Raw genomic sequence first — 72,089 nt, forward strand, 5'->3', positions numbered from 1 at the left:
TGGATCATGTCATCTGCAAACAGTGACAATTTAACTCAGTCTTTTCCAATTTGGATGTCCTTTATTTCATTCTCTTGCCTGATTGCTCTGGCTAGTACTTCCAATATTATGTTGAATAAGAGTAGTGACAGTGTGCCTCCTACTCTTGTTCCTGTTGTTAAAGGAAAAGCTTCCAGCTTTTCCCCATTCACAATGGTGTTGGCAGTAAGTATGTCAAAAATGGCTCTGATTGTGTTGAGATACTTTCTTTCTATAATCCAGTTTTTTGAGAGTCTTTATCATGAAGGTCTTTATCATGAGAGTCTTTATCATGGAGGGATGTTGAATTTTGTCAAATGCTTTTTCTGCATCTATTGAGATAATCATATGGTTTTTGTTCTTGATTTTTTTGATGTGGTATATCACATGAATTGATTTACATATGTTGAACCATCCTTGCATCCTTGGGATGAATCCCACTTGATCATGGTATATAATCTTTTTGATGTGCTGGTGTATTCTGTTTGCTAATATTTTGTTGGAGATTTTTGCTTCTATGTTCATTGAGGATCTTAGCCCATAGTTTTCATTTTTGGTTGTGTCTTTGATTTCGGTATCAGGGTGAAGCTGGCCTCATAGAATGAGTTTGGGAGAATGGCCTCTATTTCAATTTTTTAGTAGTTTCAAAAGGATTGCATTAATACTTCACAAAAGTTTGGTAGAATTCAGCAGTGACGCCATCTGATCCTGGGCTTTTCTGTTGGTATACTACTGATTACTGCTTCAATCTTGTTGCTCATTATTGGTCTGTTCATGTTTTCCATTTCTTCTTGGTTCAGCCTAGGTGGCTTGTATGTGTCCAGAAATGTATACATTTTCTTGAGGTTTTCAAATTTGTTGGCATATAGTTGTTCAAAATAGTCTCTAATGGAGGACCCTCCCACAGCCCCAGGAGGTACCAAGGTGAGCTGAGCCACACATGCCACCAGGGGCACAGTCTCCAGCCCTAGAAGGACATTTCCAGAGTCCCAGCAGGTGCTAAGGTGAGCCAAGCCTTGTGCACCACTGGGGGCACAGACTTCAGCCCTGGAGGGACCCTCCCATAGCCCCAGCAGGTGATTAGGTGAGCCAAGCTCCACATGCCACCAGGGGCACAGACTCCAGTCCCAGAGGGACCCAGGTACAGCCCCAGCAGATGACAAGGTAAGCAGAGCTCTGTGCACTACTGAGGACACAGATTCCAGCCCCAAAGGGAACCACTCTCAGTCCTGGCAGGTGTCAAGGTAAGCTGAACACCACACGCCATTGGGGGAAAAGACTCCAACCTCAGAGGGACCTGTCCACAGCCCTGGCAGGCATTGAGGTGAGCCAAGCCCCATGCACCACCAGGAGACAGTCTCTAACCCCAGAGGGACCCAGCCACAGCCCCAGCAGGTGCGGAGGTAAGCCGAACCCAATGCACCACTGGAGCCACAGTCTCCAGCTCTGGAGGGACATGCCCAAAGCCCCAGCAGGTGCCAAGGTGTGCAGAGTCCCATGTGCTCTCAGGGGCCAAGACTGTAGCTCTGGAAAGCCCCACTCACTGCCAGAACAGGAGGCAAGGTGGTGTACCACAACCACAGCTACAACTACTGTCTGCAAGACAGATTCACCACCACAATAGCAGCCAGGGCCACTGTATAGGCAGCCTGCCACCTACTCGACTACATTGATACCAAAAGAGTCACCAATGGAATCTGCAAAAAGACAATATCTTTATACTCATAGACAAGCCCAGAGTAATAGAAGAAGCAAGGGCTCTACCAGATGACCAAACATCAACAAAAAAATACTAGAACTAAACTAACAAGAAGATATGACACCACCAAAAGAATACAGTAATGTTCAAATACCAGACCCCACAGAAGAGGAAACCCTTGAAGTGTCTGAAAAGGAATTCTGAGCAACAATCTTAAGAAAACTCAGAGAGAAGAGAAGACCTAATTAGAGAACACAGTGAAACAATAAAAAATATCCAGGATATGAGGGAGGAAATTCACAAAGAGATTCATACCTTAGTAAAGTACTTAATAATGTAGCAGAACTCCTAGAAGTGAAAGATTCACTCACTGAAATAAAAAAAATACAACATAAAGCTTGAGTAGAAGGCTAGAGAAAGCAGAAGAAAGAATTTCAGATCTTGAAGATGGTCTTTTCAAAATAATCCAGGCAAACAAATTCAGATCTTGAAGAAAGTCTTTTCAAAATAATCCAGGCAGACAAAAAGAAAAGGAACAAAGAATTTAAAATAATGAAGGAAATCTAAGAGAGATAGCAGACAATGTCAAGCACTCAGACATCTGAATAATGAGTATTCCAAAAGAGGAGGAGAAAGGAAATAGTAACAGAAAACTTCCCAGGCATAGGAAGAGATGCAGACCTTCAGATCCAGGAAGCCCAAAGATGCCCAAACAGATTAAATCCAAAAAGACCTTCTCCAAGACAAATTGTAGTCAAATTCACAAAGCTCAAAGACAAAGAAAGAATTCTAAAAGCAGCAAGAGAAAGGCATCAAGTCACCTATAAGGGAGCCCCTATCAGACTAACAGCAGACTTCTGAACTGAAACCCTACAGGCCAGAAGAAAGGGGAATGATATATTCAAAATACTAAAAGAAAAAAAATGCCAGCCAATAATTCTATACCCAGCAAGGCTCTTATTCAGAAATGAGGGAGAAATAGCATATTTCCCAGACAAACAAAAATTATGGGTGTTCACCACCCCATGACCAGCCCTGCAAGAAATTCTCAAGGGAGTCCTGCCTCTGGAATCTGAATAACAATAATCACTACAACAGATACACAAGAAAGAGCAAAACTTGCCTTTAAAACAAAAATGCAAATGAGAAACAGAAAGAAGCTAAATCATGCCACCTCAAATTTCCAACTAACATTAAACACTAGAATAAAAGGGGGAAGAAATGAACAAAAGATATTTAAAACATCCAAACAAAAAGCAATAAAATGACAGGAGTGAAACAGTACCTGTCAATAACAACCCTAAATGTAAATGGATTGAACTCCCCATTCAATCAGGTGAGACACAGACTGACCGATTGGATTAAGAAGCTAGATCCAAGTATACGCTCTCTTCGGGAGACTCACCTGACCTATAAAGACACACACAGATTAAAATTATTGAAGGGATGAAAAAATATATACCATGCAAATGGAAGCCAAAAATGAGCAGGAATAGCTATTCTTATAACAGATAAAATAGAGTTTAAACCAAAAACCACAAAAAGATACAAATAAGGCCACTACGTAATGATAAAGTGATCTATCCAGCTAGAAAACATAACAATCGTAAATATGTATGCACCCAACACAGGAGCTCACAGATGTATGAAGCAAATACTATTGTACTTAAAGAAAGAAATAGGCTCTAATATGATAATAGTGGGTGACCTGAACACCTTCTGTCAGCAGGAACAGATCTTCCAGGCAACAAGTCAGCAAAGAGACACAGGATTTAAATTATACCTTAGACCAAGAGGACCTCACAGATATCTACAGAAAATTTCATCCTACACCTAGAGGACATACATTCTTCTCATCAACACATGGAACATTCTCCAGGATAGACCACAAGTTAGGTCAGAAATCTAGTCTCAGCAAAATTTTAAAAAACTGAAATCATTGCAAGTATCTTTTCAGACTACAATGGATTAAAACTGGAAATCAACAACAAGCAAAACTCTGGAAACTATACAAATGCATGGAAACTAAACAATAGGCTCCTAAATGACCTATGGTCCAAGAAGAAATTAAATGGGAAAACAATAAATTTCTTGAAACTAAAAAAAATAAACATACATCATACCAAAATCAGTGGGATACTGCCAAAGCAGTACTAGGAGAGAAGTTTATTGCAATAAACACCTACATCAAAAGAATAGAAAGACTTCAAATAAATGATCAATTGCTATAACTCAAAGAACTAAAAAACAACAATCCAATCCTAAAGGTAGTAGATGGAAAGAAATAAAGATCAGAGCAGAACTAAATGAAATAGAGAACCAAAAATGACACAAAAGATGAATGAAACAAAAAGCTGGTTTTTTGAGAAGATAAATAAAATAGACAAACCATTAGCTAGGTTAACAAAAAACAGAACAGCAAAGACCCAGATAGCAAAAATCAGAAATGAAAAGGGAGACATTACAACAAACATCACAGAAATACAAAGAATCATTAGAGACTATTATAAAAAAACTGTATGCCAACAAATATGAAAACCTGGAGAAACTGGATAAATTTCTGGACACATACAAACTACCTAGACTGAACCTAGCAGAAATAGAAAAACTGAACAGACCAATAACAAGCAACAAGATTAAGGCAGTAATCAGCAATCTCCCAATAAAGAAAAGCCCAGGAGTTGATGGCTTTACAGTTGATTTCTATCAAACCTTTTTTTTTTTTTTTTTTCTTTTTTGGACCAGTAAGGCGATTGCAACCCTTTGCTCGGTGTTGTCTGCACCACACTCAGCCAGCAAGTGCACCGGCCATCTCTATATAGGATCCGAACCCATGGCCTATCAGTGCCACACTCTCCTGAGTGAGCATGGGTCCAGCCCCTACAAAACCTTTATAGAGGAATTAATATCACTTCAAAGTATTCCAAAAAATTGAAACAGAAACCATTCTCCCAAACTCATTCTATGAGGCCAATATCACCCTAATACCAAAACCAAAGATACAATAACAAAAGAAAATTATAGGCCAATATCTTTCATGAACAGAGACACAAAAATCTTCAACAAAATACTAGCAATCAGAACAGCAACACATCAAAAAAATTATACATCATGATCAAGTGGGATTCATCCCAGGGATGCAAGAATGGCTCAACATATGCAAATCAATAAATGTGAAAAACCACATCAACAAAATCAAAGACAAAAACCATATGATTATCTCAATAAATGCAGAAAAAGCATTTGACAAAATTCAACATCTCTTCATGATAAAGACTCTCAACAAATTAGGTATAGAAGGAAAATATCTCAACACAATAAAAGTTGCAGGAAGCACCCCGGGCTCCTGAACCAGTCAGCCACAATCCTCCCCCAATATCTGTAACCAGCCCAGTAACCACCACCAAGCCACCACAGGAAGCACCCTGGGCACCCAAGCCAGGGCAGTTGGGTGCTGAGGGCTTCAGCCACACTCCCCTGACATCTGCATCCAGCCCAGCAATGACCAAGCAGCTGCTGGAAAGCCCCCTGATCTCCTCTGACAGAATGAGGGTGGTGCCACAGGCCTCCATCAAGTCTTCCCTCCTTCTTCCTCTTCCCACACTATTTTCCTCCCCCTTCTCCCCTCTTCCTCCCCCCCTAACTGCTCTGCAACAGCATCTTAGAATGTAAAAAATATATGTGAATAAAAAATGAATTTAAAAAGGTCAAGAAAGTAAACCCATTTAAAATAGTCACCAAAATCATAAAATACCTAGGAATCCATTAAACCAAGGAGGTGAAAAAAATCTCTACAATGAGAACTACAAACTGCTATTGAAAGAAATTAAAGAAGAAACAAAAAGATGGAAAGGCATTCCATGCTCTTGGATTAGAATAATTAACATTGCAAAAATGTCATTATGACCCAAAGCGATCTACAGATTCAATGCAATCCACATCAGAATACCAATGGTATTCTTCACAGAAATGGAAAACAACAATACTAGCATTTAGATGGAACAACAAAAGACCCCAAATAGCCAAAGCAATTTTGAGCAAAAAAAAATAAAGCTGGAGGCTTAACACTACCTGACTTCAAATTATGCTACAGAGCTATAGTAAGCAAAACAGCATGATGCTGGCATAAAAATAGACACTCAGACCAGTGGAGCATAATAGAGAAATCAGAAATCACCCTACAGACTTACAGCCAATTGATATTTGACAAAGGCAACAAAAACTGCATTGGGGAAATTACTGCCTGTTCAATAAGTGGTGGTGGGAAAATTGGATATCTATATGTAGAAGAATGAAACTAGACATGCACCTCCATACCATGTACCAAAATCATCTCAGAATGGATTAATGACTTAAGTATAAGCCCTGAAACTATAAAACTACTAAGGGAAAATATAGGGTAAATACTTCAGGAATAGGTCTGGGCACAGACTTTATGAACATTAGCCCCAAAGCACAAGCAACAACAACAAAAATAAACAAATGGGACTATATCAAACTAAAAAGCTTCTGCACAGTAAAGGAAACAATCAACAGAGTGAAATGACAACCTATAGAGTGGGAGAAAATATTTGAAAACTATACATCTGACAGAGGATTGGTTTCCAGAATATACAAGGAACTCAAGCAATTACACAGTAAAAAACCTAATAACCCAATTAAAAAATGGGCAAAGGAGCTGAATAGACATTTTTCGAAGGAAGACATACAAATGGCTAACAGGTACATGAAAAAATGCTCATCATCACTAATCATCAGGGAAATGCAATACCACCTCACTGCATTTAGACAGGCTACAATCAAAAAGAGAATAACAAATGCTGAAAAAGATGTGGAGAGAAGGGAACACTCCTACACTGTTGGTGGGACTGTAAATTAGTGTAATCACTATGGAAAACAGTATTGAGGCTTCTCAAACAACTACAAATAGATCTATCATATGATCCAGCAATCCCACTTCTAGATATATACCCAAGGAATGGAGATCATCATGTCGAAGAGATACCTGCACTCTGATGTTTATTGCAGCTCTATTTACAATAGCCAAGATATGGAACCAACCTAAATATCCATCAATGGACTACTTGATAAGGAAGATGTAGTATACATACACCGTGGAATACTACTTTGCCATGAAAATGAATAAAATTCTGCCATTTGCAACAACATGTATGAGCTTGGAGAAACTTATGTTGAATGAAATAAGCCAAGCACAGAGTGAAAAATACTACATGTCCTCACTCATAAGTGGGAGCTATGAAAGAAAGAAGGAAAGAAAGAAAGACCACAGTAGTGCATTGGACTTGCACAGGGAGAGAGCATACCTAGGGTTACAGAGTATGGTGGAAGAAGGTGGGGACGGGAGGAAGGTCAGGGATTAATTGGGTTGGGGACACAGGGAATTATCACAATTTGTGGTAATGGGCATGCTGATGGTATTGATCTTGCCATCATATCTTGGGCACAAGTGGTGCTGGTCAGATTTGTATGCCATGAATATTCATAACCTATTAAAATTGGTTATGAATATGAATAAAAGAATAAAATAAAGAATAAAAAGAAAAAAAGTAGTCTCTAATGATTCTTTATTTTTCTGTGGTATCAATTGCAATGTTTCCTTTTTCATTTCTGATTTTTGTTATTTGGGTCTTCTCTCTTCTTTTTTTAGTTAGTTTGGCCAATGGTTTGTCTGTTTTGTTTATCTTCTCATAAAAACGACTTTTCATTTTGTTAATTTTTATAACATTTTTTAGTCTCTATTTTATTTAGTTCTGTTCTAATCTTTATTTTGGAATTGAATAGTTCTTTTTCTAGTTTTTTTGAGGTGTGATGTTAAGTTGTTTATTTGAAATCTTTCTATCCCTTTTATGTAAGCATTTATTGTGATAACCTTCTCTTTTAGTACTGCTTTTGCAATAGCCCATAGGTTTTGGTGTGATGTATCTTTATTTTCATTAGTATCAAGAAATATTTTGATTTCCTGTTTTATTTCTTCTTTGAGCCATTGGTCATTCTTAAACATGTTATTTATTTTCCATGTATTTGTATAATTTCCAAAATTTTGTTTGTTGATATCTAATTTTATTCCATTGTGGTCTGCAAATATACTTGATATGATTTTAATCTTTTTAACTTTGCTGAGACTTAATTTGTGGCCTAACATGTGGTTTATCCTGGAGAATGATCTGGGCACTGATGAAGATATATATTATGCAATTATTGTATGAAATGTTCTGCAAATGTCTGTCAAGTCCATTTGGTCTATAGTGCTATTTAAATGGACCATCTGTCCAATGCTGAGAGTGGTGTTTAACTGTTATTGTGTTGGGCTCTATCTGTCCCTTTAGAACCAATAACAGTTGCTTTATATATCTGGGTGCTCTGATGTTGGGTGCATATATATTTACGATTGGTACATCTTCTTCCTGCATTGATTCTTTTATTGTTATATAACATCCTTCTTTATCTCTTTTTATAGTTCTTGGTTAGAAGTCTATTTTATCTGATACAGTATGGCAACACCTGTTCATTTTTGGTTTCGATTTGTGGGAATATCTTTTTCAGTACCTTCACTATTATTAGTCTATGTGTACCTTTATTGGCAAAGTGAGTTTCTTGCAGGCAGCATATAGTTGGGCCTAGTTTTTTAATCCATTCAACCAGTCTATATCTTTTAAGAGGACCATTTATAGTCAGGGTTGTTATTGGAAGGTATTGCCTTATTCCTCCTATTTTATTAATTTTTCACGGTTGTTTTATATTTATTTTCTTCCTTTTTTCCCCTTTTATTATTTGCCTTTGCTGTTTGGTGTTTTTTTGATGTGATAAAAGACACATTTTCTTTCTCTTCCTCATTTGCACATCTGTCCTACTGGCAATTTTTATTCTTTCTCATGTATTTATGGTGACGTATATTTCTCTTTTAATTCCAGATGTAGGACTCTCTTAAGGATTTGTTGAAGGGCCAGTCTTGTGAGTGAATTCCCTCAGTTTTTGTTTGGGAAAGATACTATTTCTCCTTCATTTTGAAGGAATGCTTTGCTAGATATAGTATTCTTGGCTGGTGTTTTTTTTTCTTTTAGCACTTCGAATATGTCATCCCACTCCCCTAGCTTGTAGGGTTTCTGTTGTGAAGTCTGCTGTTAGCCTGATAGGAACTTCTTTGTAGGTGATTTTATGCTTTTCTCTCACTGTTTTTATAATTCTTTCTTTGTCTTTGACTTTTAAAAATTTGACTATAATGTGTCCCAGGGAGGCCCTTTTGGGGTTGAATCTGTAGGGGAATCTTTGAACTTATGGGACCTGTGAGACCATATCTATCCCAATACTTGGGAAGTTTTGGGCTATTTTTTCATTAAACAGGTTTTCAATACTTTTCCTTTCTCTTCTCTCCTGGTACACCCATAATATGGATATTTATATGCTTAAGGTTATCAGAAAAATCTTGTGGGCTTTTTTAAAATTCATTTTTCTTTTCTTTTTTAAATTTTATTTATTTATTTATTTATTTATTGTCCAACTGTGTTCAAAAAGCCTGTCTTACAGTTCAGAAATTCTTTCTTTGACTTGTTCTAGCCTACCATGTATGCTCTTGGTTGTATTTTTTATTTTATTGCATGAATTCTTCAGTTGCAGGATTTCTGCTTCATTCTCTTTTTTTGTTTCTGTCTCTTTGTTGAATTTCTCATACATGTCCTTACTTTTTTTTTTTTTTTTTTTTTTTTTTGGTTTTTGGTTTTTGGCCTTTTTTTATTTCATTGTGCTTTCTATCTGTTTTTCTCTTCCATCAGGTTTAGTTTCTTTAATATTGCCATTTGGGATTCCTCTTCAGGCAATTTAACAATTTATTTTTGTTTGGGATCTAGCATTGGAGAATCATAGTCTTCTTTGGGAGGAGACATGTTTCCCTGTATTTTCATGCTTCTTATATCTCTGTGCATCTGAGGGTGTACTAACTTCTTTTAATCTTAGAGTGCTTTTTGAAGGGAGAAACTCTTTCCTGTAGAAGTGTTCTATCTTGACAATTGGGTTGGGCATTTTATGTTTAGGTTTGGGTCTGTAGTAGTGCAGCCTTTGTGCAACTTCTTCCACTGTATTCAATCTTGGAGTTGTCTGTGGGTGCCTTTGTGGCCTAGGTGGTGGGGACCTCAGTAGTTACTTGTTGGGTGGGTGTCTCCAGGCAGGGTTATTGTAGCTGTGGGCAGTTCTGTAGAGGACTGCTTTGAGGGTCAAAGCCCCTGCCTAATCTGTTGTCACTCAGTGAGCAGGTGCACAGTGGTGCAGAAGGTCCTGACACCTCTGTAGAGTGGCAATGGGTCAGTTGTTGAGCCCGGAGCAAGCCTGAAGCAAAGCCTGGATGCTGCAGGACCCAGCAGCTCTCTAGAGGTGTGCTGTGGGGAGGAAAAGCTGCTATTCAATCAACTGTTGGTCAGGGAATAGGTGTACACGGGTGCTGCAGGGCCTGGCAGCTCTGCAAGTGGCTGCCAGATCAGCTATTGAGCCTGGGACAAGCCTGCAAAGGTGCAGCCAAACCCAGCAGCTCTGTAGAGGCCTGCCTTGGAGAGTCAAAGCTCCCGCCTGGTCTGCTATTAGACTGGGAACAGGTGTACACTCTTTGCTATTCTTAAAGATAATGTGCTCTGGAATGTTTTGACTGACTGAGGATGTGAGAGCAGAGCTAAAGATGATTTTAAACTTAACCAACACATAGAAATATTATGTCCTGTTCTCCAAATTCTTTTTCATATTTTAAACTGCCTATAGTGGATTCACTAGCCTGATTTATGAGTGCTTTCTATTTATCCCCTGCCTTCCATTTTCCCTAAGGTGTTACTGTGCAAACCCTGTCCTTTAAACAGAAAAACACTTTTCTGTCCTGGTCAAATGGAAGTCTGCAGTGCATACTCTGAATGGCTGAAGTTTTCTCTTAAATGAAATATAGGAGCCATAACTCAGTTTCTCTGGCAATGAACCATATATGCCATTCATCAGGATGTTGCAGACATTTATCTTCTCAAATACTCCAAGGCAGATGGAAATAGTATCTAGCCTCCTGTCAGAATAAATAACCCAAATATTGCCCCCTCCCCGAAAAACCCCAAATATATCAGCAGCCATAGATCAGCAAGAGACAAAGCCAGACCAGCCAGCTGTAAAACTTTGCTCCCACTCCTGCCTCTTCCCTATGGGCATGGCAGTCTCATTTCACAGTGGGTGGGCACTTACAGCCAGACCCTTTGCTCTGACCCCCTTAGTAAAGAATCCAAAGCTAAAGTGTTCTTTTTTACCATAAAGTTTCAATCTTGCCCTCTTTTGACTTTATTGGAAAAAGGACTTCTTTTCATTTTCCAACCTAAATATAAGAATTTAAAAATTACCTTCTCCAATGAACAGTTTGGGACAAATGTTTTCCCCTATTTTGATACAAATCAGGCCTGTATAAGTAAAAATGTTTAAGATGATAAATTTTATGTTATAAAAATTTTATCAAAATTTTTAAAAATTAATTTTTTTAAATAAAAAAATTAAATTGGTCTTAAAGAAAATCAGGAGTACGTCAAATTAATTAAAATGCCAAGTTTTAAAATATTCACTTTTCTTAATTTTATCATATTTACAATACATTTAAGTCCACTGGAAGACAAGCACATTGGTAAACTAGCTTTTCTTCCCCTGTAATGCTGATCTTATATTAAAATTCTTTTTAAATTTTTGAGACACTCAAACCTACATAGTGCTGCTTTAATTTATGAAGTTTATAAGCATGGCCAACTCCATGCCCTGAAAAGCTTAACCTCAGCCTAACCAGACTAGCTTAAGAATTCTACCTATATGTGAAAGTACTGGTTGGACCTCTTATATCTTCGCCAAAAAAACCTCTGATTTTAAAATTGAAAGGTCATAAGCAATTGGGCAGTTTATTTTGTTTTGTGTAAAAATGTGGCTTTTTTGCTAAAAGTCCCTTACCTTTCTTTAAGTAACCCCATCAATGTTTCTGAGAGATTATAAACTCTTCAAGCAGAGAAAAGGATGCCATAGCCCCATGTTGCGCCACCTTACACAGCACACTGCCATGTTCTTAGCAGGTATTCAAAAATGCTTATTGGGTTGATTTGAAATAGGACAATTGGATATTCCCAAAGAAATACTTTGGAAATGACAAAAGTAAAAGCATCGTCTTAGATGAACTGGTGTCCATCCACTAAATAGCCAAACACCATTGCTGAAAAAGGATACATCCAGAAAGATGTCCAGAAGACTTTGTCCGGCCTAAGTTCAGATGCTTGGCCAGTGGTAGAAAACTTGATATTAGGGTCAAGCCACCCTTGGGCCTCTCTTTGTAAAGGGAATTAAAAGGTGTGAAAAAAAAGTTTAAGCACATCTTTTACAAGTGAACTAGAAGAGTATCTGTAGGTGCCCAGCTATTAAATCAGGGAAACCCAGATTGTTCCCTTTAAGGCTAGATCCTGGGACATTAACTGAAATATTTTCAGCAGTTTGTGGTTTTCACCCAATGTGCCTTTTGAAATGTAATATTGATAAATGCACACGCGCGCGCGCACACACACACACACACACACAAAAGTTCTGAGAAAAGCAGAATCTTTAACACGGAGGTTGGAATCTAAAGAATCATTAGCAGCTGACTTTTTTCTTAAGAGCTAGATAATTCCTGAATATGACATGGGAACTGAAACCCTTCAATGGTTCTCCAATACTTGTGAGATGAAGCTCAAGCTTAAGCCTCCAATTCATACTCACCTCACTAGCCTCTTACCTGCAACTCCCCCAGTCTACAGCCATGCTTGTTACTTTCCAAGCAACCACATTCACACCCTGTGCCTTTATCCACACTTCTCTGTCAATATAGAGTATTCTTCTCAACACCCAGCAAACGCCTTCACACAACTTACCACACACTTAGTGGTCATCCAGGTGGCTCTGCCTATTACTGCCTGGCGAGATTCAGGGACCCCTGTTAGTTCTCCCCATGGCCTCTGTGCACTTCGCAGCTAAAGAACCTGCCACCATGTTACAACTGTTTGTACATATGTCTTTGCACTGTTCTCTTTAGATTATATAGTATGAACAAAGCAGAGACACTATTCCTTGCGTATCTTTATACATGCAGAAAGGAAAAGAGGACAGAAGAAGAAAAGGAAAGAAAAAGGAAGAAAAACTTCACACATGCAAGTCATACTAGTGCTAACCAAAAGCAGAACATTCATTTATTCACTCCCTCATTCTCTCATTCGCCAGAGAGACCTGGTTGTAACATAGTGCTCAGAGAAATTGAGGAAAATGCAAGCTGGTCTTAAAGCTGAAAGACAAGATAAAGTCAGTGAACCATTGGTATCGAGGTCAAAATCAAGTTAAAAATCCAGAAACCGAGAAGGTAGTAAAGTAACGAGGGAGGAGGCAGATTTGGATGGAGAGTTTGAAGAGCAGCGTATTCAACCAAGTCGTCACTGCCCTCTTGAGATGGGGCAGGTGTGGTTTCAGTTTCCTGCAGCTTCCACCATTCCTTAATACTCCATCTAGCTAGATTCATTTAATTACATTACCAATCCACATTCTGTAGGTGTTTGGCTTGTGGACCTATGACCTAAAGGACTCTTTTAACAAATGATTTTTTGGAACTCATCTGATCCACTTGTTTGGGTGCCAAGAATTCAGACACTTCTAAAAGAAAAATAGCTTATTACTGACAATGTTTTTAAACCATGAAGCTATAAAGCCTTTCGTAACATCTCTAGCTTCATTCATCAAACCAGGCATTCTAATAGTTGCTCAAGGGCAAGAGGAACTGGATGACAAATGACTAACATCATACATAAACACACAAATACACAACACACACACACACACACACACACACACACACACACACCCCACCCTCACAACCACAATAATGAGAACAAAATATACAGGGCCTTTTCCCCCATGATGCCAATCTTCTTCATTCTATGCCCACCAAAGAAAGCTGTACAATTTTTTATACTTTATAATGCTCCTTACAATACTAGAAACAGCCCTTTTTCAGTTCTCACCTAATAAGAATTATGACCCTATCATTCAACACACAAGTACAGCTGCCATAACAGGAGGATTGTTCATTTTCCAGCAAGGCTGAAAGGTGTTTATAATATGTTTTTCTGAATGAGGTGGTGTCTATTTTTGCCTCCTCGATAGGCAGGGCTAGCGGAAAGATGGCAGGGAGCAGGAAGACCTGGAAATCAACCGGCCCTATGGAAAACTAAGGGTCTAAGACATCCTTCATTTGCTCTAACCATATCCATTGCACTTGCATTTTGTGCTCTATCAAATCAAACCTTCCCCAAGGAAAACCTGATTCTTTTAGGCTCCATCTGTGCTCTGAGCGCACCAGCCACATGGCCTCCTTCAATAAGTCCCCGTTACTGCCGACTGCATGGGTTTTGGAGCCAAATCCCAAGGGCTTCAAAGATGGATCATTCAATCTTCTCAGTAATCAATCCCAAGAGCTGGCCCCACTTCGCTGAGCTACGGGAGCAGCCAACCTCAAGGCCAGGACAGCGTGGGGCCTGGGGAGGTGGCAGCAAACACATTACCTGCTCTTTAAAACACCTCTCCACAGATCTTCGGAAAGGGCAGGAAGAAGGTGTGAAAACAGAAGCAAGACTGGGGTAGGACTGTGGGAGATTCCTCCCCAAACAGGTTTAACTTAAAAAAAGAAAATGGTTACTTGATCCTTTGCAAAAACCTCTCGCCCTGCGGTGCCCTTCGGGAAACTAGAACCACCCAACGATGTTGTCACATATTGAACCCACACCCAAGAGTGTTAAGTATCACTGGCTCTCCGACAGAAAAATGTCATCATTCCCTCCTCCCGGCTGGTGTCTTTAAATAGCTCCTCTTATTTACGGTGTACATAGTGTTAATGTCCTTCAGTTGCTCTATTTTCAAGGATGGAAAAGCAGTTGCTAAGCATTTCTAAATGACAGCCCCAGGGTTCATTAAAAATATGGCAAACATTTGCTAAGCTCATTAAGTGCAATTTTTGTGTGTGTGTATCAGATTCCTCCTCTGCATGTTCTGCGTGACCAAACATCTATTAACCCTAATCCCATTGATGAGCCTGATACATTCAAACCGGCAATTAGACAAAACAAAAGGGATATTTATGGAGAGACTTCTAAATGGGCTTTCATATTGGTCTAAGCTGTTTCAAAACGACAGTTTAATTCCCCTCTGTTAATCCCTCACTTCCAGAGCACTCTTTTTGTTTGATTATAGGCTGTCAGGTTTAGGAATTCTGATTGAATCAAAATTTGAAGCAAACTAGAAACACATAATAATTATGCTATTTAAGCACTGTTGCCTACTGTATAAGCAAACAAAATGCTCTACAAATGAAGACTCCTCGGTACAAAAGGTTTCTAAAATGTACTGTTTGTACAATTACAAGCCATGGAATATGAATTAGGCAGTTGTTTCCCCGGATCCTTTAGAAAATTCGCCAGTTGATGAATTTAGTGGTAAAATACCAAGCATTAATCTGTTGACTAGGCAAAAATATTTTAAGACGGGCTCTTTCTGCCCTTCCTCCCCGCCGCCCCGCACCTCCTGCTGCCCAGCCGCAGCTGTGGACTGGTCTGACCCACAGTGGTTAAACTGAGCACCAGCTCTCGTTTGTCCAGTCCAGCTTTCCATTAACTCGGGGCCACAGCGGTGTTATTATTAGAGGCGGAAAGGATCCCGCATCACTTACATGGTGTAAAGCTGGACAAATAAACAAGTACTGACTATGGATGCCTCCCACTCGCACTGGACCTCAATTTTTGAATGCACTCTTTCAAACAGCAAAATGACCCTTCTCTGGCTTGTAAAACCTCTCTTTGTTTTCCCTCAAAGAGAAGGAAACTCACCAAGAGGAGTGGACTTTTGACAGAGTTCCCCAGCAGTAACATCATTTTCAAGTGGCTCTTGACCAGCTGAGCTTTTTCAAAGTGTAACTTTTATAGCCACAAAAGGATCGTGTCTTATTTAGGTTCATTAAATTTCCTCTTACTTTGCAAAGTGACCAAGCTGACAGCTGCCAAGAGAGAAGCCAACCCTTCATCATTCTTCACGTTGATTCAGCGCTGGTCCGGGCTCTGTTTGAAAGCCCTGCTCAGACTTAGACATCATAATTTAGTCTCTGTTGGAAAAAAAAAAAAAAGAAAGAATGAATGAAAGAAAAAGAATAACCATGTTTGTTCAGGTTAGAAGTGGGTCTCCTTTTGCTACAAGTTGACCTACAAAAGGGCTGCATGAGTGAGGCAAGGGCACGAGGACACAAGGGAAGCAAAGAGAGAAAGAATATGAGTTGGACAAGAACCTGGCTGTCTGTCTATTACTGACACCTGGCTGTCTGTCATTGACACCTGGCTATCATCGACACCACATTTTCTATCATTGGCACCTGGCTGGCTGGCTTTTGTTGGTGCCTGTCTATCTTTGGCACCCAGGTGTCTATTGTTCACACCCAGCTGTCTGTTGTTGAGGCTTGACTGTCTACTGGCACCCGGCTGTCTGTTGTTGGTGCCCGGTTGCCTATCATTAATGCCCAGTTGTCTATTGTTGGTGCCTGGTTGTCTATCGTTGATGCCCAGTTGTCTACTGATGGTGCCCGATTGTCTGTTGTTGGTGCCTGGTTGTCTATTGATGGTGCCCGGTTGTCTGTCGATGGTGCCTGGTTGTCTGTTGTTGGTGCCCGGTTGTCTGTTGTTGGTGCCCAGTTGTCTACTGTTGGTGCCCGGTTATCTACTGTTGGTGCCTTATTGTCTGCTGTTGGTGCCCGGTTGTCTATTGATGGTGCCCGGTTGTCTATCATTGATGCCCAGTTGTCTGTTGTTGGTGCCTGGTTGTCTGTTGTTGGTGCCCAGTTTTCTATTATTGGTGCTAGTTGTCTATTGATAGTGCCTGGTTGTCTATCATTGATGCCCAGTTGTCTGTTGTTGGTGCCCGGTTGTCTGTCGTTGGTGCCCGGTTGTCTGTTGTTGGTGCCCAGTTGTCTACTGTTGGTGCCCGGTTACCTACTGTTGGTGCCTTATTGTCTGCTGTTGGTGCCCGGTTGTCTATTGATGGTGCCCGGTTGTCTATCATTGATGCCCAGTTGTCTGTTGTTGGTGCCCAGTTTTCTATTATTGGTGCCAGTTGTCTATTGATAGTGCCTGGTTGTCTATCATTGATGCCCGGTTGTCTATCATTGATGCCCGGTTGTCTACTGTTGGTGCCCGGTTGTCTATTGTTCGTGCACACTGTCTGTCTGTTGTTGGCACAGTCATCCCCACCTCTTCTGCTGTCTCTCTGAGGAACTACGTTTCCCAGCAGCCCCTGCCCTCAGGATTCTTCCAAGGGAAGTTAGATGCTTCCAAAGGAAGGTTTTCACTCAAGGTTTGGAAAGCAAAGAAAAGGAGAAGACACTCTTCTCCAGCAACAGCTGGGGACCAGTGACTTGCAGGTTCCTGTGTACAACCAAAAATCACTTTAAGATCTTCCCTCTGTTCCCAGCACTTCCAGATTTCTTGTGCACCAGCAGTTTCCTCCTGACCTTGGTTCCCAGCCCTCCTCATGGATGTGTGAGCCATTAATTCCCTGTGTAAAAATATTTCCTGCTTCACACCTGGCCAAACCCTGATTGATGCAGGTAACAGTAGCGCCAAAAACTGGGAAAGAGAGCCAAGCTGACTAAAGGATGGGATCTGAAGCTTAGTGTGGAGAGCCTCCTATTTCACTCATGCATGCAAGCATGCTTTCAACAAATCCTTACTGAGCACCTGCAGTATTCTAAACCTTCTGATAGAAACTAGTTCCCTAACCCATAGATCTCATAATAGATCTTATAGTATAATAATAAGGGGGTGAGAAAAGAGCTACAGCTGCTGTTTAAGGGAAGACTGGCAAACAAAGAATAACAATGGGAATGTAATTAAGCAATAATAACAGCAACAACAAAAAAGGTTAGTTGGCAACCAAACACACCAAAGTGTAATCTCAGCTCTATTGTTTTCTACCCATGTGGCTTTGAGGCAATCAAACCAGTTTACTCTCTGAGCAATCACTTCCCAGTTTCTGTCTTACAGAATTTTTAAAAAATTAGAGACAATGAAGGTCAAGAACCCAGTACAGCAACGAAAACATAGTAGCCACTCAGCAAATGGTATTTGTACATTTTGTTCCCCACTAGGCACTAAACTTCCCAAAGCAGCTGTCATGTGTTACTGTCTTGGTGCCCCAAGTACTTGCTTAGCACAGCATCTTATGTTTAAAAGATGTTCAATAACTCATGAATGAATGATGAATGCTGGAATAAATAAATATATGAATAAGCCATGTGGACATAATACATGCTTGGGAATTGAGTGATCCCTATTATACTTGAGCATAATTAGTCTACTGTAGATATGTACTAAGCCAGGTGGGAGCAGAGGGGAAGGAAGTTTTGGGCGAGTCTGGGAAAGGAGGCATTGAAGCTAGGACGTGAAGAATAAGGAAGACCAAAAGTGCCACAAGGGTGGCACATCAATACATCCTGCTGGAAAGACCGCTCAGTATGCCAGCACAATCTTCTCGCATCTTCAGGACTCTCATTCTGGATGACAGCTGAGCCTTCCCCACTGGGGGCACGGCGAGCCTCCGGTGATCTGTTGAGTTAACTCAGCCTTGTGATTTTATGAGCTCTTGGATAGGGAAACCCACACATCACATAAGAATGCCCTGTGAGTGACGCAGCCTCTCATTTCTGCTGAAGAAAATGAATTCAGAAAGAAAACGATAATCTACAGGGAGTAACACCTACACAGTTATCACTCAAATGATCCCAGAAGGCTCTGAACCTGATTGGAGCAGTGTTTCATAAACTTCCTTTCAAGGGGTTTCTTTGTCATCTTGGTAATTATGAAAGACTTTTATTGTCTGATTAAATATGCTCAATCTCCGTTCAATTTTATACTTATTTTTAAACTTTTAATTTTTTTCTTTTTTCTTTTTTTTTGGCCTATGCATCTTTAATTTAACGTATTTTCCCCCTTTCATCTCCTCCTCACCTCCTCCTTCTCACACCCCCTCCCCAAATGTCAATAACAATATTTCAGAACTATTTCTCGTTGACCACTTTACCCTGGTAGATTTTTCCTCGTCTTCTTCTGGGGGAGTCTCAGATCAATACAATGGCTGCAGACCTAGCTAGTTTCCCTACTCATTCAATTATTTAATCATTTATTTATTCATTCCATAAATAGCTATTTAGCATCTACTACGTGCCTGGCAGCACTCTGGGTATTGCATATAGGTCAGGCAAGTTCCCTGCTATAGAGCTTATCTTTTGATGGGAGCACACAGGTGCCCCCTGAATATATTATAAAATAAATAAAGAGAGGCAGTAAAGTTTGCCACTGGGGTCCTCTCGCTTCCCCCTTTCAGAAACTTCTTTGTCCTGTGTTACATCCTTTACTCTGTCCACTGGCAAACCTCTCTTCCTGACTCCCCATGGCTGCCTCAGTGGTCCTCACTGGAGAACCACAGTCAAGCATGCCCACTCCATGTTTGGACCTAACTCATCTCACTCAGACAAGTCAATCTTTCCTGCATCCCAATGCTTCTCCAATCAGGATATATATACAGCATACCAGGAAGTTGCAGCAGAAAAGGGGCCAACTAAGTCCTGTCTAGCAGAAGGGGCACTAATATATGATCTGGATTTTGTAGGATAAGAAGAAATGTTATAAGCAGAGAGGAAGGGAAAGTTCAGTCCAGGTAGAGGGGCAACAACATGTTCAATGAATACAAATTGTAAAAGGTTCTTGTTTTCCAGTCGGGGGAAATCATAAAAAAGACAGGCAGAGGGCGAAGGGACTGTGAAGGACCTTTGCTATCAAACTACAAGGTTTAGACAATCCGGTGGCCACTAAGGAATTATGAAGAGGTCTAAGGGGAATGGTGACAAGATCAGATATGTGTTTTAGAAAGGGTAATGGGGGCAGTGTGAAGAACACCTGCCCAGCAGCCATGGCAAAAGACCTTAAGGCCACTGCATTAATACAGGAAAAGATGATTGAGGCAGTGCACTGGGTTGGAGAAAAATCAATCCAAAGGGAGAAGTGACACTAATTAGATGTGTGTGATGAGGAAGTGAAAGAAACTATGGATGGATGAGGAAATTGTCACGGTGCATGGCAGGAACAGACAAAGAACAGAGGAGAGAGGCAGGTTTGAAGGGTGTTCTCTCAACTGCTAATACAATTTAATGTGAGATGCATTCCAGCAGCCCTGGCATTTTATTGGTTTTTAAAGACCTCTAAGCTTTACCCAGTGGGTACTAAAGGATGAGATAAAAGCATCGTGACAAGCTAGTAGGAGAGATATTTTTAAAACAGGGTGTCTGCCCCAGAATCCTCTCTCCAGTCACCCACAAAGACCACTGCCTTCATTACCTGAACATGGGCCAAGCCTGCTGCCCACCACTAACACCCCCCACATCCCCATTGTCATATATTATATGCTGTTTCAATCCATCTAACATAACGAGACCACTTTGCAATTCCATTGTGATTCACTCTCAAGTTTAAAAGCTATAGCCAAACCACAATGAAGGAAAAGCATTCAGGAAGTGCCGTGATATCCTTTGGGGTTCTGCATGCTTCCCTGGCAGCCCAGCCAACCTTCTGAGCATATAGGACTCTAAGAGGGTATTTGCCAATCTCTTTCTCCAAGAGTGTTAGTAAAACTCTATAGCTCCCTGTTGGATACCAAATGCAGCTGCCACATCTCGCATCGGTGCCAGAAAAGTACTTCACACAGACAGACAGCTTTCTGAGGCTGCTTTATTTCTTGTCAGCCTTTCAAACCTCAGTCCAACAGAAATCTTTTGTACTTAAGCTAGTGGCCGCAAAACCAGAATGTGTCTTCTGGTCAAATGTGCCTTTTATATGACATGCCACGTTTCTTCTCCTCTCCGACTTTTTTAAGATGGAAAAAATGCAGTTGGCTTTTCCTGATACCACTTTCATTGTGGTCACAAACATCCTAACAGAAGCATATCTGTTCACATTGAGCCTCCTGATGCCCAGAGAAATGCCATTCATAATTCAATAAATGTATCAGTCTCAGCGCCTTTGAATACAGGCTTTCTTAGTTCAAACTTTCTGAGAAGCCACTGACACTTTGTTAGAGTTTGATTAGTAAAATGAACTAATAAATCTCTTCTTTATTTCAACCACAGTTTATGTAGTCCGATTCTCAACTTCTCTGGGGTAACGCGTGTATGGTTTTGAAAGAAGAGCCTAGAGCATTCTTCTTTAGCCCAATGCCTTCTTCTACCACCATATTGAAACTGCAGTTGTGAGTTTCCACATCAAAGCTCTGAACTGGCATGAAGCCTAGCTAATTACTCCCCTGGCACTGAGCCCCTTGGGAGATCAGATAGGCATTCCTCGCCATCAATACAGCTCAGAAATGGGGAATTAAATACTGGATAAGGAACTGAGAGGAATAATTCACTGCAGACAGAGTTGGACAGAAGTATCTGTTGGAGGACACAGGGCCCTTGGCACCATATCTGAGGCTTACAAAGGACAAGGCAGATGTGAAAGACTACTGGGACAAATGGATTGGGAAAGACCTGAGGGACCTTTCCCATAATGCTAACCTTCCCTGAGAGAGAATACAGTCCAGAGAACAGAGAAACCTGCCTCTAGCCAGGAAACTACTAACTCAAAATACAATAGTCCCCCTTATTTAAGGGGGATAAGTTCCAAGACTTTCAGTGGATGCCTGAAACCATGGGTAGTACTAAACCCTATCTATACTGTATTTTTTTTCTGTACATACACACCTCTGTTAAAGTTCAACTTATAAACTGGGCACAGTAAGAGACTGACAACAATAACTAACAATAAAAAAGAACACTTAAAGCAGTATGCAAAAGTTTGTGTTTGAGTCATAATATTCCCTTTAAAAATGATTTTAAAGGCATCTCTGTAAGTTCTTTGGCTATCCCTTAAATAAAAGTCTCAAGTATTCTATAAAATAAATATCTGTTTGGATTCTCCAACAAGAAACACACTCTGTTAAGTGCTATGAGGTCTTGAATACTCAACAAATCAACAAGTCATGGTCCCTGCTCAACACGGCTTCAGAGATGCATGCAGAGGTCTTTAGAAGAAAAAGCGATGGTAAAAATATATGAAGATTAGACGGATCTAGATGTCATAGAAGAGGGTAGATTTGATTTGAGCCCTGAGTAATAATTTGAACTTCAGCTGTCAAGGTAGGCAAATGGAAGGAAATTGTATGTAGAAGGGACATTAAAAGCAGAAGGAAATGTTTGCAAAAGTTTAGAAAATGTTGGAAAAATAGTGAGTAGAGTTGATATATGAAATGCATGATATATGTCTGAACCATGAGAAGGGATAGAAAATGGGAGCTAGCATGGAAGGTGAGCATTAATTCTGAGGTTTGGGGATTTTCTTCAGTGTTCAGTGAGCAGTCATTGATGGCTTTGAGTAAGGAAGGGGTGGGACCAGAGCACAGCTAGAAGATGATAATGGAAGCTGTGTGTATACTGTATTGAGGGGTAAAGTACTAGAGATAGGGAATCTGGTTACCAGGCATGAGGTAAGGCAAATCTGATGGGAACAAGAGAGGGGATTGGTGAAGGATGTTTAGTAGGCTAAATAGCGAGGCTGTAAAGGTGTTACATGGCAAACAGGACTTTGCAGATGTGATTAAGTTTAGGATCTCGAGAAAGGGAGATCACCATGGGTTAACAGGGTGGGCCCAGTCTAATCACAAGAGTCCTTATGTGAGGGAGGCAGAAGGATCAGAGTCAGAGAGAGAAAATGTAAAGATGGAATCAGAGGCCAGAGAGGAGAGAAGATGCCACCCTGCTGGCTTTGAAGACGGAGGAAGAAGCCATGAGCCAAGGAATGGAGGTAGCCTCTGGAGCTAGAAAAGGCAAGGAAACAGATTCTTCTCTAGCGCTTCCAGAAGGAACACGGCCCTGCTGACACCTCGATTTTAGCCCCGTATTCTCTCCAGACTTTTGACCCTCAAAACTGTAAGCTGATAAATTGGTGTTGTTCTCAGCCACTAAGTTTGTGGTAATTTGTTATAGCAGCAACCAGAAACTAACGCAAGGCTTAGGACACATTTCCCAGGTAGTATTAAATTTAAAATGGCTTGTTGAAATCACTGATAAATCAATTAAGCATTAGAGAGAAAACTGGGCAGAGGAGAGCATGGTAAAAGAGAATGAAATTCAGAGGAAAAGAAGATAGGAAAAAAAAAGGAGAGAGAGCTTAGAATAGAAACCTGGAGGACACCAGTCCTTGTGAATGGATTGGCAGAGGTCTCACAGGAGAGGTGGAAGGGGAACTAATGTCCTGGATGTCACTCTATGCCTAACACTACCCTGGACAATGAGCTATTCATCTTACAAAGAGCTTCCAATTACTTACTTCTGGATCATTATAAAGCTTATGCCAGGATCGTTCACAGCTTGATTTTCATAGAAGGTGGGTTCCTCTGCCTTCTATGCCTCTTTTCTAGAAGACTGATTCTGATTTGTATGAATCCTGTTATGTGGGTGACTCAGATTCCAATTTCCCTTTGTCCTTCTCTTCAAGCTCACCGGAAAGAACCCACAGCATCTGCTGGGTAGTTCTGTCCAAACCCACCTGCTCTCCGAACTCCCCACTACTCTAAGCCACCCCTGCCAGGCCCAGCTCTCCTGGCACCTGTTCCCTCCTAAGAACAATTTGCAATGTGTCACCCTTCTGTTAGATCAAGCAACATCCTTCCTCTTTGAGACCTGGGCATCAGTTAGCACTGAGGCCCTTGGAGTATCTGCTTCATTTCCAAGTAGCTTTTCAAAGAACTTCCCAAATAAAGATCTTCTTTTCCTCTAATTAGGCATAAGAGAATGTTTTTTCCATAGTGTTACATGTATTCGTGACACACAATCTCAAATTTTTGCTGAACAAGGTAGAGTGAAAATAAATAAACACCCTTTTGCCTTGGCAAGTTCTTGCCCAGAACTTCCAAGTGTTTCTAGTGCAAAAATCTGTTTGTCCAGTGATCAGAAGCATTCAACTCATTCAGTGGGGAATGCAGTTAAGTAAACCTTAGAAGCAACACACCATTTAAAACTGAAGATAAAATAATAGATCATTTATTCACATCTTCCAAGAACCTTCCTTCCAAATTGCACCCAGCTGTCTAAACTGGTCCAACAACTGTCCTCCTTGTGGTGGGCTCAGCTGAGAACAGCTGCCTTATCCATCTGGCACGACAGGCACAAGGACAGGAGTCTATTCAGGAACCCATGAAAATGTTGGAGACCTGGAAAAAGAGTTATTGCCTCTAAAATACCAAAGGAAAACTGACATTCAAAATTAATAAATATTTAGTCAAATGCCTGTAAAGTTATTACTGTCTTCATATTTACCAATCATTCAATTTAATGTTTGTAACATTTCACTACAACTTGAAAATCATCAGTAGCATATATTTTCTCACCTAGTGAGAATTTTGAATGGACAATGATTTCACAGGAATCATAGTCACAAGGTAGATGGGCTATTTGATGTCAAATAATTTTGAAAGTCAACTATGAAAATTCAGTTACTTTACAAAAAATTTATATTTCATTTTGGATGTGGGTATATATTAATGTGTTTTTTTTGTTTGTTTGTTTGTTTGTCTTTTTCGTGACCGGCACTCAGCCAGTGAGTGCACCGGCCATTCCTATATAGGATCCGAACCCGCGGCGGGAGCGTCGCCGCGCTCCCAGCGCCGCACTCTCCCGAGTGCGCCATGGGCTCGGCCCTAATGTTTGATGCTTCAAAAATAGGATTTCCAATGGCTTACAAAGACTAAAATGGCTAAGGACAGAAAGTATCCCATGAAAGGTCCTCTCTACTTTTGTCCTCTCCTCTAGTGATGTTTCTGAGTGTGGCTTCCATTCATTTTCTCACTCAGACTTGCTTATGCCTCATTGAAAACTCTTACATCTGTTGTTTGTCCTCTACCTGCTGCCAAGAAAATTTCTCTTCAAACATCCACTCAGCCTCGCTCTGATCTTCTGAGGTATCTTGAACTCTCCTTTGAAAGCTGCCTGAAGTAGGTAACAAATCACAATCTGGACTCTTTGAAAAAGCCTGACAAAGGCCCTGGCTGCTGTGGAGTCCAGAACCATTCTCCTGCTACCCCATCTCTCCACCTACAAGTATAATCTGTGCCTAGTGACACAACTATAGAAAGTGAGGTTGTGACCTGAACTCAGAATCTAGCATGTTCCCTTCTCATCAGCACCAACAGAACTACTCAAGGAGGAATTCATCTCTAGTTCTCTAGTTCTGAGCTTCTACTGGGTGGCTCTGTGCTCCAAATCCCCCGGAGAGGCTGTCCTTGAGGGGAAGGGAAAGCCAAGAGATGGCAATACCTCTCCCCTCCCAAGCTCTCCTGGGTCTAAGAAGGTCCAAGACGGTCAGCAGCATGAATTCCTGTGTCTGGCAGCCCCACACATCCATATTACAGTTTCGTCAAATGTTCCACAAGCAAGATACCACTTTTTGTGCAATGTAAGGACTTCTGTTTAATCAAGGATGGCCAACAGTTCTGAAATTCACTAGATATTACAATGACCCTTTCCCTACCTACCTACCAAGATCCCAAAGCATACCCAAAATTGTGTTCACAAAAGGTCAAGAAAACCAGCTCTTCTAGCCCTTCAAGTCTAATATGTAAGTCGTAACAGAGAATCTATGGATAGATAACTTCTTTATGAAATTTGGGAACCAGGAGTCAGGAGCCATTGAACTATCCTAGGAAATCTTTTCACCATTCAGCTATTTTAGTAGGTGATGGTGATGATATGATACTAGCAGCAAACTGGTACCCAATGCAGATGACTTCAAGTATACCCTACAGTGTGGGACCCATATAGGACATACCCTGTTAGCACCAGACCCCAGAAGAAACCATCCACATGGGCGACCCCACCTGACCCACATTACCCACTCATGTTAGAAGTTGGAGAACTAGAACTTGGAGGGAGGTTTCAGTAATGGGCTACAATAATCAACCACATTGTATATTGACAAAATAAAATAACATTTTAAAAAAAAGAAGTTGGAGAACTAGAACTTGGACCTGTTCAAATGGAGAAAGCTCATCAACCCTGTTCTTTTGGAATCCTGTGGCTTCTCTCTATGCAAATTCCCTATTCTGTCTGGTTTTCTAAATCTCTCCCTCTGACCCAGGTTCCAACAGTGTGGATTGGGAAGCTGAAATCTTTATTCAGGTAGAGCTCAGTGCCATGTAGAACATGAACTAACTACCCCAGTCCCCTGGGAAAAGGCCAGGCTGCAGGTAACATTATGATAACCCACCTCCTGTATTTAGAAAAATCCTGAGAGGACTAAATCTTTTCACAAGAAATTCTGAGAAAACTCCTGCCCTTTAAACAGAGAGAGAGTGGGAGAGGTAGAAAAAGGGGGGTTCCCAATATTCAGAAAGTCTACACTCTCATTCCATCATGTAACCTTGGAGACTATAATCAGTAAATTATTCTGAATATGAGGTTACTTTGAAAAAATCATGCAGAGATTAGTATTACCTTTCAACTTTTTCACAAACTTCTTGATGTACCCTCATATATGGAAACTTTCCGTTGTCTAAGTGCACACGGGAAGTGGAATGCATGGTTTGTAAATGGACCCATCATCGTTCCCAGTTTCAAACTTACTTGGACTTTCACTAGCACTCTAAGGGCACATAAACGTACAGTCTAGGTTTTTGAACAATTCCTTACATCCCCGGGCGGCCACAAGGAAGTAAAGCATTAATTAAACCATTTGCTCCTGTTCAGGGCATCCCAGCACCCAGAAATCCATTTTACTGGGGGGTTGTTGTTATGCTTTGCAGCCTTCCTGAGCCAGCCTTGGTTTTCGTTGCTGCTTTTATTTTGCTGGACTGCTGGTCTCAAGCACTTGGTAGCGAGAGTGTCAAGTCACAGCAGTCTGGAAACCTCCGCTTGAATGTTTGGCTTTCTAATCACTTTTGCACCAGCTTCTGCAAAGTGGCTGGCAGGTATCCTTGTAACCCCATCTCCTTTCTCTCCCCTCCCAGAAATCTATTTCTCAACATCAAAAACAGCAGAGCCTCTTCCCTTCTATATCAATCCTCATTTTCATAACCAGCTCTATATTCCTGAGGTTGTTAGAAAATGCCTATTTCTATCAGAGGTTTAGTATTACAGCCAAGGGCTTGTCAGGCTCTTAAGATGTGGATTGCTTGTTCACTAATTCAGTGAGGGAGCCCCTGCCCTTTGGGCTGAAGAGAAAGTCATCTTCAGTTCCCTCCTGGACTGGCACTGGTCCTTCAGTCTGTGAAGGGATTTGAGTTAGCAGGCCTCATGCATCATCATTCCTATGCAGAATTCCTAAGCTAGAGATACTAAACTAACTGTGGGGCTGGAAGAAAGACGTGCTCTCCTGGTCTCCTTCCCTCTTCTCCTCCCTTTGACCAAACCTCCTGAGGAAAGCAAAAGTCGGAAGGAGGCAGCCATGTTGGTCTTCTAGGGCTAACCAATTGCACAAATGTCAAACAGCTGTTACACACAGAACTCACTCATTTAAGGCCAGACAATTCATAAATCAGGTACAAATATATGCATGAAGCAAGGAAGCAATACAATAAGGAGCACTTTATCATAAATGAGGCAATTACCAGCAGCTCCAGAAATGGCCTCTAGTGTTCCCCTTCATATGGCCCAGGCTGCTGCAGCTGCCACAAATTCCTGGTTGCATATCTTGGTGAGCCACAGGAGACGGTAATTACTTTGGGGTCTTAATCTTCCACTGCTCCTGATGTGGACACTTGTGTCAAGCTTAAGTTATGTTTTCATGAGCATTCTATATCTTCTGTGCCTTTATAGGCTCATCTTTTCTTTAAATATTTGAAAGCTTATGAGCCTAATTTCTACAGGCAATCTATTCATCCCTATAGGGCTTTTCAGAAGTGAGATTAGTATAAATGAATAGATAATATAAAATATGCTGCTAATTTTATGCGACGTTATATTTAGAAATATAGGCGAACTCTCCAAATTATACTAATTTGCATTAAAATGTGAAATGGGCCTTTGTTTAAAGAGTTTTTGTGCTCTTTCCACAGAAAATCTTTGGTGCTTATTTAAATAGTTAAATTGAAAAACCTTTAGAAATTCCTTCTAATATTACCAAAAGATTTTAACAGCATCTTAAATAAAAGCATCCTGAAATCTTTCCCAAACTGTCAGTGCAATTCCTGAGGCCTAATCCAATACTGTGCTCTTTTACTCATTTTGTAAATCCTGATATTAGAGAATTAAAAGAAATGAAGATTCTTTTAGAAATTGAAAAACAGAACAAAACAATTAATGTTTTTAAGTTCTGAATTCCATAATAAAGGAACTTTTTTATGAGAAAGTAAAAACACAATATTGGAGCAGGTGTCCTACAAGAAATTTTAGCTTTATACCCAAAGTTTGAAAATAACATCTTTCTAAAGTCATAAATATGGAAATAATGTATGAGAAAGGAAGGGAACAAATAGCAGGATTTATTTGCCATGTTTTACTACCAGTGGTGGAGCAGAAACAAGACTATCTACTCTAAAAGTGTGCTGCTCTTAGCCAGTGGTGTCTCCAGCCCCTACGGCCTTCAGGCTCAGTGATTCCAGAGGACTGGGTAGATTTGCTCTCCGGCTTGCTGAACCTGATGCTAGCAAGAGGATCCTTCAACTTCTAATAGCTCTCATGTAAATGCATATCCTATTACAATGGAACAGCAAGTTTCTAGATCCTGACTAGGCTGGCATTTTGCTCTAAGAGAAACAGAACAAAATAGTCCACAAGGGGCCACTGACGGTAAACTGGCTGTAGCTAAAATCACAAGGGACTTGTTAGGGAGCCGAACAGATGATCTGCCTTGGTTTCTTGAGTGTGTGTCAGCACCAATCTGTAAAGGACTTGGGGCCAAAAGTCGGGCAAGGAGAGGATGAATGGCAGCCCCTAGTTCATTACCCCCTATTCATAAGAGGGGTCCGCATGTCAACCTTTGCTCTTGCCTTGAGAAAAATTAAGCTACCCCGGGGGAATTTGTTTTAAAAATTAGTCCTCAAATTTTCAGCCTCATTGCTAACATCAAATAACACTTTCTGTAGCATTTGTTTTTTGCTATTTGCCAAGCATTCATGTTGAACTAGCATTTACTGAGCACTGTTATGTGCTAGCAGCTTAGCAAATACTATCTTGTGTCATCAGCAAATAAAACTATAAAATAGGTACTCATATTCCTGCTGTGTAGATGAAATATAGAATTTCAAAAGGATTAAATGACATGCCCAAAGTTCACCACTAGTAAATGATGGGATCAGGGTTGATCCCTTGTCCTTAAAGCCAAGTCCCACATCCTTACATCTAAAACCCAACTCACTACCCCTTGAGGTCAGTGCACCAGAACATATACAGTTGTATCAGCAATATTTGAGTCCCACCAGTCTGGCAGGTTATAAACTATCCAGAATTTTTACAAGATTTTTCCCCCATAGCTCCCATGGATCTCTCATGTCTGTCACAGAAAATGTGAAAAAGCCTCAGATTAGAATTCCAGCTGTGGCACTAGCCATCCATGAGAGCTTGCCCAAGCACTTATCTTTTTTTTTTTTTTTTTTAATTTTATTTTGTCGATATACATTGTAGCTGATTATTGCTCCCCATCACCAAAACCTCCCTCCCTTCTCCCTCCCCCCCTCCCCCCCAACAATGTCCTTTCTGTTTGCTTGTTGTATCAACTTCAAATAATTGTGGTTGTTATATCTTCTCCCCCCCCCCCGGTTTGTGTGTGTGTGTGTGAATTTATATATTAATTTTTAGCTCCCTCCAATAAGTGAGAACATGTGGTATTTCTCTTTCTGTGCCTGACTTGTTTCACTTAATATAATTCTCTCAAGGTCCATCCATGTTGTTGCAAATCAGGTCTGTCACCTTCCAGTCGGGGACAATAATTGTGACAAGATGGGGTTTCCAATTCCCTTCTCCCTCTCCTTTTCCATTCTCACACCTGGTGTAGAGAGGATTTCCAACAGACATGTCTATGTTAGGCTGCATAAGGCAGCAGATATTACTAAAAGAGAGGTTTGTTTTCCTCTTAAGAATGTGAGGATCCCCCTGATTATTACAAATCAAATGGGAAAATACTATGAGACAATATAGGAATTTGAATACTACCTTCATATTTCATGATATTAAAAAACTATTGTTAAAATTTTTAGATGTGTGATGGATTGTATCAAGGTAAATTTACTGGTTAGTTAAGGAAGATGTCACTATTGGAAAAAACTGGGTAAAGGACATACGGAAACCTTTTGTATTATTTCTTACAGCTGCATATGAATTGACAATTATCTCAAAATAAAAAGTCTTTTAAAATTTAGATATGGTGTTATTTTAGTTATGTTAAAAAAATCTTTAACTTTTAGAGATAAATAATGAGACATTTATGTATGAAATAAATAATTGTTAAAACATACATTTGGCAAAAAAATATATTTTAAATGCTGTTTTTACATGATATACTAAAATAAGATCAGATTTTTAAAAGAGGAGTTAAAGAAAATTACCAATACAGTATAAACACCTATCAAACTACTAAAAGCTGCATCATAATCCTAAAAATAATTCATACCTTTGCTCTCAATGTTCCCATTTTGTGAATCAATTATAAGCAAACATTGCTATATATATATATCATACATATATTCATAAGAAATGTATATAGCACAAAAATACAATCAGTCTACAGCCACTTGCAAATGGGTCAAAGTGAGAAAAACAAGTGACATGTGAATAAAAAGGTACAAAATCTTACTGGTAGCATGACTATAAATGTGGAAAGGCAGGCATATGAAAATAAATTTCAACAAATTAAAAACAAGAATTCAGGAAAAATGAAATGAGATGTGCTTGCTCAGCCATGAAGCAGTGGCAACTAGCACTTAGGTCCCAGGGGAGAGAAAAGGGCAAAAAAAAAAAAAAATGCTTTACATAAAGCATTTAGTTCTTTCATGTAAGAAAAAACTTTTGATTCTTACATGAAATTTTATTTACATAAAATTATCCTCATTTCATTCTCACAACAACCCTATTAGGTAGGTAGTACTACTGTTATACCCATTTCACAGATGAAAACACTGAGACATCAAGAGATGAAGCAGCTCACCCACCCAAGGTTACAAAGGTATTGCTTGACTGAGCTGAGATTCAAAGCCAGGGTGTCCGGTTTCAGAGCCCGCATTGCCAGTGGAGGCAGCTAACACAGGTAAAAAAAAAAGGTTCGCTTGTTTTGGAGATTTTTCTCCCAAGTATTTGAAAGACTTAAAAGTCTCTTCCTACAATACACATAAGAATTGTAATTTAAACTAGAGTCTATTTATCAGATGAAGCAGAAATTTCCAACAGGAAGATGAAGCACACATACAATTAAGGACACTGTGTCTCCCAAATCAATAAGAATTGATTGAAAAATAAGCAATTGCCCTTTATATGTTACAGTTAACTGCAGTCCCTCTTTTACTAAATGGTAATAAGAAATGTAGATTGAACTCAATCGTTTCTCAGAAAGTAGACACATTTCCAATGTGGACTGGGATGATGAAAACTCAGGCAACCTACTTCCTTTAATGCTGACTGTCTCTGGCTAAGTTTCCACTGCAGAGAAAGTCAGATAAAGCCTTCCACAGGAAGGCAGAGGCAAGTTCCTGACTTCATTTTTTTTTTAATTTTATTTTATTTTGTCAATATACAATGTGGTTGATTATTGTGGCCAATTACCGAAACCTCCCTCCCTCCACCCTCTCCCCGCTCCCTCCCAACAATGTCCTTTCTGTTTGCTTGTCGTATCAACTTCAAAGAATTGTAATTGTTGTGTCTTCTTCCCTCCCTCCCCCGTTTTTGTGTGTGTGTATTTATTTATTTATTTTTAGCTCCCACAAATAAGTGAGAACATGTAATATTTCTCTTTCTGTGCCTGACTTGTTTCACTTAATATAATTCTCTCTAGGTCCATCCATGTCATTGCAAAGGCAGTATTTCATTCTTTCTTACAGCAGAGTAGTATTCCATTGTGTAGATGTACCACATTTTCCATATCCACTCATCTGCTGACGGACATTTGAGCTGGTTCCAACTCTTAGCTATTGTAAAGAGTGCTGTGATGAACATTGGAGAACAGGTATACCTTTGACTTGCTGACTACTTAAATTCACTTGCCCCGTTCCTACTGTCTGGATCCTAAACAAAAGGGTGAAGTAGGTTAAGTTTGCATCCAAAAATGGTAAACTATAAAGACTCTGTTCTCTTAACTTTCCCCCAGTTTCTCATACAGAGCCCTGACACTTTAGGTGTTGTATGGATACCTGGTTTGATTTAATTTCTAGTTCCAAAGCCCTCCTTTCCTCTATTTCTTTGGGAATCACTCTTACTCACATAGGAACCCAAAAGTCCCCAATTGGGTATTTTCTCCTCCTTATCACCATTAAAAACCTGCTCATAGGAAATTGTCTGACCAAGCCATTTATCTGAAACTATGACTGACTGATAAAATTTATCTCCTCCAATCAGATTGTTTGCATTTTTCAGTCATTCAATTGGTCAGTCAACAAACACTTGGGGTTTTATGTGTGTAGAATAGAATTTAGAACAAATGACAAATCATCATGATTTTTGTTTTCAGTGACTCAGTCAAGATTTTCAGGTGTAAATATCAGAAACATATTGAGCTGCCTTAAATAAATAATTCTTATTTATGGAAATAAATAATAATAGAATTTATTAAAGAATATTTTATTATTAGACACAAACCTAAAATTATTGCAAATAAAAAAATTTTTTTTTCTATTTATTTTTTAATTTTATTTTGTCGATATACATTGTGGTTGGTTATTGTTGCCCCTTACCAAAACCTCCCTCCCTTCTCTCTCTCCTCCCTCCCCCCCAAGAGTGTCCTTTCTGTTTGCTTGTCGTATCAACTTCAAGTAATTGTAGTTGTTATATCTTCTTCCCCACCCCCGGTTCTTTTTGTGTGTGTGTGTGTGTGTGTGAATTTATATATTAATTTTTAGCTCCCACCAATAAGTGAGAACATGTGGTATTTCTCTTTCTGTGCCTGACTCATTTCACTTAATATAATTCTCTCAAGGTCCATCCGTGTTGCTGCAAATGGCAGTATTTCATTCGTTTTTATAGCTGAGTAGTATTCCATTGTGTAGATGTACCACATTTTCCGTATCTGCTCATCCGATGATGGACATTTGGGCTGGTTCCAACTCTTGGCTATTGTAAACAGTGATGCAATGAGTATTGGGGAACAGGTATACCTTTGACTTGATGATTTCCATTCCTCTGGGTATATTTCCCAGCAGTGGGATAGCTGGGTCATATGGTAGATCTATCTGCAATTGTTTGAGGAAACTCCATACCATTTTCCATAGAGGCTGCACCATTTTGCAGTCCCACCAACAATGGATGAGAGTTCCTTTTTCTCCGCAGCCTCGCCAGCATTTATCGTTCAGAGTCTTTTGGATTTTAGCCATCCTAACTGGGGTTAGTTAGATGGTATCTCAGTGTGGTTTTGATTTGCATTTCCCGGATGCTGAGTGATGTTGAGCATTTTTTCATATGTCTGTTGGCCATTTGTATATCTTCCTTAGAGAAATGCCTACTTAGCTCTTTTGCCCATTTTTTAATTGGGTTGCTTGTTTTCTTCTTGTAAAGTTGTTTGAGTTCCTTATATATTCTGGATATTAATCCTTTGTCAGATGTATATTTTGCAAATATTTTCTCCCACTCTGTTGGTTGTCTTTTAACTCTGTTGATTGTTTCTTTTGCTGTGCAGAAGCTTTTTAGTTTGATATAATCCCATTTGTTTATTTTTCCTTTGGTTGCCCGTGCTTTTGGGGTCGTATTCATGAAGTCTGTGTCCAGTCCTATTTCCTGAAGTGTTTCTCGTATGTTTTCTTTAAGAAGATTTATTGTTTCAGGGTGTATATTTAAATCCTTAATCCATTTTGAGTTGATTTTAGTATATGGTGAGAGGTATGGGTCTAGTTTCATTCTCCTGCATATGGATATCCAGTTATCCCAGCACAATTTGCTGAAGAGGCAGTCCCTTCCCCAGTGAATAGGCTTGGTGCCTTTGTCAAAGATCAGATGGAAGTAAGTGTGTGGGTTGATTTCTGGATTCTCTATTCTGTTCCATTGATCAGTGTGTCTGTTTTTATGCCAGTACCATACTGTTTTGGTTATTATAGCTTTGTAGTATAGCTTAAAGTCGGGTATTGTTATGCCTCCAGCTTTATTTATTTATTTATTTATTTTGCTCAGCATTGCTTTGGCTACGCGTGGTCTTTTATTATTCCATATAAATGTCTGGATAGTTCTTTCCATTTCTGAGAAAAATGTCTTTGGAATTTTGATGGGGATTGCACTGAATCTGCATATCACATTGGGTAGTATGGACATTTTCACTATGTTGATTCTTCCAATCCAAGAGCATGGGATATCTTTCCATCTTCTTGTATCCTCTCTAATTTCTCTCAGCAGTGGTTTGTAGTTCTCATTATAGAGATTTTTCACCTCCTTGGTTAACTCAATTCCTAAGTATTTTATTTTTTGGGTGGCTATTGTAAATGGGCAGGCTTTCTTGATTTCTCCTTCTGCATGTTCACTATTGGAGAAAAGAAATGCTACTGATTTTTGTGTGTTGATTTTGTATCCTGCTACTGTGCTGAAATCATTTATCAATTCCAACAGTTTTTTTGTAGAGGCTTTAGGCTGTTTGATATATAGGATCATGTCATCTGCAAACAGGGACAGTTTGACTTCCTCTTTTCCAATCTGGATGTCCTTTATTTCCTTCTCTTCTCTGATTGCTCTGGCTAGTACTTCCAACACTATGTTGAATAGGAGTGTTGAGAGTGGGCATCCTTGTCTAGTTCCTGTTCTTAAAGGAAAAGCTTTCAGCTTTTCCCCATTCAGGATGATATTGGCAGTGGGTTTGGCATATATGGCTTTAATTATGTTGAGATACTTTCCCTGTATACCTAAATTATAGAGGGTCTTTGTCATGAATGAGTGCTGAACTTTATCAAATGCTTTTTCAGCATCTATAGAGATGATCATATGGTCCTTGTGTTTGAGTTTATTAATATGGTGTATCACGTTTATTGATTTGCGTATGTTGAACCAACCTTGCATCCCTGGGATGAATCCCACTTGATCGTGGTGAATAATTTTACGAATGTGTTGCTGTATTCTGTTTGCTAGTATTTTAGTGAGGATTTTTGCATCTATATTCATCAAGGATATCGGCCTGTAGTTTTCTTTTTTGGTTATATCTTTACCTGGTTTTGGTATCAGGATGATGTTTGCTTCATAGAATGAGTTTGGGAGATTTGCGTCCGTTTCAATCTTTTGGAATAGTTTGTAAGGAATCGGTGTCAATTCCTGTTTGAATGTTTGGTAAAATTCTGCTGTGAATCCATCTGGTCCTGGGTTTTTCTTTGTTGGGAGCCTTCTGATAATAGCTTCAATCTCCTTTATTTTTATTGGTGTGTTCAAATTTTCTACATCTTCATGGTTCAGTTTTGGGAGCTTGTGTATGTCCAGAAATTTATCCATTTCCTCCAGATTTTCAAATTTGTTGGCATATAGTTATTTATAGTAGTCTCAAATGATTCCTTGTATTTGAGATGAATCAGTTGTAGTATCGTCTTTTTCATTTCTAATTTTTGTTATTTGAATCATCTCTCTTCTTTTTTTTTGTTAGCCATGCTAATGGCTTGTCAACTTTATTTATCTTTTCAAAAAACCAACTTTTTGATTCATTGATTTTTTGTATTGTTTTTTGGGTTTCAATTTTATTAAGTTCTGCTCTGATCTTAATGATTTCTTTCCATCTGCTAACTTTAGGTTTGGATTGCTCTTGTTTTTCTAGTTCTTTAAGGTAAAGTGTTAGGTTGTTCACTTGCCATCTTTCCATTCTTCTGAGGTAAGCATTTAATGCAATAAATTTCCCCCTTCATAGTGCTTTTGCAGTATCCCACAGGTTTTGGTATGATGTATCATTATTTTCATTAGTTTCAATAAATTTTTTGATTTCCTGCTTGATTTCTTCTTGGACCCATATGTCATTAAGTACAATGCTGTTTAATTTCCATGTGTTTGTATAGTTTCCAGAGTTTCGTTTGTTATTAATTTCTAGTTTTAATCCATTGTGGTCTGAGAAAATACTTGGGATAATTCCAATTTTTTTAAAATTTATTGAGACTTGATTTGTGACCTAATATGTGATCTATCCTGGAGAATGATCCATGTGCTGATGAGAAGAATGAATATTCTGAGGTTGTTGGATGGAATGTTCTGTAGATATCTGCCAATTCCAATTGGTCTACAGTATTGTTTAGATCTTGTGTTTCTCTACTGATTCTTTGCCTAGACGATCAGTCTAATATTGACAGTGGGGTGTTCAGGTCCCCTGCTATTATGGTATTAGTGTCTATTTCCTTCTTTAGGTCTAATAGAGTTTGTTTTATAAATCTGGCTGTTCCAACATTGGGTGCATACATATTTATGATTGTTATGTCTTCTTGATGGATCAGTCCTTTTATCATTAAGTAGTGTCCCTCATTGTCTCTTTTTATGGTTTTTAGTTTAAAGTCTATTTCGTCAGATATAAGAATAGCTACTCCAGCTCGTTTTTCTTTTCTGTTTGCGTGGTAAATCTTTTTCCATCCTTTCACTCTTAGTCTATGTGAATCTTTATGGGTGAGGTGGGTCTCTTGTAGGCAGCATATAGTTGGGTCCTGCTTTTTGATCCAGTCAGCCAGTCTGTGTCTTTTGATTGGGGAATTTAAGCCTTTTACATTAAGAGTTGTTATTGAAAGGTGTTGATTTATTCCTAGCATTTTATTGGTTGTTTGGTTGTCTTAGGTGTCTTTTGTTCCTTGCTTTCTGATTTACTGTTTGGTTTCTTCGTTCATTGGTTTCCTAGGTTGTAGATAGCCTTTTTGTTTGTTTGTTTTCTCTTCATGAATGCCATTTTTATTATACTAGTTGGTTTTGATTTTTCTTGAGTTTCTATGGCAGTGGTAGTTATTTTTCAGGAACCAAACCCCGTACTCCCTTGAGGATTTCTTGTAAGGGTGGTCGTGTGGTAGTGAACTCCCGCAGTTTTTGTTTGTCTGAGAAATATACTATTTGCCCTTCATTTCGGAAGGATAGCCTTGCAGGGTAGAGTATTCTTGGCTGGCAATCTTTGTCTTTTAGTATTTTGAATATATCATCCCATTCCTTTCCAGCTTTTAGGGTTTGTGATGAAAAGTCTGATGTTAGCCTGATTCGGGCTCCCTTATAGGTGATTTGACGCTTCTCTCTTGCAGCTTTTAAGATTCTCTCTTTGTCTCTGAGTTTTGCCAATTTGATTATAACATGTCTTGGAGAAGGCGTTTTTGGGTTGAATACGTTTGGGGATCGTTGAGCTTCCTGGATCTGAAGATCTGTGATTTTTCCTATACCTGGGAAGTTTTCTGCCACTATTTTGTTGAATATGTTTTCAATGCAATCTCAGTTTTCCTCCCCTTCTGGAATACCCATGACTCGGATATTTGAGCGCTTAAGGTTTTCTGATATCTCTCTCAGATTTTCTTCAATGTCTTTGATTCTTTTTTCTTTCTTTTTTTTTTTTTTTTTTTTTTTTTTGTCTGCTTGTGTTATTTCAAACAGCCCATCTTCAAGTTCAGAGGTTCTCTCTTCAACTTCGACAAGCCTGCTGGTTAAACTCTCCGTTGTGTTTTTTATTTCGCTGAATAACTTCTTTAGTTCAGCAAGTTCTGCTACATTTTTTTTCAGGACATTGATTTCCTTGTACATTTCCTCTTTCAGATCCTGTATACTTTTCCTCATTTCATCATGATGTCTAGCTGAGTTTTCTTGTATCTTATTCAGTTTCCTTAGAATTATCACTCAAAATTCCTTGTCAGTCATTTCAAGGGCTTCTTGTTCTATAGGATCTAGAGTTTGAGATTTATTAACTTTTGGTGGTGTACTTTCTTGATTTTTTGTATTTCTGGTATCTTTTTTTTGATGTTTCATTGTGGCAGGGGTTTTCACAGTCCACCGCTTTGAGACTATTGACTAACTGAGATGTTTCTGTGGTTGCCAATTTGGTATGGCTACCTCCATGACTGCTCAGGTGGCCTCTTGTACCTTGTGTGTGTGGTTGCCTCAGGTCTTGGGCCTCTCCGGGGGGCCACCTCTCTGGTCAGCTTGGACTTGTCTGGGCTGCTGGATAACGGGGCAGTACCACAGGGTGTGTGGTCTCTGCTGAGCTTCCACTTCCCATGAAGGACTTATCCCTGTTCCGTGCACTCTGGCCCGGGCTGCTGGATCATGCAATGGTGGCCCCACAGGGTGTGTGGTTTCTGTTGAGTTTCCGCCTCCCTAGCCGGATGTCTCCCACTCTGTGTGCACTAGGCTGGGCTGCTGAATCTCGCAGTGGCAGCCCCACAGGGTGTGTGTTTTCTGCCGAGTCTCCGCCTCCCTAGCCGGACGTCTCCCCGCTCTTTGCGCACTGGGCTGGGCTGGGACGTGTCTTCTGCAACCCTTGTCTATCAGTCAGGCCTTCAAGACCCTGCTCAGCACCGCCTTGCCCAGGAAGTCTGCCAGGTTTCTGCTAGGCGCAGACAACTGGTCACTTGGGTGCCTTTGTAGCACTGTGTAGATCTTTCTCAGGACTTATCACCTTCCTCCTGGTATCACGGTTATTTGTTTACTTGTCTTAACTCCCACACCAGAGCATGAGCTCCTCAGGGGAGGAGCCCACAGCACATGGTTCACCTTTGAATCCTCCCGGCGTGGACTGACTCCAGTGCCCGCCCACAGTCAGCTCTCCGGCAGGTTCACGCGAACTCGTGAATGCTCCGACCACACTATTCCTAACCAGAAATTGGTTATGCGTTTTTCCAAACTGGTGACCGCAGACATGGTATCTGCCTCCCGGTAACAGGATGTTTACCAGGGGCTGGAGCCCAGGGTGCAGTGGACTGACAGTTGGCCTAGCCCATATTTCCTTGCCCTCCCGACACTGGCCGGGGATGCCCCATGCCACTAGCCCCACAAGAGAACCATGGAGGGAGTGTGAGGGGAGGCCAGCCTGCAGGCCCCAGGAAGCCCTATGCCGGGGCACGCAAGTGGGAAGGCTCAGTGAGGAGCCGAGCTGGGCAAGGAGGACAGACTTGGCCAAGCCGGGCCGGAGCAGCCACCACCTGAGAAAATGGAGGCAGCCCCGGGGCGGTGAGTGGCCCGGTAGGGCAGGCGGAAGCCGGGCGGGTGTCTGCCCCCCCCCCCCAGCCGGGGTTGGGCCGGGCCGGGCGGCTCTCTCTCTGCCTCCGTGTCTTCACCATCCCCGTCCTCGCCTGCCGCCGCCTCGGGCTGCTCACTTGGTCCCATGGCACGGCTCGGGCGCTCCCAGGAATCTTCTTTTATGCCGGCCTGAAACCTCGAATCCTGAATAGGGCAGCTGGCTGCTGCAGCTAAGAAACAGTTCTTTTCCTGCTCCACACTTCAAAGCTGTTGCCTGTAAACAGGGCAGCCTCTCCTGCCAAGGGCAAAGTGGCGGTCCACCCCCACGACCGGCCACCAGCAGCGGTCCTCCCTTAAGAGACGGCAAGAGGAAGGTCCACAAGTTTCCTGGCTGCCTAAGGCCCAGTGGCCGCCTTGTCCACCTCAGCTACTCAGCGCCAACTGCCGCAGCCACTGCCATCTTAGGATCCGCCACAGCTTTTATATTAGTGAACTTGTCCCTTCTATAATGAAGAAACAGGCCCTGAACGGTATGTGAGAATAGCTGAGGCCTGCGGCTCCCGGGGCTCCCCCAAGGGCCGAGCCAGAGCAGCTCTGCACTTTCGCTGCAGAGAAAGACAATAGATGGCCGCTCTTCCGGTGGCGGCGGCAGCAGCTGAAGCAGTTTCTGAAGCTAAGAAGTCCAAAGTCCAGGGAACGCAGCTGGTGAAGTTCTCAGTGGTGGTGACAGTGATGGCAGAGGATCACATTGTGAAAACGGTGGAGCAGAGAGAATACAGAGGCCCACTAGGTTTCTGAGTGGGAGTCTGCTGAGTTGAAACCTGAGCTGGTGGTGCGTCCCAAAGGAGCCACAGAGAGCTCCAAATAAAAAAATTTTAAATAATTGAATAGTCTAATCAAAGAAGTTGATTGTGTTCCTGGAAAAATTATTGAAAAGAACCCCACATTGGCATACCTTCAAGCAAATTTTTTAATTTTTTAATGAAAAAGGTAACAGTAAGATCCTATAAACATCCATAGAAAACAGGCAGTTAGCTCCAAAGGCCAACTAACGAAGCATCAAAATACTACAGTTAAAAACTAATAGAAATTCCAGGAAAAGTGATAGGAAATCAACTGTTGTGGGAAAATTTTACATATCCCCGTTTTTAGGCCTTTTTATATGTAAAGTAGATTTTTAAAAAATAAATGAAAGCATATTTTAATCATATAGTTTTATAAAGCATCTGAATACCCTGATTTATCCTAAAATCATATAAATCTTTCACCTTTCAAAAAGCAAATGGTATACATGCATATTACATACATAAAATATGTACATTTATAGACACATACATATATATAAAATCTTAGATTTATAAAAGACACCCTTTTTCTAATTGCCCATGAGATATTTCTTTATAAAATTAGAACATTAATTAAGCTTAAAAATAAAAGAAATTCATGGGTCATAAAGGAAGTCAAGAGTCTGATCACAGATTGTTGAAGAGTAGAAGAGTGGAAATGTGAGAACTGTATAAAAATTTATATTCTTAATTGCATCCAAAATTTTACCATAGTTGTCAGAAGTAAATGTGTAATCTTTAATATTTTTATTATAAATAAGAATAAAAGTATTTGAATTTAATCAATAAAAGCACTGAATTTTAAAAGATATTAAATAGTTTTTTAAATCTTATTATAAAAATCAAGACAAAGGGAATAATTCTTTGAAATGAAAAAATAAATTATAGTGTTGTAAAACAGCTAAATAAATCCAAGCATTGATTTTTTGGGGGAAAAAAAAGAAACATAAAAATGTTAAAAAAGTAAATAAAATATAGTGAATGAGTATAATAAATAATAAAGTGTATGTTTGTATAATAAGTATTAAAATAGATATTAAGGAACTAGAAAATACCATATGATTCTGAAATTAAGAATATCTTGATAGAATATTTGGGCTTATGAGAAAATAGTGTATTATCTAAAATGATTCTATTACAAAAGTAAAAAACAGGAAAGGACTACCACAGGGAAATTAATAAAAAGTTGATTTTAGAACTATCTTTAAAAGTAGTTTGTCTACAAATTATGCAGACTTTCAAAAAACAGATAATTCTTGTGCTATAGAAACTGCTCAATTTTTTTCATAAGCCAACAGATCCTAAGGCCAAAACTAGACATACAGAGCACAAAAAACTAAATCTCACTTATTAATATGAATACTTCAAACTGAATTCATTAGTACAAAAGAATTAGCCACCATGACTAAGTAGGATTTATTCCAAGAATTCAGGCATAGGATTGGGAAATCTCTTAATATAATTATTCAAAAAATAAGCCTAATAAGAAAAAAGATAAATAATTTAATTTAATCATTCAGATGTTTCAAAGGCATTCAACAGCATTCACTATTCAACATTTCTTATTTACATTTTTTAAACCTTAGAAAATTAAAATTTTTTCAACATAATAAACTTGGATAGACAATTCAATAATACAAGGAGCCAAAAAGACAGAGATGACTATTGGAAACAAATTTTTTTACCATTAATAAAAAAAATGTATTTATTCAGAAAGCCCAGTAAAATATAGTCTACAATTCTTAGGATTAATAGAGTACAATAAAGTGATCAGATATAAGATAAATATACCTGGCTCAATTACTTTTTAGACAAAATATTTACAACAACTCATCAACAAAACACTAACATGTTTGGAAAAACCTTAATTATAATCTTGGAGTTTCAACATGAAGAAAATATATATATTTCTTGAGAAATATAAAAATTACTTAGGTAAACAGACTGGAGATCACAGATGTTTTCATTCATGTTTCTATTAAGTGGGCTACCTTCATCCTAGTCTAGCCACACCAGGACAGCACACAGCAGACAGCGCTTAGTACAGACCTTGGTGGATATCCTGACAAAAGGAGATACCTCATGCCCACGGTCATGGAAAGGTGGTTTCTCTCTGAGATTTAAACTATGAAATTGACCACCAGTACCATTTCTCTAACCAGAGATGACAGCAACTTGGCAGAGAAAGTTGTGGAGAAAGACATAGAAAAATATGTTATGTCTTTCCTGAAATATGAGTATGGCCTATAGAGAACTGTTTTTGTTTAAGAAAATATCATACTGGACAGCAGGGTCTTGAGGAAGTGGTATGGTCACAGATTGGGGAAAAGGAGAGAGACAAACTGTTCTCTCTTTTCCTGATTAGTCATCAGGAAAAGTCCAAGAAGGGGCAGCATGATCTGACAGGAGGTGGAGTCTGTAGGAGAAAAACGTGTCCAGTGAGGAATTCAATTCAGCCTGGTAGGATCCGGAAGCATTTTTAGGACACAAATATCTAACACTGCATTCTGCGTGTTTTGCTGTACAATGCTGTGTCATTAATCTTCATGCCTCCAGCCCTCGCATCTACCCCCCACCACTCCTACACCACCATCACCCTAAACTTTCAGTAAAAACCCACTACAAAGAAATGTTTTGGGTATCCAGCATTGACAGAAATTAAGAAAAAATGGCTTTGCTTCACATACCAGTGTGGAGCAGAGAGTCCCTAGGAAAGGAGAAACCCCTCAGAAACAAACAAACAAACAAGAAATCAGAGCCCCTATTTGAAGATAAAAATATAAGCCTCCCGATGTCATAAATTCTTGAGGAAGCCTTAGACTTCTGTGTGGTCTGGGGAAACTAACTCAATTTCAAATAAATTTCCATGGACAGGTATTCAAGAATTGATAGTTGGCTTGCATTCTTTTATGGAGAAAGAACTAAGGTTTTAGAATTATGAAGAATAAAAAACTAAATTCAAAAATAATGTTAAACTTCCCACATACTCCTATAAGTCTTCTCCTCATATCCACAAAGGAAAGTTAATTTCCCTATACTATTAAGTTTGGTAAGCATTTCTGTGGTATCCCGAAATTGATCAGTAGAGCTATGGGTACAAAATCATACAACAGCATGGCTCAGTGTCTGGCAAGCTTTGCTTGCAAGTTGTCTAAATATCTTATATTCTGGAAGCCAGCTGGTCAATTTGGTGTGTAGAGAAGCAAGTAAGGCAAGTGTATTTTAGCGGTGTACGTCCATCACTACCCAGGCAGTTAAGGGGACCCCAGTGAAAGGGTGCCAGTGCTCATGTCCCTTAAGGAAAGCTGTCTTCAAGCAGAGGAGAGTGCATCACACCAACCTATGGCCAATACTCCTCAAATTAGTCTTGATCCTCTTACTCTGGGGCCATAATCCCTCAGAGACTTTCTGATGGAATCTGACAGTATTTTGATTCTCATAGAAGCTTGACTTCTGTAAAAAAAAAAAAAAAAAAAAAAAAAAGTGTTATCTACCAACATGAGAGTAACAGTCTCTTATTTGTTGTACTTCTTGTTGTACAATAATAAATCTAATAATAAGTCTGAACAATAATTCAGACTTATTTAACAGTCTCCTGTGAATTCACACTATCCCTGAAAGTCTGATCCCCACTCAACGAAAAAAACAAAGTTAAGTTTATGGGTCTAGAAAATTAAGAGCCACAATTAAGTTAATCATGATTAAATGTCTGTTTGCTTACTTGTGAATGACACAAACCACTGCCATATGCAGTGTTTCAAATATTTAAAGGGACTCTTTTAGCATAAGTCTTGGTTTGAAGGGTTAAAAAGGGAAAATGTGACAACTATGGGAAAGATTAAGGGCACATTTGAAACGATTTCCTTTCTTCTTTCCGTCACAGCCTCAGAAAGTCAACACCAACTATGTATTTCTGTCAGAATTTCGCACCAATTTCCTATTTTGGTTGGATTCCAGCCTTGATGCAGAGCAGCAGTTCTTAAAGTATGGTCCCCAGACCTTCAGCATCAGCATCACCTTAGAAATTTTTAGAAATACGAATTCTTGCGCTCTGCCCAGACCTACTGAATCCAGAACTCTGGAGCCAGAGCCCAGCAATCTGTGTTTCTATAAGACTTTCAGATAATTGGAATGCAGGCTAGAGTGTGTGAGGTTGTGATGGCCTTTGGAATTTTTTCATTAATTTCACTAATCGCAAGTGGCAAGAGTAACACTCTCTCCACAATATCAGAGTAAGCATGCTTTCCCTGAGGTATTTTGAAAGTGTAAGGTCATTAACTTAAACTGATTTATCTCTTAATGTCATTTGTCACCATTAGCAAACCAAGTTGTGTGTCCCAATGGGAAACAAACAAACAAAAAATCAATCGCTACTGTTTGGTTTTAAGCCGAGTAAACAGTTAATAAACTATAACTAGACACCCAACTTATCCTTGCAGATCAATAGCATATCAAAGTTTAGTTAGAAGATAAAAATAAGGACTTCTAGTTTTGAGAGGCTAAGAAGAGCACTATAAAGGCCACTGAACAAAAAGTCCAGAGAACTGGATCAATTTTGCCTTTTCTCTTTTGGGTTCGGCACCCTCATCTTCTTAACATTATAAATTGCACAGGAAAGGCATATAAAAATAACAATTCTTTTTTTAAACTCAAGCATAGGCTCTTTGTTCCTAAATATCTTTAATTTATGATTGCTGTCAAATGCACTTTAAATGACTGGTTCAGTACCTGAACTATTATGTGATGTTGATGAACATCACATACTGTAGAATGAAGAAATACTGTGCAAGGAAGTATTGTTGTAGTGAGCAGGACTGAAGCCCTGTTGGCACCTAAAACTGCATTGGCTTAAAAAAGTGGACACCGTTTTTTCTTAGCATACATGTCTCTGAGTTCCCTCTTTTCCCATGGTTATTTGGCATTTTGAACCTTGGTTACAGGGCAAGATGACATTATTTACATGAATGTAAAGTTGTTTTCCAGTCAGCCTGAAGCTGCAGACTTGCCACGTGTACTATCCAGATCCTGAGAAACGAACAAACACACCAGTAAAGCTATGCCGATCCCATCCTGAAGCAATCAAAATCCAGCAGGACTCTACGGTAACATCAAGGATGAAACGGAAGCCAGAAGGAGCCTTGGTGAGAGTCTTACACCTGGCCCCTTACACATCCTCTTTCCTCCTGCTTTTTATTTCCCACACTCCATTCCCTCAACCCCCTTCTTTAAAAACCCCTCAGTAAATCTGAATTCAGGGAGATGGTTTTAGTCTGGCCAGTCTCCTGCAGGTTTACTGGAGAGATGGGTTAGCCTAACATCTCTCCTCAGGTCACCAGTGTTCCTAAATGAAAGCTGACTTCTATTTCAACATTTGACTTTCGGGTTGTTTGGTTTTTGTTTGGGGAAGGCAGCTGGGCTTGGGTTCAGTAACAAGATTTTGTCCAGCCAAGCCAAGAGGTGAATGCCCTGGGGCAACAGATTTTGAAGAGCCAAGCCAGGGTTTTTGTGCAGGGCAGGCAGCAGGACTTGGGTTCAGTAACAGTATCGATCTGGAGTCTTTACTCTCTGTAATTCACTAAAGCTGAGTGACAACTTGCACGGGCCTTAGCTACCTCATATTTATGCACAGAACTCTTTCAGTTGCAGATAAACAGAAACCTGAGTCAAACTGGTATGAAGATAAAAGAAAGGGATGTGTGTGTATGTGAAGAGTTACTTATTGATCATGTACCTAAAAACCTAAAAGAAACCAGTCATAACTGGATCCAGTGCTTAAACAATTCATTTGGAGGCAACCCTTCTCTACACTTGGGTCTGCCTCTCTCTGCTATGGCTCCATTCCCATGACAGTCCGCCTGGCCCCAGCATTGCCAGGCCATTGTCTTTCTCCTACCAACTGTACAAAGAGAGAGATTGTTTTCCCACAAATTCAAATAAAAGTCCCAGAATAGAATCTCATTGGTTGCGATTGTGTCACATGACTTCTGCTCAGTCAGTCACTATGGCAAAGGGAAGGAAAGCTCTTTGACCAGGCTTGGGTCAAATGTCCATCCCTGGAGACAGGAAGTAGGTCAGCTTCACTTGTTCTGAACAGGGACAGGACTAGGGTGAGGCAAACAAGCGACATAGGGGACAAGCTTTCAGAAGGCATCCTTCTGTTGCCAACCCTGTACTTAACTTGTGCAACCCTGAAAGCAAAGCACCTTCTTAAATTTCGCACTCCAGGGGCTTCGTTGGCCTCACTCTAGTCCCAGCAGCCCTGCTACTGAGAGTTAAGTGGAAACAGTTTCCCCAAAGGAAAATCGGGGTGCTACTTAGCTAAGGAAAAGGGATGAATGATGCAGAATCCAAAATGTAACAGGTATCTGCTATAAGATTATTTACTTGAGTGAAGACAGGGACCTTGACCAGATAATCACGTGAGGTCTCTCTTTGCTCTTAAATACATGGTTCCATGATCTGTTCTCCATCACCGCTGTCTAAATTCAAGAAAAAGACAAAATCAAATATAGTTCTCCAAAAAAAGAAAAACATCGAAAGATGAGAGTCACTTAAACTGTGGGCTACTTATAAAATACAATGTATCTTCAAATCTTTCTACTCATATGAAAATGAGATAAAATTCACTAATTTCCTTAACTGGTAGTCCTGAATGTAACAGAAATAGATAGCCTGGCCACCAGATGATACGAGGATGATCCTTGGTCTAATGAAGACATAAACACATCTAACTCTAACATAAGGCAGAAATGTAATTAAATGTTATAATTAGCATGGTCATTATAAAGTAATAATGAAAGACCACAAGCATAAACAGAGATTGTCCAGAGCAAATGGGACATATGTCACCCTGGCTCAACAGAGGTTTACATAAAGTATTATGAGAGCACAGAGCAAAGGGTTTTAAATACAAACTCTAGAACTCAGTAAAAGCAGTTTTAATCAAAGCCTTGACCAATGAGTGGAGTGCCTACAAACAAAGATGGAGAAAAGATTTGATACTAACAAAAGCTCATGGGGAGAAAGAATAGAAGAATAGGGTATGGTTAAGAAAATATGAGTAGGTGATGTTAGCATAAATTTGAGGACAGAAAAAATATGGACATAAAATATGACCACATCAGGAAGAGCATTAAATGACTCAAGAATGGCCATTTTATTCTAAAAACAATGAGGAGCTCTGAGGAGTGACATGACTAGCATGTGGTAAGAGACAGTAATCTTCAGTAAGTGATTTCAGGACAAGCACCAGGTTCACCATACAAATGGAATCAAATAGAAGTGGTGATTGCCCAAAGCAATGGCTGCAAACATACTACCCTGGCATGCACTTGAGTCTAGAAACTTATTCTGAGGGGCTGATGTAGAGGTTTAAAAAATTTAAAAATAAAAAACAACTAAATTTGAATGATTTTAGGCATGACATTTTATTTCACCCCCAGATTCCACCGTTCCCAATTGCCCCACACTGAATAGATAAACACATTTTCCAGAAAGCCTTGAAGCCGTATGGGTAGAGAAGACACTTCAAAACAGATATTTTTTTGCTCTATCTTCAGGTTATTTTTAAATTTTTCTGCAGATAAAATATAGTTACTTTTCATCTGTCACAGATTAAAAAAAAATTCACAATGCCTTCTTCATGAGAAAGTTTAAGATGATAGTAATAAAGAAATATGAATTCATGAAATTTATTTCTACTGAAGAAAGCATTTCTGTGGAAAAACAAAGAAAAAGAGGCGGAGGAAGAAATGAGGAAGAGGGAGAAAATGATGGAAAAATAAAAGAAGGGAGAAAGAAATCTGAAAGTAAATTGAATATCTGGGAAATCTCAATTGGCTAGATCATATCTGCCAAGATAGAATCTCTATACAGATGGAGTTTAGATGTCCCCAAACACACAATATTTGTATCACAACACCCATATACAACATGTAAAAATAGATGCACTTATGGGCAAAAATAAACAGAGGTGGGGTGGAATTCTGCCTCCCAGAATGAGGAATAGAGTGAAAATAAATTGTTTATGCAGGATTTTTTAATCTAGGGATAATAAAAAGATGTCAACCCTGCACTGTAGTGGGTGGATGCAGAGAGTAATCGGTCAAGGAAACAAACATATGACATCAAAAAGCCCCTGTGAGCTTGAGAAACACATTCCTGTACATCAAGAAAAACATGTGCAGCACTGTACATGGGGACAGTGTGGGGACCCAGGGCTCAAGAAGACCCCTGATGTGCTGGGAGAACTGCAGACAGTTTTCTGTAGCAGCAGGAATCCTACCCCCACCGGTGGTGGTCACAAGGGCCTCAGCTCGGAGCAGATGGTTGAAGGAACGCTCCCAGGCTGCTGCAGCCCAGGCATTTGGGGTCAGGAGGGGGTAGATCCCTCTGCTTGAGGCACGCTCTGATGCTCCAGTTGAAATGGCCATAAAAGCAGCCTTCTACTGCACTGAAATAGCTATTGAGTTCTCGACTCTGCTCAACATTTATTTTTCTTTCCTCAGCCATCTGACAATTGTTTGGTTTTGGATGCTGGCTGCTGGCCATTTTCCTTGTCAAAGCACTGCTCAGAGAAAGCGCCACACTATAAATCTTCTTGGGTGGGCCCCAGGACCATTGCCTACACAGGCTGAGACATCTCACAAAGGCCTTTCTTAAGTCCTACAAGGACGGTCAATGGACGTGAGGACTGAAAGGAAAGAGCCAGGCTTAGAAAAGAAACTTACAGCTGGGTCACTGAATGTTAAGGAGCAAAGAAACCCTAAGAAATCTAATCCCTGTGCAAGTGGATAAGTGATTTGCCCAACGTGGCACAATCAATCAGCAACAGGCCTGATATTACAACTGAAGAGCATTGTCTCTAAGTTTAATGGGGCAGTGTGTTTTGGGAAAGAGCATAATTATGGGCACCAGGGTGGGCCACTCAACAGCTGTGTGAGTTTGGTCAAGTCTTCAAACCTCCCAGTGTTTCAGTTTCCAGGTCTTAAAAATAAGAGTCTTCAGTTAGTTGATTTCCAAGTCTGCTTTGAGCCCCCAAGTTTCAGTACATCTTCCTGGATAGACTGTGCTCCTCATGACTTCTCCCCAGGCCCTGCCACGCACACACGCATGCTTTCATCTGGGTGTTTTCACATACAGTCCCCTGCTTGATGTTTCCTTGAACTGAGTTATAGCGAAGGCACGTGACATTTGCTCAGTGGATCGTGGGGAACCGTGAACTTTATACACTTTCAAAGGGAGGTCGACAGGGACCTCCTTCCTGAAGAAACGGCCTTCTGTGAGCTTCATCAGTTTATTCTGAAGCTAAAGGGCTTGAATTATCTCAAGGCTCTTGTGGGCTGAGTTGTTTCAGGGTTTTCCCAATGGCATTTAACTCCTCTATTACATTTGTGAGTAGGTAAACTCAGCACCCTCCCTTATTAAAAAGATAGGAATCGGATGTTTGCCCTTAAACATTATGAGTACACTTGCTAGCTTTTGCTTGCTTTATCTCCACCTCCTCTCTCTTATCCACCTGCTTCTAAGAATACTACTAGTAATAGTAATCAGGTAATAGTGATATGAATAGTAATTAGTACCTAATTCACTTAGTGGTTGAAATGCAAAACTAAGTTCACACATGTAAAGAGCTGAGAAAAGTGCCCTGTCTTTCATAAGCCAACAATGTTGTCTATTATACATATTGTGCACAAGCCTAGTAAATGTAACTATGTTCTAAAAAAGAAGCAAATGGTATGTGTTTTTAAAGACAAATGGGCAACATGGTCACAGAAGCCTCCTGGGCATCTAGGAATGCTGTCGGAGCTGTGACTCTAAATTATAAGCTTTTATAGGAAAATGTGAATTACTTCTTCCCTTCTAGAAGGTGACAAAAGGGCACCAACCAGTTCACTGAAGGAATCAAGTTTGCAGACAGATGAAATGAGCCAGAAAGTGAGGACCAAGACAGCCCAAGGGATTTAGAAAAAGAAAATGGGGACCATGTCCTAGATTCAGTCAGAAAGCTAAGGAACAAGGAACGAAAGCTAGAGATGTCAACGTGATAACGACTGTCTTGGCTGAGACTCAGAAACCAAGCCTGAGTATCAGCAGGGCCGTCCCATACAGATGTGTGGGTTGAGCACTGAGCAACTCTACAGAGCATCCACACTGTAGTCACCATGCATTTGTTTATTTATAATGGCAATTTTCTGTTAGATGGCAGTAAAGTGTCATAAGGAAGGGACAACTTTTTCTAATCTGCTCAAGACGTAGTATGTGCTGGTGGCAGCCCTTGATATTAGAGAGGAGGTAAGGACTCCTATCCTCAATTAACAATTAGCACCCTTGCCATAGTCAGTGGCCAATAAGCATAGAAAGAATGATTCAACCTCACTAAAAAGAAAAGAAATGCAAATTATAATAATGAGGAGATGTAATTTTTATTTATTATCTGGCGAAGATGTAAATGACTGTTAAGACTTTAATGTTGGTAAGAGTATCAGAAAACAGGAACTCTTATAAGATGTGGTGGGAATATAAATTAGCATAACCTTTTTATAGGGCACTTCAGCAATGTACATCATAATCAGAGAAGTGCATTCCATTTTACCTATTATTCAGATTTGAGGATTAATAAGAAATACTTGTGGGCTTCTGGTCAAGATGGCGGAATACACTGTTCCCAGCATCACTGTCTCCCACAAATCAACCAATTAACAACTATTAAAAAGCAACTACTGACAGGATAGGGCCACTAGAGCTCAGGGGAAAAGGAGGAGAGACCTACAGAGTGCATGAAGGTGGAAGAAGCCACCATGAGAGAATGAAAGGATCTCTCCCACCATTTTGAGCCCCAGCCACTTCCAGCCTGGAGCTGGAGAGCACATGGAGCAAGAGCTGGAAAAAGCTGCAGCCGTGCCCTTCAGATGAAGTGGCTTGGAGGCAGCAGGAGAGAAGAGGGCCTTGGTGGCCCCCAGGCCAGCAAGACCACTGACAGGGTTCCCAGGGACCCACATAGGAGCGAGGGGCCACAGACAACAGAAAAAAGGAACAACTCAGAGGTCAGCAAGTCATCACAAAGGACTGGCACATGGCCGGTTGCATGGGAAGTGTTTGTAGCATGGGCAGTGGGGGAGACGGGCCCACCAGAGGAGAACACTGGGATGCAGCACGGCCAGCTGATCTGCCCTCCAATCAGCAAAGGCCCACTCTGTGTAAACTGATCAGGAATATAGAAGAGCAGGGGGTGCAGTTTGCTGAAAAGACTCATTCCAGACCAGAGTTTCTACACAACCCAGGTGTACCAGATCTAATGAGACCCAGAAGTACCTAAAAAGTCAACCATTAAAACCTGAGCTGCACAAAAAGCCTTCCCCAGCAAATCAGCAGCAAAGCAGCAATTTAGCTCAACCACAGGGCTCAAGTGCTGGTCCCCACAGGATGTTCCCCCATTTTAGAAGTAAGCAAAGGACAACAAACTATTTCCAGTGCCGAGTTTAAGTAGTGGAAACAGTGAGTAATCCAACACAGAACTGAAAAAAAAAAACAAAATACCCACAGACCAGAGACAAAGTTTGATATTAACTAGCAAAGGTCTCACTTCACAGAAGAACACCTATGAAACCTAAAAGGACCAAAGGCCCCAAGGCCCCAAGCCAGGAAGCAGGGAAGGCTGGGGGCCTCAGCCATGCCCCCCGACACCCACAACCAGCCCAGTGACGACCACCGAGCCACTCCCAGGAAGCACCCCAGCCCCCGAACCAGGATGGTGGCAGGCTGAGGCCTCAGCTACAGTCCTCCAACATCCACACCCAGCCCAGTGACAACCACTGAGCCACTGCAGGAAACACCCTGGGCTCCCAAGCTGGGGCAGTGGGGGGCCAAGGGTTTTGGCCACCCCACCCCTCTGACATTTGCAACCAGCCCAGCAATGACCACCAAGCCACTACTGGAAGCCCCCTGGTCTTCTGAGCCAGGGCAGTGAGGGACCAACACCCCCTGACAGCCACACCCCCCTGACATCTGTATTCAGCCTAGCAACAACCACAACACCACTGGAAGCCCCCTGGTCTCCCCTGCAGGAATGAGGGGGGTGCCATGGGCCTCAACTACACCCCTCTCCTTCCTCCTCTCGCCCTATTTCCTTCCCACTTCCTCTCTCCCTCTCCCACCCAACTGCTCTGCAACAACATCTTAGAATATAAAACCAGATGGAGCCAGGGACCGACCCCTCCTCCTGCAACCAGGCAAGAAGCCATGCCAAAAACACCACTTCCATGTGGGTGGCCCACCACAGCCACCGCAATAGCCACAGCTGCCACAAAAGTGGCTAGATGTCACAACCACGGTGCAGATGGTCCACCAGCCACTCGAGTGTATTGACCCAAGAAGAGTCACCAGTGGAGATCAAAGAAAAGAAGAGGATGTCTCTCTTCACAAAGCCCATTCCAGAGGGACAGAAGCAGCATCTGCTCTATGATAATAACAGGGGACCTGACCACAACTCTCTCAGCACTGGACAGATCATTTGATTTGTAGGCAACAAATCAACAGAGTAACCACCGTTACTCTTTCAAAAGGAGAGAAGAAATCTAGGGTAATTAGAGGTGGGAGCGGGGAGGTAGAGGGGGGTGGGGAGAGACTGGACAAGGGGCATAAAGAATAAGTACAATTTGTAATAATATATATGCTAATAATATTGATATGGTCAACATACGTCAATGTTGAACCCAAAAAAATATGTATAATCAATTATAATTCAATTTTAAAAAACCAAACATTTAAAAAAGAAATATTTGCACTGGTATACTTATACACATATGCATATTAAATATATACCAGAATGTTCATCACAGTATTATTTTTAATAGCAAAAAAATTGGAAACCCACACAAAGTTTATTTACCAAAGACAGGTTGAATCAATTCTGATATCTCCATCCCATAGCACACGTACCATATTGTAAAACATAGAATGAGGTTGCTCTGCACGTGTACTAAAATTAAAGATTTGGAGAAATAGTAATGCAAAATCTTTAAAACATTGCAAAGAAGTGTGTATGGTATGTCCTCATCTTAAAAGAGAGAGGGAGATAGAAGGAAGAAGGGAGGGAGGGAAAGAAAGGAAGAAAAAAGAAAGTAAAGAAGGACATAGGGTTTTATGCATCAGGAAAACGTCCAGCAGAAAACACAATAAACTGTTACGAGTGGCTCTCCTTGAAGAGAGGGAATACAGGAGGCTTTTATTTTCTGTGCTTTCTATTTTCTTATATGGACCTTTCACAACATCGGTGTGGTCATTGTCCTAGCATGTGTTACCTGTGGGCTCGCCATCGCCCTTGCAGGAAATGCTTTTTCACCCCAGACATCTGCAAAACAACTGCTTCACCTCATTCAGGTTCCTGCTCAAATGTCACCTGTCTTAGAAGACTGTCCTGACCACCCTAAATAAAATAACACCATTCACCAGGTCCTATCACTTTAAACAGCTTCAGTTTTCTTTTAAGGCATTTATCAATGCCTGATATTATGATATTGCAACTTGCATATGTATCTGTTTATGTATTTGCTGTCTCTCTTCCTCAATGAAAGGTCGCTCTGTGAGGACCCTTCGCTGTGTCCCCCACATTCTCCTCAGAACCCGGATGCCTTTAAGTTAATTTAATATACTTCAGCACGTATAATAAGACATCGTCACGAGGGTTAGCCAAATCCTAGATGCTAACCATGAATGCACAAAGGGCAGTCAGTCCAGAACCCAGACCAGGAGCAGTCACACAGCACTCTGAGGTCAAGAGCCACCCTGGAGTGGAGGCCACCACAAGCCCAGCCATAACCTATCACCATCAGCACCCAAGGTTTTGATGTTTATTCAGAGTGAATGTCAGGAATAGATTTTTATTGTGAAGTTAGCACAGTGAATATCAGAAATAAGATCTCAAGCTATTCTAGACACATAGAGTAACCAAAAACACATTATAAACTCTTCCTAACCTTATGCATAAATAGAATCCAAGAACCCAGCGAGTGCCCTCACCTATATCCTTGAAAACAACCTTGAGCCCTGCTGAGCCTGGTACCCAGGAGAGTTTCTGTTTGACACCAGCCAAAATGAAGAGAGTCCTGCCTCTGGAAGCCTGGTCAACCTTCCACGAGGAGAATGCTAGGATCATCTCACAGAATGCAGAGCTGGGATTTCTTGAGCTCACAGAAAAGGTTAATGCAACCCATTGCAGTGCCATGCAGAACCATATTAGAGGCTGATGCAGAAGGAAAAATCAGTGACACTGATGCCAACCCTATTTAAAATTTTTCCTTTTTTTCATCATGAATATATTGCATTAATTTTGATTCTTAAAAATACAACATTAAAATATTATTTATTTTTGGGCCGGCTCATGGCTCACTCGGGAGAGTGTGGTGCTGATAACACCAAAGCCGTGGGTTCGGATCCCATATAGGGATGGCCAGTTCGCTCACTTTGGAGAGCGTGGTGCTGACAACACCAAGTCAAGGGTTAAGATCCCCTTACCGGTCATCTTCAAAAAAAAAATACTTATTTCAATGACAGTTTTTTGGCATCCCCTTACATTTTGTGTCCTGGGCAAGGGTCTCACTTGCCTTGCACAAGTCCTGCCCTCCATTTTGGTTCCTACTTCACTAGTCTGTTTAGTAACTGTTTATGCATGTGACAGAACACGGTCTGAGTCTTGCTTTCATTGTGCTGGGTAGTGGCATTGTTGGGGATTGGCTACCCTCTTTGCCACAAACTTCTTGGATGGCTTACCTAACCTCATCTAACCTCATGTACCATTATCTACCCAAAAGGACCATGAAGTTTTCCATGACCAAACTGGCTTAGGGCAGTTCACAAGAGCCTGCCACATAGCTGGCAGGCAGTAAGTATGCACTAAGAGCAGAGATGCATTTGCCATAAAGCAAATGAAACAATCCTCAGGGCAACTCCATTCATTTGCTGTGAATTACCAATGACTTCACAGAAGACCTTGCAATTCTGAGTTGTAAATCTTTAATGTCTTTTTAAAAGGGACCCCCATTTGTATAAACTTCAGGCCTCTCAGAGCTTGGATTCATCCCCAAGCCATGGACTTACCAATTCTTAACCAAACCAATAGCTGAACATTCAGGTTTTCATACGTAATAATTTGTAGAGCTTATTGACTTTACTTACTCTTCATGGTGACAAGTGTCATCGGTTGCTGTTAATACTCTTTCCACCCTTTGCCCTTCAAGCACTAAAGGCTTTCAGCTGCTGCTACTCTCTGGGTGCCTCAACACCCATCATACAATGTGTTCCAAATCCTTCCTGCACCTCTGTAAGTAGTCCTGTCTTTTACGTGTCCTTGTCTAAACCATCTGAGTGGACTCTGTCTCATGCGAGGACCCTGACTGATACATCATATATAATAAACTGTTTGAAAAGTTTAAACAAACGCAAAATGTAGGAAGAGGTAAAATAGATAATAATACCAATGAGTTAAGTTTATATGGATAGTACCACAAAAATGTCTATCACAAAAGGGTGTTATTTGTGAGCCCTTTTCCTGTGTGTTTCATTTAAGAGCTGACGCACTTGGAGGCCTCTCCTGAGCTCCATCTGTGTTTTCATTATGATTTTGCACTTAATTGTGAACATTCACTGTGGTCTGAAATTTGGCCATGCCAAATCTACATTATTCCTCATTTAATTTACCCTTCCAAAAACATTGAAAAAAGTTATTTTAGAAAGTTTCAACATATATGTTAAACCAACAGATATCTACCAACTTCAATGCTATTATACCAGTTTTAACTGAAATATTAAACACCTTAATAATATGTTATGAGAAGAAATATTTACAAATTATGAAACTGACTTAATGTATTTAATATTTATAACTGACCTTTTAAGAAATCATTGACTAAATATCGCTAAAAGTGTTTTCTTTCCTAATATTATTGATCTCATAGTATTAACTAACTATTCAAGACATGAAGAGCCCCAAATATGAAACCCTTTCTTCAATTTAACAAGTTAGAATTGACTGGGAATTCTTAATTTTTTAAAAAAATTAATTTTCAGTTGTATACATACTTTTGAGTCATAATTTATTACTTGATAAGAATGTCATTATTTGGGATATTAATATTTCTGTGAGTATTTTAACGAAGTCTATAGCAAATTTGCCTTTAAAGATATTCGTGAGTATGGGTGTTAAAAATCCCGTACATGTATTGTATTTATATTTTACAAATTATACACATGATATCACACAACTATACACAGGGAAACCTCCCTTTTCCACCTGCTAGGCTTCTGGGTTTGGGCAATCAAAATGCGCATCTGAGAAGACAAGTCCATACATGTGAAGTGCTTGCAACAGTGCTCCATGCAAAGCTGGCGTTCAGTAGTGTCAGTTATTATTGTCTCCTGTTGGCAAAATTCATTCATTCCCTGGATCAGAGGCAAATTTACCGTGAAGTTAATAAGTCTAAGCTTTGGGGCATCTCTTACACTCAAACCTGAGAGTGTCAAGATTCGATGGGAGCTGTGGAATGTTCTAGTTGGCAGGGGGAGCCAGGCTGCAGAAAAAGCATATCTGTGAAGTCATTTCCAGCCAGATGCTTAAAAAAATGCCAGAAGAAAGGGGTCTGAATCTCCTAGGCTCCAATAATTTGTTGTGGTTTCTTTTCTCATTCTAAAAAAACATTCACTTTTTTACTTACTTACACCTGGAGTTTTGTATAATTTTTCTTACAAAGAGTCCACTAAATTGTATTAACTTCAGACGGAGGGCTGGTGCAATCACATTTCCCAGATAGAGTCTGGTCCAGAAATCTGGGTCTTACAAATTACTTGTATGGACATACAAGGGTACTTCAAAAAGAAGTTCGTGTAAAGATCCATATTATCTTTTTAATTCTATCTTTCCATGAACTTTTTGAAGTACCCTCATGGAAAGAGCCTTGTTGCTGAAGAGTAATGACTTAAAGAATTTATCATCATTCAGCAACAAAAACACATTTGGCAGCAAAAGAAACACGACTCAGGAAGCTTCAGCTTTTCAGAAAAGCACTATTGGCCGTAATAGGAACATCAGCTAAAGCCAGAGGGTCGCCTGCAGATCAGCATGTAAGAGGCAATGGGCAACTGCACTGGCCACCAGAGAAAATCAGGGTTTTTATTAAAATATTTCTTAGAAATACACTTCACCGTGTATAGGTCACTTTTCCTCCACATTCAGGTCACGATAGTGCTGAAAGACAATGGCATTTCACAATTTCTAATTTCACAAATGAATTCAAGGCAAGGAAAGGTAACACAATATTCTTGAAGACCCAACAAACACTGTACAGTGAACATTTTAACTCATTTTTCTCCTCTACTTCATAATTTTGGACACACATTAAATAAAGACAGACAAACATTTCATTTGTTTTGTAAAATATTGAAAACCTTTCAAAACTTTCAGTTCGTTGTTTCTTCTGTGTACATATTCTGCAGTATTGATTTTTTTCTGTTACTTTATCCTTAGCCTTTAAAATATAATTGGGATGAAAAAAATTTTGTTTATTTCCAAATAAATATTCAAGCATATGCACGTACTTCAAAAATAATGAACATATGTGTTTAAATTAAAACGGGATGTGGGGGGCATCCATGAAAATACATACACTAGCAGACATTGTAAGGCCTATCTGATTATGTGTGCCAAACTTTGAAGTCTGGGCGAGCATCCCATTTCTGTGCCCGCTGGAAATCCTGCAAGTAGCTGATTTGTGAGACAATGCCAAGTCATCCAAAAACGGAGGGATGAGATTAGGTTCTGTGTAACACAAATACTGTGATCCTATCAGTATGATCTAGCTGCAGTCTCTTTGTTTGTACGTTAGTAAATGATTAATATTGTATTTCAAATCTGAAAGAGAAGGGAGATAACAATAACACACAAATAAAGAAGCTATTACAAAGAGGAAAAGGAGGTCCAAGATTTGTTAATTAATCGTCTGGACAAACAAGACGTTGTCTCCTTACATTTGAGCTAGTTTTCCCATTCAAATGTGTATTTTCAAACAATTATGTTTTGATGAGACAAGGATATACACAGAAGATCACAAGGCATCCTCTCTGATGTTTTTAAAGACATGGCTTCTTTCCTAATTTAGAAAAAAAATGAGAAAGAAAAAACTGTTTTAGCTACATTGCAACTGGAAGAAAAATAAAGCATATACAGTTGCCTTTATTTTTTGCAAAGAGAATGCGATTAAAGAAACATAAAAATACATTTGCCTATGTCTTATTTCTGAGAGTGATCTGCAATGGATATTGTTTTAGTACCATACTTTTCTGCCTCATATTTGTCACTAACAATGGTTAACAACCTAAGGCTCTAGTACTCTATCACAGCATAACACATTATCCCAAGCTTGGTGGTGTAAAATGACAACCATTTCATTATGCTCCTGAATTCTATGGTTCAGGAATTAAGGCAGGATAATTAATTTCTCTGTTCCATGATGTCTGGGGCCTCATCTGGCAAGACTCAAGTGGCTTCAGGTGACTGGAACGGGTAGGGTGATAATTACTTGAAGGCCTCTTCACTTTCATATCTGGTGCCTGAAATAGAATGACTCCAAGGTTGGGCTTAAATGGAACCGTCAGCTGGAATGTATACATGTGGCCTGTCCATGAGGCTTGGGCTTCTTCACAGCATGGAAGAATCATGGTAGTTGCTTTTTGCCTGGTAGCTTGAGGCTCCAGAAGTGAGGGTTTCAGCAAACAAGGTCTTTCACGACCTGGCCTTGGAAGAGGTGGAGTGTCCTTTCTGTTGTGCTCCATTGGTTGAAGCATCACAAGCCCATTTAGATTCAAAGGGAGTGGACACAGACATCATCTCCTGATGAGGTAAGTGTCAAAGAATCTGTAGCCATATTTTAAAATTGCCACAGCTATATATCTTAAATGTCATATAAAGTAAGGAAAAACCACTGTATGGGACCAAGGAAAGGCATTCCCTTCACCCCTCTGAAGGTTCTTTGAAAAATCACTTGGTAAGCAAAGATTAATATGAAGAAAAGAATAGTAAATTTTATTATATCATAGATTTACATGGCACAGAAGCCTTCAGAATGAAGACCCAAAGATATAGGAAAGATTGTATTTATGCTTAGGTAATGTGATTGGGCAAGAAAAGTATAATCCAATGCTAATAGGCTGAATGGGGAAAAACCAGCAAAGCCTGTCTGTTCAGATTCTTCTTGGCCTCTCTGTGTAGCATTCATTCCTCCAGGGTGTGGGGCAGGGCAGGACCTTTCCTGCAATAGGGGTCTCATGATCTATAATCAAACAAAGTTAAGTCAGGGAATTTCTTTATGGCCAGCTAGCTCCAAGACAGAAAGGTGGGGGCAAGGTTAGAGTGTATCTATGACCTGCCTTGGGGTTCCAGTTACTATGGTTTGCCTCAGGGGAGAGTGAGGCTGAGAGACAGGAGGGCAGGAGAAAATCAGAGGAAAACTTAGCTTTTGAGGCTGCTTCTGAGGTCTTCACTATGGGGTATCACTTTCTGGTTATCAACACCACTATTTAGTAAATGCCTATTTTGTACTATGCACTATTAGGATCTTTAAATACATGACTTTATTTACTCTTTACAACAGCTCTATGAAAAATTTACTATTATCTCCATTTGACAAATAAGGCATCTAAAGTTCAGGAGTTATGAAACTTACTCAAATATGCATAGCTTTGTACAAAACTTTGGTCCCTTTCATTTCAAATCCTGATAACTTCTCAACATTTTTTATGGAGATCACTCAATGTTTTTTTTAACAGAATTTTTTTTCCTAATAAAAAAGAGTCTTTTTTTCCCCCTGAATTTGTATGAAAAGTATGGGGGTTTAGCCATTGTGTTTTAAGTTCATGTGCCAACCTAAAAGTCATCAAACACCCAAAACTAAATAACTTCAATACATTAAGAAACTAACAGACTGTATTAGTTTCCTATTATTGCTATAACAAATTACCACAAATTCAGTGACTTAAAACAACACAGATTTATTATTTTCCAGTTCTGGAGGTCAGAAGCCCAAAATGCATCTCATAGGGCTAAGATCAAAATCTGGGTGGGGCTGTATTCCTTCCAGAGGCCCTGGCAGAGCGTGTTTTCTCACAGCTCCTAGAGGCTGCCCACATTCCTTGGCTCATGGCTCTTTCCATCTGCAAAGCCAGCAGGTGCATCACATCAGCCTGTGCTTCTGTCTTCACATCTCCTTTTTTGACTCTGATTCTCCTGCCTCCCTCTTTCACTTATAAAATCCCTTGTAATTACATTGGGGCCATATCCAGATAATCCAGGATTTTCTCCCCATCTCTTAATCACATCCGCAGAATCCTTTTTGCCATGTGAGGTAACGTATTCATAGGTCCGGAGTATTAGGATGCGACCATCTTTGAGGAGCCATTATTCTGCCCACCACAAAGACTATTACACAAACATAGCATCAGAGCACACATAGTCTGTATGCTCCAAATAAAAAGTTTCCTGATTCTGTCATCCACTCACATGGGTGTGTTTACCAATTAACAGGCTGTTAATTACAACATTTCCTCTTTTACATCCAAATTAACTTTCTCATCAAGCTTACTAAGTCATTCACTCACCAGTCCTGGAGGCTGCAGACTTTCAGCACCACGGAGGGGAACAGCGTGATGTGCTTTGCAGAAGTCCGTATTCCCATGCCCCTCCCCCTCAAATCCCTTGACTGACAGGCATACCTGAGTGCCCAAACTTAACCAACCCTTGGAGTTCAAGCCAGATTTGAGGAGGCACATTAACACCTCCTCCCACAGTGTAGAACATGTCTGATTATGCCCAAAACGTAGCGAGGAGATGCGAGATTTCAAGCAGCATGTCATGTCTCAACATGACAGGTTAGTTTTGGCCCTTTCTCCACGCTCCCTGCCATCTCTTGTCAGGTGTTGTTTCTCACCCCCCTCCCAACTCCAATAAGAATAAAAATGCAGTAAAAAGTCAAAAGGTTGAATCTTCAAGCCCCAATTCTTATGCAGATGTTCTCATGTGTTCGAGCTTAGCATTTAACCGCAGGCCATGACTGGAATTTATTAACTTGCTAAAATTGATGCTATGATGTCTTCAGCCATTGTAGGGTGACTGTTTGCTTAATTATCCATATCTAAAGAGTGACTTTGGCTGATCTGTGATTCTTGCTGCTTTCTAGGCCTGTGCAGCCCTCTGCTCAGGAACAGCACAGGTCATTGAGCACCTACTGAGAAGTGTCGTCCGGAAATACCTGGGGGGCCACCCCCATGAGACTGGTGCATCCTACATTTGCAGAATGTGTGGCCACTGGTACAAAACCAAGAATCCACTCTGGGTGGGCAGCAAAGGGCTCAGAAATGCTGGCAAATGCCAAAGAGAAGCTGGGTAATTTTATTCCAATTATACTCTTAGTGCCATGATGTCACAGCATAAATTTGTACTTTTGCATGCAGCTCATGCTGGTGTGATGACAGCTCTTAAAATATTGAGTGATTGTGGGCCCGTCAGCATAAAATTATTCTAACATGGTGCCTTTATTAGTGCTTCAATAAATGCCATTCTTCTTGTGTTCTGAGGTGGCATTTGCAAATGAGCTAATTTCTCTGCAGTAAAATAATTGTGTTGCATTTATTTTGTGGGGGAAAAAACAGTGCTATTACATAAAGGGGGCTCTTTTTCCATCAAAACCTCATACGCAGTCGTTAGTCAAGTTTAAAAAAGAATGCATTAACTAAATGACTAGGTAATTATTTAAATGAAATTACTGCTTTAAAAAGCTGTGGATGGGATAAACACCTTAAAAATCTCTTGTTATTACAAAAAGATGTAGCAAATTAGTCACAGGGGTATCCATGCTCCAAGTCAGGGGTAGAAGGTGTTTGTCAATTGGTGACATTTTAGGGGTTTATTATGGGTCTCTTGACTTCATGCCACACTGGCTTCATTCTCCAGAAACAGTGGAATATGAAGTGGGGAGGTAAATGGATATTATTTAAATTTTCCCCTATATGATTGCTGCTTGTGGTCTTTGGCCTGGAACTCCAGGATTCTCTCAGAAGAGATCAGACTCATCAAAATGTCAGCCTTTTAACTGATTGGGGAGTGTGGTTCAATGTTAACAGGTTTCCTGATACTTTACCCCACATCACCCCTGGCCATCAGGGAAAACTCACTGGCCTCCACGGCAGGCAGGTGCAGGTGAGGGAAGGGACACTGGCAGGCCAATCTGAAGAGAGAGAGAGCCTGAGCTGGACGTGCTCAGTTTCATCTCCAAGTTCACCAGGCAGCTAAGACTCTCCATCCCTGGGGAGTCATGAGGTGGGGGGAAGGGAGAAGGGAGAAGCAAAAAGCGTTCATTCTCTGACCTGCCAGTTTTTCCTCTCTGGAAAGTAGAGTAAAAAGTATAACCCTTTTACAGAAGCCTGAAAAGTACACAATGTGTTGTCCATGAATAATTCCCATTTTACAAATATGAAAACAGATCTCTAAAAGTTCGTTTTGCCCAAGCTATTAGAGACAGTAAATAGAGTCAGTCACTGGTCTGGGTTTCCAACTCTAAGGACTATGCTATTTTCCACTACAGTGTGTTGTATTTTTTAAAGCAGAAATAATGTTTATAGAGAAGTGGGGATAGGACGTCAAGCCTCTTCACAAACGAGGAAAAATTATTTGCTTTTCAGCATCTCCATTTCAGGCAAGATAGACAAACCACCTAAAAAGTGTTAGAAATGGGTTTCCGTTCCTAAGAAGCGGCAAAATGCTGCTTCCATAATCACTGTAAGCAGACTTAACTTTTATGTAGAGCGGTGGTTCTCAACTAGGGTTGATTTTGCCTCCTAGGGGACATTTAGCAATAGCTGGAGACAGACCCTCCCACACATACACATAGAAGGAATTATCTAGCCAAAAATATCAGTCGTTCTGAGGCTGAGAAACCCTGACATAGAGAACGTAGGTAGACAACTGCAAGGTGTGATTTGGAGGGCAGAAAGGTCTTTAAGCCAATCTTCTCCAATGGTTGACCAGGCCCAAAAGTCCATAGTTAGAGAATCTTTAGGGTTGTGCTCTAATATACTAAAAAGTCTGTATTTAAAATAAAATTTCCTCTGGGAATCAAGGCAAGCAGATATTGCTTTAAAACGGATAGCTGGCCAAGAAAAAATGAGATACTGAAAATATAAGGAGAGGAGGAAGAAAGAGGTCAAGCAGGCCCAGATGGGAAGCTGTGTGGGTCTTCAGAGGAGCAGCACAATTATTCCGTGTCCCTTATGGGACAGGAGGAACAAGCAAGCTCTGAGAGAAAGCTGAGCCCGTGGCGCACTCGGGAGTGTGCGGCACTGGGAGTGCGGCAACGCTCCCACCGCGGGTTTGGATCCTATGTGGGTAACGGCCGGTGCATGCTGAGTGCCGGTCACGAAAAAGACAAAAAAAAAAAAGAAAAAGAAAGCTACCTACCTCACTATTTTGCTCAGGACTGACCTTAAGTTCAACAAAAATACTACAGCAACAACCAAAAAAAACAAAAATCTGTCTAAGAGCTTTCCAGAGAACTAAAGCTACATTTAGCTGAGTATTGGTTAGTAACCAGGGCATAATGCTTTGGAATCTGGCAGGGAGGCGTTTGAATCTCAGCACTACCATTTTCTATACTATTCGACCTTAGGAATGTTACTTAGACTCCCTGGGCTCTAGTTTTCTCATCTCTAAATGGACAGTAACACTACTTACTGAATCAGATTATCGTAGTAATTCAGTGAGATGGGTTGAGCCCCTGGTTCATGGCCAAGGCTCAGCAATTATTATTACAGCTTCTATTGCTCTGCCAAGACAGACAAATTCTAGAACAATTGGCCAAGCCCCCTGCTAAAATAAGCCTATCAGTGGCTTTAAATCCTCTGTGGAATCAGAGAAGGTATAAATAGGCAAAATAAACCTATCCTTGGGCAAGTGTGAGACATAAAAACACAAAAACATCACGTGGTTTCTGTTAATCGTTTCCCTCAAAGGTATGTAAGACATGAGAGGAACATTGCAAAGAGCCTCACTAGGAAAGACCAAAGTTGAAACTCCACTCAATAGTTTGTAAATTAAGTTGCTAAAATAAAGAAAAAATATTCTCAAAATAAAAGGCAATTTTAATGGATTCTATGCTGATAAACATTAATCCAGGTCCATCACACAAATATTAATCCTGAGAGTAAGGATTTCCCCAGTCCTCTGATCTGCGTAACACGTGGGGCGAGAGGTGACTTTAATGCCAAAGGGGAGGAGGAATTTGATTCTAAACTCACCTTACACTCCAGGAATAGCACAACTTTTTGAATATGCTCAAAGTCAGTCATATTTCCCCCTGTACTTCATTTTACTTCAGTGTAAGTAGAAGAGTAAAATGTCATGGAGATGTCATAAGGATTAATGAGAGGGCCCCTTTTGAGTGACATAAAAGTTATATGTCTTTTTTTTATCTGTTTTTTGAAATATCTCAATGTAAGCAGGTGGCCATGGGCAAGTCTCTGGACCTGTCTAGGCCCCATTGTTTCCATCTGTGAAATAAATGAGTTAATACAAAGAACTCCAAGGTCTTGTGATCCAGAAGCCTAAAGCATCCCTTGGGAGCTTGTTAGAAATGCAACATCTGGACCTACCAGAATCTTTACCAAGATCGCAGGCAAATCATATGCAATTTCAGGTGTGAGAAGCACCGTAGTAAAGCCTATCCAGCTTCATAGTTGCATGGATCCATGACTTGGTAAGAAAAGCTAGCAAATGGGAGGCCAAACATAGGCCATTATAGAAAAGTTAAGACATACTCCACTGCTCCCCGCCTTTGCCAGCTTCTCCTTGATACCTGTATCTGACACTGTTCTTAGTGTTAAGAAACCAATGGTAGCTGAGTCAGCAGGGATGAGCAAGCAGAAAAATCTGTGAGTTGCTACTGCTTTTCCTCTTCAGCAGTCAGTGGCATCTAAGTTTCCTAGTAAAATATTCCACTCAGTGAGTCGAATACTCTAATACTGAGAAAGGCAGCATAGTGTAGGAGTTGCCAGTGCTGACCAAGTAGCCAGACGTCTGGTTTGAATCCCACTTCTGCCGTTGACGAGTTATGTATGTAGGGTCTTTACTTCATCCTCTGTATTTCAGTCTCATCTGAAAAACGGAAATCATAAGGGTTCCCCATTTAAATAGATAATGAAATAAGTTGATATTTATAAAATTATCTGATCAGAACCCAGCCATGGTAAGCACTGCATAAACTTTTGTTCAATAAAAGCCACCAACATATAAGAACCTTCATTTTCCTATTTTGCTTCTAACAGTAGGGAAATTAAGTTCAGCCAGCACCACCATCTTGTGTTACTATCTTTGATTAAGGCACGAGACTTTTATAATTGGCGTCTTGACAATAAACTCAATGTGATTTTGCTACTAATTTTTCCTTCAGATATGAATGTATATAATAATATAAATAATACAGTTTACAATAACATATGTTATATGTACACTTATTTAATAAGCACAACAACCTTATAAGATAGATATGATTCACATCCTCATGTTACAGATGAGAGAACTGAAGCTTTAAGTGACTTACCTAAAGTCATACAGCTACATGGAAAGTAGGCTTTGAAATCAGGTAGTCTGGCTTTAGAATATGTGTTCTTGAACATGGGAGTGCAGGCATCCCTTCGACATGATGATTTCCATTCCTCTGGGTATAAACCCAGAATTGGGATTGCTGGATCATGTGGAAGATCTATCTGTAGTTGTCTGAGAAACCTCCATACTGTTTTTCATAGTGGTTGTACTAATTTACAGTCCCACCAACAGTGTAGAAGCATTTCCTTCTCTCCACAGCCTCACCAGTATTCATTATTCACCGTCTTTTTGATTATAGCCAGCCTAACTGGGGTGAGGTGATATCTCAATGTAGTTTTAATTTGCATTTCCCTGATGACTACTGATGTTGAGCATTTTTTCATGTACCTATTGGTCATTTGTATGTCTTCCTTGGAAAAATGTCTATTCAGCTCCTTTGCTCATTTTTTAATTGGGTTATTTGGTTCTTTTACTGTGTAATTGCTTGAGTTCCTTGTATTTTATGGATATTAATCCTTTGTCGGATGCATCGTTAGCAAACATTTTCTCTCACTTTGTAGGTTGCCGTGTCACTCTGTTGATTGTTTCCTTTGCTATGCAGAAGGTTTTTAGTTTGATATAGTCCCATTTGTTTATTTTTTTCTTTTGCTGCTTGTGCTTTCAGGCTCATGTTCATAAAGTCTGTGCCCAGACCTAGTTCCTAAAGTGTTTCACCTACATTTTCCCTTGGTAATATTACATTTTCAGGTCTTATACTTAAGTCTTTAATCCATTTTGAGTTGATTTTAGTGTATGGTGAGAGGTGCATATCTAGTTTCATTCTTTTGCATATGGATATCCAGTCTTGCCAGCACCACTTGTTGAAGAGGCAGTCTTTTCCCCAACGTAGATTTTTGTTGCCTTTGTCCAATATCAGATGGCTGTAAGCCTGAGGGGTGATTTCTGGGTTCTCAATTCTACTCCACTGGTCTGAATGTCTATTTTTATACCAGTACCATGCTGTTTTGGTTACAATAGCTTTGTAGTATAATTTGAAGTCAGGTAGTGTTATGCCTCCAGCTTTATTTTTATTTCTTTGCCCAGGATTACTTTGGCTATACAGGGTCTTTTGTTGTTCCATATGAAGGATAAGATTTCTGTGAAATCTTACCCTTCACTTCTGTGAAGAATGTCATTGGTATTTTGATGGGGGTTGCATTGAATCTGTAGATCGCTTTGGATGCACTCCCATTTTCATCACAGCTCTATTTACAATAGCCAAGACATGGAACCAACCTAAATGTCCATTGATAGATGATTGAATAAGGAAACTGTGGTATACACACACACACACACACACACACACACACACACACACACACACACACACACATACATACACATACCATGGAATTCTGCTCTGCCATAAAAAAGAATTAAATTCTCCCATTTGCAACAACATAGATGAGCCTGGAGAAACTTATGTTGAGTGATAAAAGTAAAGCACAGAAGGATAAATACCGCATGTACTCACTCATATGTGGGAACTAAGAGAGAAAGAATGAAGGAAAGACCACAGTAGTGCGTTGGACTTGCAGAGGGAGAGAACATTTGTTGGGCTACAAAATGGTGTTGGGGGAAAAGGGGAGGGAGAGAGAAGTTGGCGGTAATTGGGTGGGGGACACGGGGTACAAATGCAATTTGTGGTAATGGGCATGCTGCCAGTATGAATCTGACCCTCACATCATGAGCATGAGGGGTGACAATCAGCTTTGTATCACACGAATTTCCATAAACAATAAAAAAAAATTGTGTTCCTGTACTGTACTAGATCATAGTGCATACTATATACTAACTGCTGTGCTGTGCTGCCTCTCTCAAGGGGTTTTTTCCTTTTTGGTTTTACTTAATATTTATGTCAATGTTATTTGTCTTAAATTCATCTTAAATAGCACATCTCTTAGGAGCAGACTATTTCTCTACTTTTCGCTGCATAAAGCCAACTGAAGCAACTTGGCCAGTTAATCACTTACTAAATTCCTAGAAATAACAATGACCTAATATATTACCAGATTCCAGTAACATCACAGAAAATAAACCAGTGTTGAAAACATCTCTTCTCTCTGAAGTTCCCTTGAATGTGACTGTTGCATTTACACTAAAATTTTTACAAGATATTTGCATTAGGTTTGTACAAAATATTTGGAAATCCACTTGGATAAATTATCCCAAAAGCTACTAAATGACCCTTTTATGCTTTTTTAAACAGATCAGAGACAGTAGCCAATCTTTACTGTCTTAGAGAGAAAGGGAAAAGCAACAAACCGATGCTGAAATGGCACACAGGGCCTCTAAAGTTACATTAGAGATGTTTCCAATCTTGTTATTCATACTCCGTCATAGGCAAACGGCTTAAAAACAGACAAGGGAGCATTCAGGCTTCTTGCAAACACAGGTGGGTAGAGCCTCCATCAACGCTGGCTGCAAATGGCAAACTGGGGAGAAGGAGGGAAGCAGGTGTTCGGGGCACGGGAGCAATGGGGCACAAGTCGGCCCCCTGGGTGCAACTGTGTGAACAGCCCACTCCCATGAGCCTCACTGCTCCTCCCCCAACCTGAAGACCCCACCTCCCAGTCCCAGTTGCCCCTGTGAGCACACACAGCAGTTAGAATATGGCCTCCCTCTTGTCCCTTGGAGACAAAGGATCTTGTCCATCATCTCCTACTGTGAGAGGCAGAAGAGCTCATTTCAAATGCAGCCTGAGACAAACTTTGCATGTTCAGATTCTAGCCCTGCCTCTTACTACCTGTGTGATGCTGACAAGCTCCCTAACCCCTTTGAAGCCTTGGCTTCCTTATTGGTGGAACTGGGAAAATAATAGTTTCCCAATCCTAAGGTTATTGTGAGGATCATTCCAGCTAATGTGCGTAAAGTGCAAAGGGAAGTGCCGGGGGTGTGCTAAGCACTGGATAACTGTTAACTATTTTTGCAAAAAGTCTTCTCTGCCTAATTAGATTGTGTATTCCTCCCTTTGCACTCCTTTCTATCCTACGCAACAGCACAATCACAGCACAGCAATTTGCATAAAGTAGCTGCTCAAAAAATGTTAGAAAGACACATAGGCACATTTTTTTCAGACCCTGTTCTCAGACTTGTGATTTGCAAGTAACTATCAGGGATCCAAGGGCCAGCTGCACTCCAATCACTTCAGAAGCTTTTTTAAAATATAGATTCTTACCTCCTCCTCCAGAGATTTTAAGACTGAACCCCTGAGAGGAGACCCAGTAAAATGTCCTAATGCAAAAGCAGCCAACAAGCAAGCTGCTATGGTTTGGATACTTGTCTCCCCCCCGCCCGTCCCCTGAAGCTCATGTTAAGATTAAATTCCCATTGTGGCTGTGCTTGGAGGTAGAGCCTAGTGGGAGGTGTTTGGGTCATAAGAGTGGGTCCCTCGTGAATAGATTAATGCCCTCCCTTCGGGCGAGTGAGCTCTCCCTCTTTCAGTTCTCACAACAGCTGATTGTTGCAAAGAGCCTGGTACCTCTTCTCCTTCTCTCTTTCTCCCTCTCTTGCCATGTGACCTGTGTACACACTCACTCCCCTTCTTTTTTCTGACATGAGTGGAAGCAGCATAAGTCCTTGCCAGATGCAGCTGCCAATCATGGACTTCAGAATCATGAGCCAAATAAACCTCTTTTCTTTATAAATTGCCCAGTCTCAGGTATTCTGTTACAGCAACACAAAATGGACTAAGACAAATGGCATGTATCCACCATTGTAGTATCATACAGAATATTTTCACCACGCTAAAAACCTTCTGTGCTCTGCCTGTTCAACACTTTCCCCCATAGCAAATCCCCTGGCGGCCACTGATGGTTTTCCTGTATCCAGAAGCAAATTCCCCTTGTTCTTGAACTCTGGATTGAGCTTACCTTTCTGGTTTTATATCACTAGATGCTAACTTGTAGCCTAACTCAGAGAAATGAAGCCTGTGAGGACCGTGAATGAAGAAGGAGGTGAGATAATGGGGATGGGGAGAGGAGCAGGATGGAGAAATCTGCATCCCACCAGTGACACCAAAAGCACTTCTCCTGCTGGAGGCATGCCAGTCCTGGAGACTGTGTGATAGCACTCCTCTTGGCTAAAATTGGTCCTGACAGCCACACTGGTGAAGAGTAGGGATGATGATACCATTACATCTTTAAGAGTTTGGCTTTGCTAGACAATAGCAGGGGCACTGCCCCAGAAAAATCCTGACTGCATGCCAAACACAAAACAAGAATTCTGGGCAAAGTTCCCAGGTATAGCTGCCTCTGACTCTCTTTTCCAACTCTGGCTTTGGCTCTATCCCCATTCCCCACAGGCTGAAGGATCTTTGAACTGGCAAAATGAAACCAAATACTGTCCTTTACCCTCATCAGGGTATACAAATTTCAAAAAATGCTTCATACCCATGTCTGTTAGAACCCTTCTCAATTCCCAATCCCTAACAAGATTAGCTATTCCTTTGCAAGAGTGGACAACTAAAAATATATATATACAAAGTATATTAAAAAGATATAGTAGTTCAAAAGAAAGGGATCAACATGAGACTTCAGAGCAAATGTCTTCTTATCAGGCAATAAATTCATAGCAAGGAACAGGGAAGTGCTTTAGACTTCTATATTATAAGCATGCAATATAAGTCAATAGGACCTGTTTCTATCAAACTATTTTAGATACGGAGACAAAAAAGCATAAATAACCAACTTAAGAAAATTAATGAAGGCTGACTAACAAGTTAGTTGATCTTAAAAATTCAAATTTGTAAAGTAGTAGAAAAATTCTAGAAATTCTCCCCAAACTCAGGGAAAGCACATAAAGAGATTTAAATAGTTAGAAAAAGCTAAAAGACAGGGAAGGCAAATGTACAGCAGAAGCATTGATCAAATTGAATGGACACTTGCGGCAAACAGGTGGTGCTGCAGTAACCATTACACGCTGTAAATATTATACATTGCTCATCAGGTTGTTGTAAGTATCAAATCAATATGTGCCTATAAATCTTATAAATGGTAACTAACAAATTCCTTTTAGCATGAATAATACTTAATGCCTACCAACCATCTATTCCCCACTTCTACTTTCCTAACAAAACCCTGATTTTATTCTGAACCCATGACCCTTCTACACTCAGGACTTTTGACCCAGGGGAAGTCACTTCCATCTCCAGGTCAATGGATGAATCTTGATTAGTCTAACTAGTGCTTCTTAAATTGACTCCCCATCACAATCACCTAGGGAACACTTAAAACATTCTGATATTCCGACCCCATGCCCAGAGATTCTGACTTTCTTGGCCTGGGAGGGGCCCAAGTATTAGTACTTTTTAAAAGCTCCACTTTTGATTCTAATGAGCAGTGACTGAGAACCAACAATCTTGCCCAATCAGAGCATCTCCCTATTCCCTGGTGGGGAGGCAGAGGTGTAATAAAGTTCCTCCTGCTGCTTCTAGAAGAGTTCCCTGCAATGTCTCTTTCTCTACCCAGAGATAAGAATTAGAAATGTTGTAGCCTAGTTGCTCTGACAGTTATCTTCAAGCCACAGTAAAAATCACTCTTAGGATGAAGCTCATCATTTGGAAATTAGAGCAGGAAGAAATAACCCAGGTCCTTGAGGACATGGCTGAGCCACGTATCAGCCACCCAGAGAGCCCCTCCCCCCTGTGACTCACAGCTGCACGAGCCTAAACATTTCCTGACTGAGCTTGGTTTTCTAAGGCTGGCAGCTGAAAGCCTTCCAACTTTTCATTGACTTGTATTTTAGTCTGTGTGTGCAATTATTTTCTAATTGCTTCATGAACAATGAAGGCAGATTAATATGATAACTACAAAACATACCTTATTTTATTCGAAAATATTCCTTGCTTTCAATTTTTTTGCAAATTTTATCCCACACCATAGGATATGCTATTCAGAACCCCTAAAGTACTTTCAATGTGTAGGAAGAATTGAGACCAAAAATAATTAGACCATAAATACCAAACAACATGAGAAATTACTAATATTTTTATGTTCATTTGACAAATGCTGAGATTGAAGCTCAGATCAGGAAGTGCCCAAAGGCACATAGCTGCCAATTCACAAAACCTGGACTATAAATAAAGTCTACTGATTCTACCTTTTGGCATCTTTCCACTATGTAGATGACTTTCTTTCTACGATGTGTATGTAAGTTGCTCCAGAACTTTGATGATTGTTTAGTGGTTAAGAATGTGGATCCTGGGGTCTTAACATCTATCCTGGTTTCACCACTTATTGGCCATGCATCCTAGAGATGACTGCTTAATCTTTCTATTTCAGTTTGTAAAATGATAATAATATATACTTTACAATGCATAGTGAGGGTTAAATGAGCTTATAGGAGTAAGGGACCTAGAATAGTGCTTAACACATAATCATACAGGTGTTAGCTATGTTGTTGTTAGTATTTATCTTAAACCAAGAG

The sequence above is a fragment of the Cynocephalus volans genome, chromosome 16 (genome assembly GCF_027409185.1).
Source record: "Cynocephalus volans isolate mCynVol1 chromosome 16, mCynVol1.pri, whole genome shotgun sequence".
NCBI lineage: Eukaryota > Metazoa > Chordata > Mammalia > Dermoptera > Cynocephalidae > Cynocephalus > Cynocephalus volans.